Genomic DNA, 72,089 nt, shown 5'->3' on the forward strand with positions numbered 1-72,089 from the left:
GTATTCACTTATAAAAAACTAAATGAGATGATAAGCCAATATTACTTAAAATGCGTAAACTGCTATAATACTTTAAATAGGGTATCCGGCCGACTAAACTGCAATTAATGAATTATCCGCATTTCAATTGGTCTAATACAAGCGATTGGTTACTATAATCGATATTCCGCGTAATGTATGTTGAGTAAGTACACCACAGTATATATAATATACGCACCAAGCGCTTCCGTATATGAACAAAATTGCAAAGACAAGAATAATAATTGACTTTATTAACACAAACTGTCAGATATTTGTAATTCTAAAATTATATATATTATTTAGTGCTAATGTTAATATGATTGAACTTATATTTTGTACTGGATGATCGAGCAAATTATAAAAATAAAATTAATGTTTATGAATAGACAGCGAAATAAGTATTATTTTTCAAACATCGACACTTGATGTTTTTTATATAGTAACAAGTAAGTATGGATTTGAAGAATAATATTTTACATTACTGTTTGTTTTTTCCATCGAAACTTTCGTATGGCTATTGTTGGGTAGACCATAAATAGTTCAGATGTGGGTTCTAAAACAATTGGGCTTACACACTCTCTCCTGTGCGGGTTAATAACACTTACGGTATGCATCAGAAATCTGCATTATTGTTTTGTTGGCCAATACACAACAAATTGTAAGCACGCGGAACTGTCATCCTTTTTGCTCTAGAGTTTGTCCTTTCTGCCTGCTAAACATATTAGTTTAAATAAAGCCTGATGATTTTGTGTTCAAAGTTTACGTCCGAATATTCTTGAAAGATAAAAATAGTGTGTATAGTGTCTGAAGGATATCATTGTTGTAAGCAAAAATGTTACTATTACAGAGATTAAATGAAGTTAAAACCTTTCTACTATTGTTTTAATAGACATAAACATTTGTGCATCGTAAAATCTCACAAGTGTAACCTGTATTGGAGTGGGGCTTTAACTACATTTTAGCTCACCTGTCACGAAGTGACATGGTGAGCTTATGTGACCGTGTGATGTCCGGCGTCCGTTGTGCGTGCGTGTGTGCGTGCGTCCGTCAACAATTTGTTTGTGTAGACAGTTGAGGTCACAGTTTTCATCCAATCTTATGAAATTTGGTCAGAATTTTTATCTTGATAAAATCTGGGTTGGGATTGTATTTGGGTCATCTGGGATGAAAAACTAGGTCACTAGGTCAAAAACTAGATCACATAATATGTCAAAAAATAGAGAAACCTTGTTTAGACAATAGAGGTCGCAGTTTTCATCCAATCTTTATGAAATTTGGTCAGAATGTTTATCTTGATAAAATCTGGGTTGGGATTGTATATGGGTCATCTGGGGTCAAAAACTAGGTCACAAGGTCAAAAACTAGGTCAAATAATAGAAAAAAATTTGTGTGGACAGTAGAGGTAACAGTTTTCATCCAATCTTTATGAAATTTGGTCAGAATGTTTAACTTAATGAAATCTGGGTTCGGATTGTATTTGGGTCAAAAAAAGGTCACTAGGTCTAAAACTAGGTCAAATAATAGAAAAACCTTGTGTAGACAATAGAGGTCGCAGTGTTCATCCAATCTTTATGAAATTTGGTCAGAATGTTTATTTTGATGAAATCTGGGTTGGGATTGCATTTGGGTCATCTGAGGTCAAAAACTAGGTCACTATGTCAAATAATAGAAAAACCGTCAATAATTTATTTGTGTAGACAGTAGAGGTCACAGTTTTCATCCAATCTTTATGAAATTTGGTCAGAATGTTTATCTTGATGAAATCTGGGTTGGAATTGTAGTTGGGTCATCTGGGGTCAAAAACTAGCTCACTAGGTCAAATAATAGAAAAACCTTGTGTAGACAATAGAGGTCACAGTTTTCATCCAATCTTTATGAAATTTGGTCAGAATGTTCATCTTGATGAAATCTGGGTTGGGATTGTATTTGGGTCATATGGGGTCAAAAACTAGGTCACTAGGGCAAATAATAGAAAAACCTTGTGTAGACAATAGAGGTCACAGTTTTCATCCAATCTTATAAAATTTGATCGGAATGTTTATCTTGATGAAATCTGGGCTTGGATTGTATTTGGTTAGTCAGGTGAGCGATTAAGGGCCATCATGGTCCTCTTGTTTATCAGATTGATCGCTCAGATTCAGAGAAGTATTTTCCTACACAATAATCCGTTATGAATCCAGTCACCAGTAATTGGCAGATCTTATCATGCATACTATCACCAATCGAACAATCTGGTTATATAAAATATTATATTGACCAATATAATTGAATTTATTCAACAGTTGTGTATGTCTCAAACACGGTTTGCATTGAAATTCCATGAATATATCATTACCATTTTAAAGATGTAATCATTATTTAAAGAAAATTTATTGGTAAATATGTCATTATCAATAATCAATTGCAGTTTACTTTAATATACGATCCGATTTGCGTCCTTTTTTAACAGTTTGATCAAACATACAAATACGCTTTGAAACCCTAAGTAGTGCCCTTAATCAACGCCTTGTATAAGCGTGACGGTTTTCCCATTTGTGGGAACTAAATCCACTGACATTAAATGGTAAATTATAAATATCTTTAATTCGCATTTCCACTGAAAAATATATATTTCTTACTATGAAATACTATTTCCAAAAACAACATGATCGATCCGTCCCAAAAACATGTGGATAATTATTTGCTGATTTTTAAGGCAGATGACTTGCGCTAAAGACTTAAGAATGTTCATATCAGTTTGCTAAGACGTTTGGAAATTCGGATGATGCTGTGCAGTGATGAAACATGTGTAGCGAATTTGCCTGCCTTCGATCAGTTTGTTAGAGTAGAGTGTAACCATTGCTTTATACGGCATCGTCCTCTTACAGTTATTCGGATAAAATAGATCGGACGCTAGCATTTTCAATTTGGGTAATACACAATTTTTTATTCTGAAATTAATAAAACAATTTGCAGTAATGCCTTACAATATAACTTTTTACTGCATGACTATAATGGGTAACTCACTAATGAGAAGTAAATATTGTTAAATAGTATCTCATTGCTGTTTCATAAGGCTGAACTAAATTAGTTTTTACCCATGTTGTGGAATAGTTTCTTCTAGGGTATCAAGTGACTTGTCTGTATATAAGCAGTGGTTTCTCTGCATAAGGATGATTTCGAAGTTGGTTCTCAAGTCGTACACATTGAATATTATAAGGTAAATAACTGAAGCTTTCTGTCTACTGAGTAATTCCACATTGTGGTCAGAAAAGTGACAGAACTAGTTGTTAGCAAGGGCTCGTCTGCTGAGTAAACCTAGGTGGAAAAGCGACAGTCTATATCTAACGCTTACAGTTTAAGCTTTGACGTTCGTCTACGCAAATAGTCTCAGACCAGTTTCAGACTAGTCTCATCCGTAGTTTCAAACCAGTCTCATCCATAGTATCAGACTAGGCTCATAAATAGTATCAGACCACTTGCATCCATAGTTTTAGACTAGTATCATCCGTTGTCTCAAACCAAGTTCATCCATAGTTTCAGACCAGTTTCATCCATAGTTTCATCCATAGTTTCAGACCAGTTTCATCCATAGATTAAGACTAGTTTCATCCATAGTTTCAAACCAGTCTCATCCATAGTTTCAGACTAGTCCCATCCATAGTATCAGGCTAGGCTCATACATAGTCTCAGACCAGTCTCATCCATAGTTTCAAACCAGGCTCATCCATAGTTTCAGACTAGTCTCATCCATAGTATCAGGCTAGGCTTATACATAGTCTCAAACCAGCCTCATCCATAGTATCAGACTAGGCTCATCCAGGGCAACAGATAAGGATCGTTTTTACGACTTGTATTTGACAGAAAACGAATTGAAATAAAACATTCATCGTACAATATACGATTAAGAAATTGGAAAACGAATTGCAATCAATTCTTTGTCGTTTTATTTTACCGATTCCCTCCGTACTGTGTTTGATTTGAATAAGTATATTGTAACCTTTAATGCGGTCGTAATATTAGTGAAATGTTTATATGAGCACCGGTTCATAAAAATGTTTTTCCGTCGAAAAAAGTAAAGCGAAAATGTTGGCATCTACTTCTTAGCGCGGACGTTCTAAGAAAATTTCATTAGCAGCGTGCACGTCTTATATGTTTCAATTAGTAGCGCGAAACGAGTCATCGGGTAAAGACGTTGTAAAGAGAGTTTTATCGGAATTAATATCAAGTTTCAAGTTTTTTATTGGAAAATCGGCAAAACGCCTTTGACCATTTACAAACACATGAAACAAGTAAACACAATATGAAGAGAATAACAGGTTACTGTCCCATCGTTTTGTAATATAACAGGCGGAAGCTTAGAATAATATAACGGCGAGGCTTGCTGAGCCGTTATTTTATTCGTGCCGAGCCTGATATATTACAAAACGATGGGACAGTAACCTGTTTTTCTGTTTATCATACCACACTTTCCTAAAAATCTGCAAAACAATCTATTTTTGATATTTTAAATGTATGCTGATTTTTTTGATCCGGCTTTTACACGTTGACATACATGTAGCAACGGCGTTCTAAAAGACGACACGAATAATCACTTAGTTTAAACATCGTATTGTTTTCACTACGAATGGGGAGAGTACACCCGCTTTAATTATAAACGTCTTGAATTGGATATCAGGAATGGATTGCAACGACAAATTTAATCGAAGAACACACTTCACCGAATAGTTTGGAGACGCCATTTTGGAGATGTGTATTGAAATTGACATTTTATGATGGTGTCAACATTGACATAAGCGCGTTAAATCGTTTGTTTAAATAGTTGAGGATTAGCATAAAGTTATCATTCGTCTTGACTTTCTGTGCAACACTTACACTAGCGAGTGCAACGACTATATCGATATTTAAGACTTATTGCCCCATTATTGACGTCATTTAACTTCTGTAGTGCAGGCTGTGATGATTTTTAAAAAATAAACGTTTCTGCGGATTTATGACTTTAAACTAGAATAAAATATGTACGTTCTTGGTATCAAATTGTTTGTTTTGTTGAACCTGATTCATGTTGATAGAAATAGTTGACTTTATTGGAAATCCCACGTAACTCCAAACATTGACTGATATAAGAACTTCCTGTTGACCATGATATAAAAAATATATCAGGCAGATATCAATGCGTAGGATGATAAAGTCAAATATCACAGGTTGTGATAGGCAAGGCAAAACTCAGTGCAAAACAACGCGGCGATTCAGTGTCTGAAAAACAGTTAACCACGTGGAAAATTGAATCCCCCTGGCTTGTCTTGGATGGAGAGGGCTTTCAAATGCACCTTAAGTGTAACCGAACATCACAAAGCTCATCTCATCAAGAAATAAAGGTAAGTTTTTTATCAGCTTTAAAAGACTTTTTGACAAATCGATTTGAGGGAAAAAACTAATTGTTTCAAAAAGCTTGCAGTAAAAACTAATTGACATCAAATCTTATCTGTTCCCCTGGGCTCATCCATAGTCTCAAACCAGGCCCATCCATAGTCTCAGACCAGGCCCATCCATAGATTCAAACCAGGCTCATCCATAGGCTCAGACCAGGCCCATCCATAGATTCAAACCAGGCTCATCCATAGGCTCAGACCAGGCCCATCCATAGATTCAAACCAGGCCCATCCATAGTCTCAGACCAGGCCCATCCATAGTCTCTGACCAGGCTCATCCATAGGCTCAGACCAGGCCCATCCATAGTCTCAAACCAGTCTCATCCATAGTCTCAGACCAGGCCCATCCATAGTCTCAGACTAGGCGCGTCCGTTGTTCTTATTGATTAGTTTGTTATATTGACCCGGTTTTGTTGATTTCTACTGTGATTTATTTTATGCACCAATCATTGTTCCAAATCCTTTGTTTCTAATCACACTGGTAAAGCAGCCATTATATATCCTTAGCCAGCGCGAATTTTAGTCTGGTTAAAGTCACTTTGCACGTTACACATATAATGCCAGATAATAGCAATAGCAAAGAGCTTAACAAAAAGGTGGATGGATGGCCCAGATTCAATGAAAACTATAAATATTGAATTAGCTAGTGTTTGAGTGTGTAAAGAGATTTCTGTTCATATGTGGTAATCGTGAAAATGTAATTTAACTACGTTAGTCATATTATCTGTTGAATAATTCGTGTTATCGTTAGCTCGTATTATGAATATGCGAAAAATATGAAAATTAAAATAATATATATTTTTGTTTAGTCTATATGCTGGTAATAAAGTTGTTCGCTCGTTTATATTATTGATGTGTATGCAAAAATGACACGTTTTGAGGAAGATGTAAAAATAATATAATTGATATGCGATTATAAAAATCGATTTGAACGATTGCATAATTAATGTTAAGAAAATTCCTTCCCGGACAAAAATGAGTCAACACATGTAATGAAAGTAAACGACATTTATAGTATTTATTTGAAAAGAAATGTATTTCATGGTATCTGTTTTAAAAGTTTTTGCGAATACAATATGACCAATCAATCCTTTTCAATTTACTCCTGAACATTAGCAATATTTACAGTTGATGTATCAATATCATAATGTAATAAACAAATGTTATGTATACACTTGAGCAGTAGAAAATAGTCATTTAGTGTTTTTGTTGATCAATTGTGTTATGATATGCGTGCATATTCCAGTCTTTTAACTGTGAAAAATATGGTGTGTAACATTCATGTAACTTAAATGTAATATAATATCAATATTGTTATCGAGTTCGCTAGCTTTAACAATGAAATAACTTTATGTACGTAAAGTGCGCGAGCGTTTTTTAGTGTTTTCCAAACTGTTTTGATTATGTGTATTAAACATTTCTCATCATTGGCTTTGCTTCTGCCCATAATGACGAGGATGGCGAGGAATGAGATGCTTACGATGATTACGATAATGATGATAATGATGGTGATATGGTTATGATATGAGTATTATTCTGATTGATATTGCAATTATGATGATGATTATACTTACTGTTTATAACGCTATGATTTCCCCAAGAAAGCCCTCACGATTTATAAACATCGATGTTAAGCTTCTGTCAAAAATTGTTAAAACTACTTATCTGAGGCCATCTGGTACTTTTAATTACAATCCTACACAAAATATGAGCGTGTGCATTTCATAGTGTTTGAGGCCCCCTGCTGCAATTAATAATAAAGCGGTAGTCAAGCCACTTCAGTTGTATAAATTATGCCAGCAGGTCTCCAATAAATACATCGTGTACTATTATTTGCGTCAATCACCTTTAACTTAACGAGTGCAGATATCCGTAATAAAAACATAATGGGCAGGAGGATAAAGACCCTGAGTATTTCTGTAGGATAAAAGTATATTATGGAATGAAATACCATATACGTTTATATAAAAAGGCGTTTACTATCCACTATGAAACTCACCTACCATACATTAATCAATGCTTTTGAGGATTGTGACAAAAATAACCATAATATCCACATTAAAAGTGGATAGGGGTTTCAATAAATATTTCAAACGTAAGTACCTACATACCGTTGTATTTGTATCACATGCGCGTCACAACTTTCAAAAGGTTGAAATGCTTGCTGATATAGAAACATACCATTCATGATTTCATTTCCAACAGAATGGAAGGTCGTACTAGTTCTTTGGCATTAATTCAGCTGCTTGGTTTTCACAAATTTCCCTGGGCCTAAACGTACGGTAATGAACATCATTATTTATTTTATTGTAATGGTTTATGTCATCGCTGAAATTGGAAAATAATTAGTATAGTAGATTGATATTATTACACTGACAAATGTAAATGCACTTAGTAGTCCTCACTTTATTTTATTGCATACAATATATTACAATATGAGAACATTTCATCGCATGACATATAATGAAAGCTTTAACATAGTATGATGATTTTATAGACATGCATACTGCCACCGCATTTGAGTATTTATTTATTTTAATATTAGCATTAATGTAACGAGCCACACATGTGTACTTAGGAAAGTATCTATATCATCAATTTAATCAATGAAATGAAAGTTTCAGTCGCCACTGGACAAGGCAGTTTGCATAGTTTCAATGCTAAAATGACGAATGTTATTCAATTTAAATTCGGAATAAACATTTTCATGTATTGCTGGTACACTAATAAATAAATTGTATGATTTACCTTTATTAAAATTTAGTATTAAAATTAAATTTAAACGCTAAAATTATTTTAAAATACAATATTCATAGTAGTATTGATGCTGTAGTAAACACCGGTTATGTTGGAGTACTTGGTCATTTTAACACTAATTCTTACCATAAATATATACATGTATCTGCATGTTTAATATGATTTGTATTTTTTCAAATCAAAAACTAACTTGATTGATGTCTTACTTGATACATATGTGATGTGTGTTGTTGAACTCAGTGAAACTTCTCATGGAGAGTATGTTTAATGGTATCGCATTGAAAGTCAAGATGCATGATGCACGAATGATGTGAACGTCAATGGATAATTAAGTATCAAAGAACGAAGTAGCATAAAGGTTGACACACATTCTGCGGATGATGTTATATTATTATATATGCATATGTTGTTTATATCGAACAAGCATCAATGATTGTATTCCTGTTGCGAACAAATGACTATTTAGTTAATGGTTATGCTAAAACAGATCGTACTTTAATATTTGTTGGATGTGTTTTATACAACAACATGTAACATAATTCACTTATACATTCCAGTTGGCGAAGTATAATTAAGCAAGATCCATGTACGGATAAATCATACCTCAGATAGCGATCTGACATTTTTTTAACATCAAATGCCAAGTGCTGGAAAAATTGTCACCAACTTGTCTGCACGAATATGGATATTATTTCAATTGTATTTGCCTTATTATGGAAATCGTGTAATCATTGCAAACATTATGAGACAATACACGTTTTTCTTCCATGCGCGCACGAATATCTATGACATTCAACGTAAAAAGAAATAATTGTGCACTTGTGGGATTAGTTTTATGTTTGATGTCGATGTGTAAAATTCCGGTCAAACCAAAGCATTTTTATCAGGAACTTGACAAAGTGAATATCCACACGTTGATGTTATTATTTTACGATAGGTTTCTAATTCGTTTCATTTAATGAATATCATACATTTTTCCCAATGTAAAAACACAGTGTATTACTTAAGAGGCATACAACTAATATTTCTACAGGTATGAAGACAAATTTGTTAAACGCTGTTTATATTTAAAGGGGCCTTTTTACGTTTGGGTATATACAAAATAAAAAAAGTTGTTTCAGATTCGCAAATTTTCGTTTTAGTTATGATTTTTGTGAGGAAACAGAAATACTGAACATTTACCATGCGCTAAAATAGCCATTGTATGCATCTTTTGACGATTTTAAAACCCGATAATTATAAAGTGTTGCAATGCGAAACCAATTAATAATTTGGAGAGTTCTGTTGTTGTCGTTATATTTGTGAAACAACGAGGATTGGTTATATGAAGTTTAAAATACACCTGTCATTGTATCCGGCAGGATGGCCGAGTGGTCTAAGTGGTAGACTTTTTACTCCAGGACTCCATGGGTCAGTGGTTTGAGCCCTGCTGAGGGTTTACCTTTTTTTCTTTTTTTAATGTTATTCTTGATTTTTTACTGGAGCTTTTTATATCCAATATTAACATTTATAAATATAACGCACTTAATGACAATTTCCAAAACATGCCAAAATCTGTGAAAAAGTCCCCTTTAACATAATAGACAGCTTGTATCTTCCTTAAATAGACTACTAGCATACCAGTACAAATATCATAAACATACAGCTTAATCAAATCGAAATTAAAAGAATTTGTTAACAACACTCCATCTGTACTAATTAAAGTAAATGTTAGCATAGATGTTTGTTTTCTTTTTGACACAAATAAGAAAGAAAGTCGTTCAGAACGTGTGGTTATGTACGTCGCGTAGTCAATATACACGTGATAACACATGGAAGGAATAAGTAAGTACACCTCGTACAATGCGTACTGTAAAGAATATATTTTCATCCAAAATCAACATCTTAGAACATTTACATAGTTCACTGAATTTGTGTTTAATTAAAGATTTTTGCGATGTAATTTAACATTATGAACAGCCTGATAATTTCCTTTGATAGTATTTGGAATTGCATTTGTTTAAAGTTTCTTAAATTAACTGATATTTCATTGTAATTTCAATTATTAAAACAAATTGTTTTTATCATTCGTAACTATAATGATGGTCTTAATAATTTTGAGATTTTCATTAAAAAGAAATGAAACTATCACATTTAACAGTTTGTAAATTGAATCTAAAGAGACTTATGTTCTCACATCAATGAATACTAAATGGCAGGATATTTTCTAAGCACTTATCCATCAACAGAAAGAGTTGCTTACTAGATATTTAATAAGCATTCTATATGAATATTGAACTTGCATAATCAAGGTTAAATTTTTTTTATCTTTGTGCATTGCAGTTTAATTAATATTCTTTTAATTATTAAATACTGGAACTCTATTTTGTGTCTTGTTCAATAAATGTTTTATTATACTTACCTTAGTGCTTTTTTCGGACATTTCATAAAAACAAAACATTTGCAACATTTACATGCAGATGAAAATCAAAACGTCATTATAATAATTTGTAAATAGTGCTTTCCAAAATTACTTTATGACTGCTGATTACGTTCTATAGTTTCTTCATAGAAACAAACATATCATTAATATTTTAGAAGTACTACATCATTTGTGTATTCAAGTGATGCAATAGCAATAGGAAATAATTTAATTTGTGTTATTATAATATTAAAAGCGTATATTGGTATATGGTTTAACATTATTATCAAATTGTTCAGTCTTCGTCTTTTTAATTGATTACCATTTATAAGTTTTAAAACTTAGTTAGTATATTTTCCGATATTGATACGTGTTTTAAATCATAAAGAAACCTTGATCTTAAACTTTAAAAGAAGCTAGTAAAGTACTCGTAGAAGTATTTTTATCGACTGCGAGATCGCGGAAATATGCACTGCGGTTATTCAAGTAGCATTTGCTATTTGCATATTTCGACTGTGTTGTAAGAGTATAATTGTTGTACATTCAACCTAGAATGCTGAATACAAAATCACATTTAGACATTCGTTAAGATTCAGATCTATCAACCTTTTAACAATCAGCGATTTAATTTCAGTTGATAGACAACCAACAGCTGGAACAAAACACATATCAACACTGATAACAAAATTGATGTCTGATGTAAAATATGAAAACATTACAATTACACATTACATACATTCGAAATAATCAATTATCAAATTACAATGTTATTGAATAGTAAGTACAAATTTGTCAATTTCTCGATGATTATGATAATCACACGGCATTGACCTTCTCGTATGAACATGGCTCAGTTGCGAATTATTACGATCAGTGTATTCTTCAAATCACTGAAACTTTTTAAATGAATGTAAAAATAAGCTGCTGTTATACGATGATATCTATTCACACGACACACGAACACTAACATGGTGTTCGTGTGTCGTAAGAATAGATATATTCGCGGGAAACTAAAATGGAATTAATTGTGTCACACATAAATAAAAACGAGCATTTTGTATCTACAAAAAACTATGTAATCATACAACATCTAGCGTTGAAATTGTGGCTATTGCTAATAAGTTAAGCAACACTGATTGTTTGGGTGTTTACTTTATATTGCTAATAAGCTAAGCAACACTGATTGTTTGGGTGTTTACTTTATTTTACGAAATACTTTACGAAATTTTCGTTGATTTTGAGCGTTATAGAGACTTTAAGTACAAGACAATGGTTGGAGAGGTATCATTTTGCTGCTTTAAGTGTGGGTTTAGTTTTGCTCATTTTACTATTATAATATACATTTTTATCAAAATAAATATTTATATATATATATATATCTATTGCCTCCATTTTCTGAAGATGTACATGATACAAACAAACGATACAAACATAGCACAAATACAAAAGACAATCAATGTAAATAATTAGAGATTAAGTCAAATACAAAATTAGTTTCCAAGAATGACATTAGAAGTCACAAGGGTGTACTTTATTTCTCAGTTCTTTGAACGCGTCATATTTATACCCTAAACGGCGTCCAATGCACTTCACTAATAAAGAAAGCGAAATTTGGAAGTGCCAGGTTTAGGGTTCGACGAAATGCGTGGAGTTCTCTTGATGACTAACCCGAGAGTACCGATTGTAGAAAATTCGCGCAGTTAATCAAAAACTCTGGGTAGAGTTCTATAGGCATCAAGTCTGCTATGATGTCATCGATCATACCCATAAGGTACAACACCAGTGTTGCAGGCTCTACGTTTTTCAAGTGTTCGTGCAGTGGTGCGCTTAGTGGCCGAACGGTTTCTATGAACGTTTGTAGACGAGTCGGCGAGTCGGTAAAGGGGCACTCAAAAAGGGCGTGTACCACTTCGATGTGCATATGCTGGTGTGTGCACTTTGAGCATAGGACGGGTTGTTCAGGAGGTTTTTTGCAGCATAACCGAGACAGGAACTTCATGAGTGATAAGCTGTCTGGGCGGATCTTCGCGACTCTCCATGTGGTAGCCGGTTCCAGGCTCTTGTGTATTTCTTTGTTGTTCGAGCCTCATACGCCAGTGACTGGTTTCGTGTTGGCGCACTGCTTTTTTGCAGACAGATTTCCATTTCTCTTTGACGGGAATAAGCTGTTGGTCTTAAAGGTCGTTAAGTAGTCTTCAAGGTTGTATTTTTGCAGAATTTTCACAATATCTGGAATAAAGCCAATTTTCCGGTTTTCGCACTAGTCAAACTGACACAGTCTTAAAATGAAAAGCGTGTGGCACGGTTCGCCTGTAGGAGCGTGGCATAGTGAGCCAAGGAATGCTAATTTTTGCAGGTCGATAAGCGCTTCCATGGAAGTCATTCCCGCAAGGCCGAGCACCATGTCTGAGCGCGTGAGATGGGGGGAGGCCTTGGGCACGTTTCAAACAAAAGTGGTGGGCTACCTCGAGTTGTTGCATGTCGGCAATGGAGATACTGTTCCACAGCTCGCAGCCAAACAGCGCTTTGGGAATGACTGCGGTCTTGTACAGTTTAATCGCAGTGTTTGGGTTTGCTCCGGACCTTCCGGACACTTGCGAGAGGGAAAGGAACGTGCCTCTTATTGTCTGTTTCACAGCGTCAATGTCGTAAGGGTATTTTCCACTGGTCGACTGTATTATACCTAAATGTTTGTAATTTGCCGCTTCGGGTATTGGTGTTGAATCATAAGCGATCTGGCGGGCGGGTATTGCTTTGGATCGTTTTCGGCCCATGGTAATAACGGCACATTTGGAAGCGTTGTAAGTGAAACGCCACTTGTTAGCGTAAGAGTTGCACTTCTCCGCTAGTTCGTTTAAGCCGCGGCGCGAAAGCGACAGGAGTACCACGTCATCAGCTTGGGTTGGGGAACATTATGACTGGTGGCCGATCCTAAAGCCGTATGGGGATGTCGTGAGTTCGTTTAGCAGGTCGTTTATGTAGACGATGTAAAAGGTGCACATATACTGCCCTGCCGGGTGCCCTGTTGAATCGGGAAGGGTTCCGAGACAAATCCGCGTGATAGTACGCGACTGGTGCAATTTTGGAGTGACTCAAAGATAACTCGGAGTAACTTCCCACGGACACCAAGTTGGTGCAGTTTGTAAACAAGCCCGTTGATCCAAACTTTGTCGAAAGCGGACTGAGCGTCCAGATAACACGCATGGAGGCTGCTTCCACGTTCGCAGCAGTAGTCGCGAGCCTCTTGTAGCATGTATGATACCATTTTGCAGTTTTTGTTTTTCTGGAACCCGTATTGTAGTTTGTTGAGTTTAGACCATGCTGAGGTGTTTTCTATGCGTTTCATTAGAAGCTTTCATTCCCTAAATAATTGTCGAATAGTTTCACATTCAGTGCGACAAAAAGTACACTTGGCTGAGGTGGCATAGCCAATTTTGAATAAGATGGAATTTGTATCCATGATTATATGTATACTTATGTATTGAAACCACAAATTTGTATCCCGTGTGATATTAAAACGCATACCAAAAATATGTCGCCATTCTTTTGTTGTTAAAATACGTGACCGTTTATTTATGCACACTGGCGTGAACTCATTTTTGGTAATTATTTCATACATAGGATGTGTGTCCTCTGTGTTCGCTAAGATGGATCGTAGGGTAGTTGGAATAAAAGGCTTCTAAAGGCAAGTGTCAGAGGAGCTTCTGCGTTTCATGTATTTTTTAACTTCGTTAATAATTCCTTTGAAAATTAGGTTATTTGGATTTAAGTTAAATACTTTGCAAAAATCATCATAACTGTAAAATGATAAAAGTTCAGCATTGAGCATCAAGTCATTAACTAAATGACCGCCTTTTTCAAACCATGATTTTAAACAAACACTTTTGTTACCAATTGTTATGTCTTGGTTATACAATAATGGATTTTTAAGCAAAAACTGGGTTTTAAATGGGTCTTTACAGAGTTCGACAAACGAGTTTTGTGTATTTTTCAAGAATTCATTGTGTATATTGTTAATTCAGTTTTCAGGATAGTGACTCCCACAGTTGTATAAAAAAAATTCAATCGATCTTTGTATTCACAATATTTATCCGTTTTCCATTCCCTGTAGCAATTCTTCGGATCCACGCGCACTTCAGAGAACTGACAAAAGAACAAATGTCAATCATTTTCAAATAGCCTTCTATATACTATTTTAGTAAAATAGTTTTGTTTATTCGTGGTTAACCATCCCACACAAAATAAGAAAAAGAGGATCCCTGTCAACAGATTATGTGGTCGATTTGGCAAGGAAACAAAAAGATGGTTTAGCACTGGTAATGCTAATGGTTTAATTATTTGGATTCTCCCTATCGGACTTTAAATCCTTCTTTACCAACTTTTTAATAAGGATTTTATTTTGGCTATTTTGTCAACATAATATAGCTCATTTTGTTAAGGTCATTTTGAAATGTTAGGCCTAGTATGTCACATGTTTGTTGATTCCAATTTGATTTCCATCGTGTTTTAATTGCCTATCCAGATTTGTGTTTTGTAAATATTATTTTTTAACACTGAGTAGTGTGTGAAGTGCGACATTACATCTAAAGTTTTATTGAGAGATTCTGCAGCGCCATCCGGAAGTATAGAAGTGTGCTCAATTCAGTGACATATGTTTGAGTTTAATATATGTTTAAATAGTCATTCTTTAAGACACTACGATGGTTGGTTAACTAAACAGACACAACAAATGTCATGTGTTTTGTGTTATAACTGTCTGCTTTAAGAATAGCATGACGTGAGTCTACAGATTATTGTTTCCTAATCAATATTCTAAAGCGTTAATACGTGTATTATTAGCTTAACATAAATTACTTCATATATTTGTATCTACAGAATGATCGACTCATTGATATAGTTAACAAATTGAGTTTAAATATAAATACAGCATTTTCCACAAATTCCCTCTTAACCCAGGGGATTCGGCTTAATATGAAGAAGCAACACGTTACTCGTTTGCTGTTTAAAAATTTGTCGTAAATCAAGGTAACTTGTCTGACGTTAGCCATTCGTTAGTTACACCCCTATGGGTCGTTTACAATATGGTCAATACAACGATTAAACGATGCTACCTGTCGTATTTCGTAAGTTTCGACATACTATGATAACACGAAAAATAATCTTGATAAAAACAGTGGATTCTAAGAACGTTTAATAAACAAAGCGAACACGCTCCCAATTGTCCATGCAGGCTTGTGAATAATATAATACTTGAAACGTTATCTCGGCTATACGCGATTTTAAACTTTCCTGATTTATATTCATGATAATCAATTATTAAACGTAAATGTTTAACTATTCTTAGCCAGGAGTGCTATTTCGATGATTTTAGGCATATGACTTCTAATAAATAAGGTTTATTATCTTTATTTTTGATAGCACTTGTTATTATTAGATATTAATTTAATCAATCTGTTTGTCGATTTGAATGAAGAGCACTAAATCCTTTATTAATTATTATCTGACAGGTTTTTTACCATATAACCTGGGTCGATACTATTTTTGTCTTAACCCATATTAAGAACCTCTCACAATATGAGAAATATGAGAGCGTTCTGGAATACTAAAATAGAAATAATGATAAGTCGAGATAGACGAGTCTACCCTCTTGCGGTTATTACTGCGTAGTTAAAGTCTCTATAACGCTCAAAATCAACGAAAATTTCGTTAAGTATTTCGTAAAATTAAGTTACCACCTTAACAATCAGTGTTCCTTATAGCAATAGCCAAAATTTCAACGCTAGATGTGGTATGATTACATAGATTTTTGTAGATACAACATGCTCGTTTTTATTTATTTGTGGCTTCAATTAATTCCCGCAAATATATCTATTCATACGACACACGAACAGTGTTCATGTGTCGTATGAATAGATAAACAAAACAATTATAAAACGAGCATTTTGTATCTACAAACATCTATTTTACCAGACCACATCAGGCGTTGAAATTTCGGCAATTGCCATAAGGAACACTGATTTTTAATTGGTTAAGTTTATTTTACGAACAATTGTACGAAATGTTCGTTGATTTTGAGTAGTAATGTTACTACTGTAACTACTACTGTAGTCTCTATAACGCTCAAAATCAACGAAAATTTCGTTAAGTATTTCGTAAAATTAAGTTAACTATGGAAAGCCAAAGGGGACCCCCGCTAAAATACATATACTTATATAGTAAATATCGGGATTGTCATTTTTCGCGGAACTTTCACTTTCCGCGAAAAACCAATGCCAGCATGGCCATAAAACACTACATACAAATCGAAATCTAAAAAGCGCGGAACTTTCATATATTTTCCGTCGGAGCAATTATTTTTCAACCCTGTAGAAAAAGCGGGCTCAATTAATCGCGCGGAACCTTATTTATCTACTCTGTACAAATAGTAGTGTTTAAAATCGCGCGGAGATTGTAGAATGCTATTTTAAGAAGTCTATTAAAGAGAGAAAATCCAGTAAATACCAGATCCAAAAAGCGCGGAACACAAATATCGTCCGCGAAAATTAAGCATTGAATTACTATACAAATCTCGGGTTGTTAGGTGTTGGAATCCCTAGTTACCCGAAAAATTTGATTGGATCCGATACTTAGAAATAACCAATCAGATACTTTGTAACAAATGCAACACAATCAGTGCGTTCAGTAAGTATAACGTTTCAAGATGGCGGAGCGAATTGCATGGTTATTGTTTCTACTCGATGGATTCGCAGATACTTCGGAAATAGATCAGATTGGGATCAATAACTTTATTGCATACGATCATTTACATGTATTACCTGGTTTGTATTTGTACTTTTTAATATTGTGTAAAACTATCGGATAATTTGCATAATGTTGACAATCGTAAATTAAATGAGCCGCGCTCTGAGAAAACTGGGCTAAATGCATGTGCGTAAAGTGTCATCCCAGATTAGCCTGTGCAGTCCGCACATGCTAATCAGGGATTACACTTTCCGCTTTTATGGTACTTTTAATTTCAAGGAAGTCCCTCCTTACCGAAAATCAAGTTTATGCGGAAAGTGTCGTCCCTGATTAGCCTGTGCGGACTGCACAGGCTAATCTGGGATGACACTTTACGCACATGCACTAAGCCCAGTTTTCTCAGAACGCGACTGAAATAATAACTTATTGTAATGTAATGTACTTGTGTCTTGTATTCGTTCAGTTGAACGTCAATATATTAATAAATTTATTTTTGTTTTCAACCTATTAATTAAAATAAGGTATTGTTTTTAATCCGTTTTTAGTTTCGTTATAGCTGACCTAGATTAAAACATTTCGTCATAAATAAATGAATAAAATTATTAATAAATTTATGTTTTTATTTAATTTATATATAAATTTTGTAGGTGTGTGTTGCCAGTAATGGTTGAAGATATGCCAAACAAATTGTGCCTTTCTATACAGACAGATTTCAGGTCTCAATTTCAACTTCAAAGGTCAACATATCACTGATATCAGGTTTGTCAGCTATTGGTTTGCATTGTTCTTATCCACATTGCAGCAAGAACAACTGGATAACTTAACTTTTCAATAGCTATTACATGTAATTTAAAGTAATCATGTTTCTAAATCATCCACTAAATGCGGCTAATTCTCCACTTGAAAGTGTTGTATGTTTGAAGTTTTTTGTGACAAAATCTTGGAGTAGATCTATTTTACTCCCAAACTTCCTTTAAGATGATGCAGCCGCTGTAGTGATGGAAAATCTACTTCTTTAAAATATTTATAAGTGAATAGACCCTTTTCACAATAAGCCAATAGCGTGTAGTCAAATGATTTGCAGAATTCGAGAATGAGGCTTAATGTGTAGAGATTTCTAATAGTGCGTCGCAATATTGCTCTGCTTTTGATCATTTAGCGATTTAATGATATTGCCAACACAAGTTGACTTTGTCAGAATCAGCCGTTAATTACTTAATATATTTTCCATTTTAAGTGCCAATATATGAAATACATTTTCTTGATTAAAGTACTTGTTTGTATTCATTTTTTTTGCACAAATTCTGACACTCCAAGTATGGCTTTCAATTCTTAGTGTGTGTACATTGACAGTCTAAAACTTATTGGATTATCTGACACTCTTTGTTTGCGCATTATTTGGGCGATCGATCAATTATTTTGTTTATTGATAGATCTTGCGTTTAAATACCCCTGTATTCAGCACAAACCCATAACCTCGTTATGATCAGATACTGTGCAGACAATTACTAAATAACACTGATGTCATAAACCATAGGTTGCAGATATCTGGTCATTTGACACAATTAATGACACCTCCATGTGACCATGCCTTCTCGTGGTTGTAGCATTGCGTAGCTGTTTCTTGGAATAATTTAACGCCAAACTCTCAATTGTTGCTTTTATTGAACATAAAAGATATTGTCAACATTGAAAGTCATCTGTCCAAACAGATTGTGAGAAACTAAATACTGTATAGATATTAGCCAGTTTTATCATAATTATAAAGTGCTTTATACCTATATATTTTAAATATTTCAAAAATTTAATGCTAAACATTAGTGTCATTTTCTTCTATTTTATAGGACTTTGTCTTATGCTTGATTCAACTCTTACATGTTCAATGATTCATGAAATAGTTCACACACTAATACATCCATACCTTTGAGAATTGTAGTCTTGTAATACTTTGTATTGTATACTGCTAATTTATGACTTCGATTTGTGCAATAATCGATGTTTAGTCTTCAGACCACATTTACTCTGATGCTTATGGGTAACTCGTATTTTTATGCCCCCGGTAGGGTGGCATATAGCGGTTGAACTGTCAGTCAGTATGTCAGTCTGTCCGACCGAAAAAAAACTTTAACGTTGACCATTACTTTTGCAATATTGAAGATAGCAACTTGATATTTGGCATGCATGTGTATCTCATGAAGCTGCACATTTTGAGTGGTGGAAGTTCAAGGTCAAGGTCATCCTTCAAGGTCAAAGGTCAAAAATAATAATAATTTTTTTTTTAAGCGGCGCAGTAGGGGGCTTTGTGTTTCTGACGAACACATCTCTTGTTATTTATAAAGATTAAATATAATTTATTAATATACACTAATAGTATTAACTATTATGTCCTTGAATTATTATTTAGGTATTATAATTTTTATATAAGAATTACTTATTAATTTATTGACTTAACACAGCATGACATGTGATGGTTGTCTGTATGCATATGTTTGACTTAATTGTAACCAGTGTCAGTTCGCATTAAAATCTTGATATTCAACGCAATTTGCATAGCAAAAGAAAATGCAGTTACACGTTCAGCCTCGTTCTGCAATTCGACGCGTCAGGTGATATGATTGATATCTTAAAATAGTATCGCCTATATAATCGGTGTTCATATTGTGAAACTGGTCTATTATTCGATTATGATTAATTTGATGAATCAAGTTAATTTTTGTTAAATGTCTGTTTAAATATTAAGAAATTTATTTTATAACAATAAAGTAATATATAGGGAATTGAGTTACCTACACATTCTTTTAAAAGAAATTTGAATTGTAAATGTATACTTCATTTATTATGCCCCCCTTCGAAGAAGAGGGGGTAAATTGCTTTGCACATGTCGGTCTGTCTGTCGGTCGGTCCGTCCACCAGGTGGTTTCCGGATGATAACTCAAGAACGCTTGGGGCTAGGATCATGAAACTTCATAGGTACATTGATCATGACTCGCAGGTGACCCCTATTGATTTTGAGGTCACTAGGTCAAAGGTCAAGGTGACCCGAAATAGTAAAATTGTTTCCGGATGATTACTCAAGAACGCTTAGGCCTAGGATCATGAAACTTTGTAGGTAGATTGATAAGGGCTGGCAGATGACCCCTATTGATTTTCAGGTCACTAGGTCAAAGGTCAAGGTCACGGTGACCCGAAATAGTAAAATGGTTTCCGGATGATAACTCAACAACGCTTATTCCTATGATCATGAAACTTGATAGGTAGATTGATCATGACTCGCAGATGACCCCTATCGATTTTCAGGTCACTAGGTCAAAGGTCACAGTGACCCGAAATAGGAAAATGGTTTTCAGATGATAACTCAAAAACGCTTATGGCTAGGATCATGAAACTTCATAGGTACATTGATCATGACTGGCAGATGACCCCTATTTATTTTCAGGTCACTAGGTCAAAGGTCAAGGTTACAGTGACAAAAAACATATTCACACAATGGCTGTCACTACAACGGAGAGCCCATATGGGGGGCATGCATGTTTTACAAACAGCCCTTGTTTTGTAGGAATTCTGTGAAACTGTGGCACCATGTATGGTACGTGAGCGCACAATGTCTGTTGGAAAAAGGATATTGGAATAAGCAAAGGTAAATTTTATGTGAAGGAGGCTTGACAATTGCAAATATGGTTAGTTTTTTTGTAAGGCTTGCAGAAAGTGGCCCTAGCCTTCATATGTAAACAAAAAGCTGAAGGAGTATTTATGAAAAATCGTGTAATCAAGTGTGCAATCTGTTACATTTTATTTATTAGCTCATCTATTTTTTTTGAAAAAAAATTATGAGCTATTGTCATCACCTTGGCGTCGGTGTCCGGTTAAGTTTTGTGTTTAGGTCCACTTTTCTCATAAAGTATCAAGTATAAAACTTAGTACATTTACTTAATACCATGAGGGGACTGGGCAGGCAAAGTTAGATAACTCTGGCGTGCATTTTAACAGAATTATGTGCCCTTTTTTTACTTAGAAAATTGAAAATTTGGTTAAGTTTTGTGTTTAGGTCCATTTTAATCGTTAAGTATCAAAGCTATTGCTTCATACTTGCAACACTTACTATCATAAAGGGACTGTGCAGACAAAGTTATGTAACTCTGACTGGCATTTTAAAAGTATTATGTGCCCTTTTTATTCTTAGAAAATTGAAAATTTGGTTATGTTTTGTGTTTTGGTCCACTTTACTCCTAAAGTATCATAGATATTGCTTTCATACTTGGAACACTCGCAAATTATCATAAGAGGACAGAACAGGACAAGTTATATAACTCTGGTTGTCATTTTGACGGAATTATGGTCCTTTTCTTACTTAGTAACTTTGAATATATGGTTAAATTTTGTGTTTTGATCTACTTTACTTCTCAAGTACCAAGGCTATTGCTTTCAAACTTCAAATACTGTCATGCTATCATAAGTTACTGTACCTGGCAAGTTGAATTTTACCTTGACCTTTGAATGACCATGACTCTCAAGGTGAAATTATTAAATTTTGCTAAAATTTCCATAACTTCTTTACAAGCCTTACAAAGCAACTGTTACCTGACATACCACAATAGACTACCCAAACCATCCCCCGCACCCCCCCCCCCCAAAAGAAAAAAGTACTTTTTTTTCATTTTGAAAGATCATCTAATAAATGACCACACCCTCACACTATACCCCCAGCCCATTTTTTTTAAACATGGCTAAAAAACACAAATATTTATTTTTATCATTTTTTCATTTTTGAAGATAGTGTAATAAATGACAACACCACCACACTATACACCCTTCTCCACCCCACCTCTCCCTCCTTTGTGATTGAAGTATTGAGATAGGTCCCTTCAACTTTAAAAAAAATAGATGAGAGGTCTGAACCCGCAGGGCGGTGCTCTTGTTAACAATCAAATGAGACGTAACTTAGAAGCTTCACTTCATTTACTTTGTCAGGCTGGCGTAGTGGATATGGTGTTCACCTAGTGATGGGAACATTTTGGGTTCAACCCTGTTTATTAGCGGTCTCTTTATCTTCATATATACAAAGTACTGATTATTCCCAGAAAACGGACTCTAGAATGTCTTAATAAGCCTAAAGCTTTCAATGCAATCAAGCATAATTAATATGGCTAAACTCTAGCATGAATTTTACTTTTGTATTTCAGGGACTCAACATTACACAGTCATTTCAACATGTAGAGTCTTGTCAGCAAAGATGGAGCAGTACATCAGATTTCCAGAATCTCGTCATGAGCTGAAGATCATTGCCTATGGATTTCATGAATGATGTAAAATGATTTGACTGTTGATGGAACCCACAGTGCATGTCCTGCTTCAACATCTGAGCATAGGTCCTTGTTTATCAGCAGTTTAGTTCTTCAAGCAGTCTGTGACAGTAACTTGAAATGTTTGGACATATGTCCTGGATGGCCAAGTTCTGTTCATGATGCCCATTTAAATAGAAACGGCCCGGTGGCGCATTAAATGGACAATTTTTCGAATGTTCTCGTGGATTCAGCTTACCGCCTGACAAGAAATCTTGCTTTTTGTTCCGTATCGAGGCCATGGACATTTGTATCATTTGCAAAAGATACTGCGATATTTGTGTCTTTGTTCATGCTTTATAGTTGATTAACATTTGGAAGCCATAACCTGTTTAATAGGATGGTGTTAGTGGGACAATGAATTTTGTAAAGATTTAAAGAATGGAAAAGATAATTAATAGTCAAAAGAGTTCTGCTATTGTTAAGCATGCTTTATTGATTTGTAATGTTATAAAGATAGCATTATTAACAGAATAAAATGTCCATAATTTGAATATTCTACTGTTTTCAGCAACATTTAATTTGATATAGTACAAAATGCTGCATCATGTTATATCATGATCCGTTTTGTGAACAATGACCTTTCAATGTATATTTAATAATTTGTCAATGGGTGTTACAGGCATAAGCCCTACCATTAGCCCAAAAAGGAATTGCTTAGGAGTTTTGCCACCTTCTAGAGAAAAATACTTCTCAGAAACAATTGCATTTTGGAAAGTCTATGGCTAGTAAAATTTGGATTCCTTTTGGATACCCAAGGTTACCAATTTATGTTTAATGAATTTGCAATAAAAAGCTTTGACGGAACATAATGTCACAGAGTCGAACACGTGTATGGAATTAAGTGGAAGTTGATTTAATGAGTAATACACATTATATGCTTCTTTGATTAAAAGTTTGTGTTTTCACTAAAACTGCAAACATAGTAAGCTTTAAGGTATTGCAACTAAATAAAAGATTCAGATTTAAATTGTATTATTTGAATGCGCTGTCTAATACATATGAGCCTTGCTCTGTGAAAAAGTGGTTTAATGCATGAGCACTCCAGATTAGCCTGGGCAGACCGCACAGGCTAATCAGGGACGATACTTAACGTACATGCATTAAACCCCTTTTTCACAGAGCAAGGCTCATATATGTTCAATAAACCAAAGATAATCAAAAACAAAATGAGACATTTAACCCTGTACCACTCAAAAACGCACTAAGACACATTCGAGAATAAATTTAATTTAACACCTTTCTTACTATATTAAAGTTTTAAAGGCTTTGTTTCCAACCCATGGATACTGATGAGCAGCAAACAGCATAAAACCTGAACATATTGTGAGTTACTTGCAGGCTGTTCTGGTTTTATGATGTTTGCATGTAGAAATTTTAAAATTTCCTCCTAGCAGGAAAAGGTTAATAATAACACAACAGCAATTATACTAATTTTTAAGACATCATACTAATGCAAGTAACTTGCAACTGTCTAACCAAAATCGGAGATGGTGGAGGTCAAAATTAATGGCCGGCACCTTGAATTATCTATTCATACTCAAACAATATAATGTTGCTCTACAGTATCTTGTACAGCATGCATCTAATACTACAGCCAAATTTGCTTACAAATAATATTACAAGAAACACAAGTCATTAAAGACTTAACTTTATTGCATCAACCATTTAGCAGGAATAAAATATAAAGAGAAAAATTATGGCAATTTTTTCATATGAACATACAAGTCTTGATATACAATCCCATTGCATATAAAAAACGACAGATTACTATTTCTCCGTTCTATATAACAGCATAAAGACAAGATGGTATTCACTGTGCAATAAAACACAAGCAATTATATTACAATTGCTTTTAATTATATGAACTGTCCCTTCACTAACATTCAAGAATTTTAAAATAAATACATGATGAAAGATGAGCTTTTTCTTGTCTTAAAATAACTTGATACTTTGCAATGACCAAACAATACAACTCAACATACAAATTATCCAACAAAATATATTTTAATGACCCAATATTTGTATTCAACAATAGGAATAGCTTAAGGTTGTAACATATTAAACTAAAGTCACAGTGTCAATCTAAGCAAAGAGTAGAATCATAAAGAGATGTCCACAACGGATGATGTGCAAGCTGGCTCTGACTCAGATTTCCACATCAGTTGATGTGCAAGCTGGTTATTACAAGGATGTGAACAACCGATGACGTGCAAGCTCTAAGACAGATATCCACAACAGAGATTGTCCTTGCTGGCTCTGACTAATGTCCACAAATAAATAACATGCAAGCTATCTCTGACTGATGTCCTAAACATATGACGTGCAAGCTGGCTCTAACACAGATGTCCACAACAGATTACGTGCAAGCTAGCACTTACACGGATGTCCACAACAGAGGATGTGCAAGCTGGCTCTAACACTGATGTCCAAAAGAGATGACGTGCAAGCTGGCTCTAACACGGATGTCCACAACAGATGACGTGCAAGCTAGCACTAACACGGATGTCCACAACAGAGGACGTGCAAGCTGGCTCTAACACGGATGTCCACAACAAATGACATGCAAGCTGGCTCTGACTCGGTTGTCCACAACAGAGGTCAGATGGGCAAGCTGGCTCTGCCCCACAGATACACAGAAGATGTTCAAGATGGGAACACTGCTACAGCTATAAAATACAAAAACCATGTTTCATACTTGCATATTATTTTACTACATGTATTTCCTCCACAATACAGAACATTATACTCATTATTTGCATTCTGCTATTGATATCTGAAGATATACCAGAAATTAGCCGGAAAACACTTTTAAGACATAATGTGCATTCTGCTTTAAGAAATATAGCTCAGAATTCACTGGTTAAATCAAATTTTTTGGACTAAATTGGCATGGCATGCAGACAAAATGTTGAGTTTTGAAACTGTGTCGTATCTGGTGTGAATCTTGAGTTATTTAATTTGGTCAGTATATCAGATGTGTACACCTGTTATATGTTAACTGTAAGAGTTTAGAATGTCTTGACAGTCATTGTGTTTGTAATACATTGTGTTATCTTTCAGATTTGTTTGACAGTTAAATATAATAATCAATAATCTTGTTCTGCATGCCGGTCAAATTGTTCCGTGGTAAACACCTACCCATTGTGGTCAACTCTTACCTGTTTTTTAGTCAACTGGTACCTACCCAAACTAAACCCGTACCCGATATACAGAAATAGGTGTAGGATGGTTAGCTTATAAGTCAAACTCATAGAGACAATTTTTATTTTCCTCTTGACGTTTCCACTTAAATTATCTAAGCATTGCTCACGCAAGTTGTCTGCTGCAGATATGTATAAGCAGCGAAAGTGTTGATGAAAATTGACACTTGTGGTTGATGTCTTTCAAGAATTTGACAATTGTGACAAAATAAGACAAATGAAACAAGTTGAATAGTTTGAATGAGGTACGAGTTGACAACAAGAGCACCGCATAACGGGTGCCACGCTCGGCTACAGGTGCTTGTCAGATTATTTTTTTAGAGGTCACAATGACCTTGACCTAGTGACCCCAAAATGGGTGTGGAGTTTAGAACAAATCAACATGCATCTACATATGAAGTTTCAAAGTTGTAGGTGGAAGCACTTTGATTTTAGAGCCAATGTTAAAGTTGTATAGTAGAGGTCACAGTGACCTTGACCTTTGACCTAGTGACCCAAAAATGGGTGTGGCGTGTAGAACTCATCAAGGTGCATCTACATATGAAGTTTCAAAGTTGTAGGTGGAAGCACTTTGATTTTAGAGCCTATGTTAAAGTTTTATATTAGAGGTCACAGTGACTTTGACCTAGTGACCCAAAAATGGGTGTGGCGTGTAGAACTCATCAAGGTGCATCTACATATGAAATTTCAAAGTTGTAGGTGGAGCACTTTGATTTTAGAGCCAATGCTAAGGTTTTAGCACGACGCCTACGGCGGACGACGAGCTGGCTATGACAATACCTCGGGTTTTCTCCGAAAACGCCGAGCTAAAAATGGGTACGAGTTGACCAAGGTACGAGTTGCCTTTGGGATGAATTGCCTGTAAAGCCTTGTTCTTTTTCTTTTTAATTGAAGATGTATACGGTGCTGGACTAGAGCACACGACTGCCATAACAATAACTTGGCTCTCTACTAACTGAGCTTAAGGGAAGATGTTTCTTACACACAAACACTATATTTCATTATTTGACGACATATGATTATGACGTGTTTATGCGGGTATTTATGTTTTATCAGAGACGTTTGCATATAGACAAACCGTGAAAACAACACTCGATACTCTTGAGCTGTTTTAATTGCATTAAAATTCATAATTCATGTATGTTAAATACTAACCCCATTGCTAATGTCATCAAAAATGATCACTCTTTGAAAGGTTTTGTGTTAATGTGAAACAACCGTCATCATGATGGCTGCATGAATGCTGGATAAGACGCGAGTTTTTATTGGTTCTTTCTAGGTATCGGAACCAATCAAATTTTATCGCGTAACCACATAGCAACCCGAATTTCGTGCAGTAATTCAATGCTATTGAAAATCGCGCGGAGTAATGAATCTTCCGCGCGATTTTTCATTAGCAACCCGCAATTTACATAGCAACCCGAGATTTGTACTGTAACAGTAATTCAATGCTTAATTTTCGCGGAAGATATTTGTGTTCCGCGCTTTGTGGATTAGGTCCGCGCGATTTTATACACTACTATTTGTACAGAGTAGATAATATTAAGGTTCCGCGCGATTATTTGAGCCCGCTTTCTCTACGGGGTTGAAAGATAATTGTTCCGACGGAAAATATAGTAATGTTCCGCGCTTTTTAGATTTAGATTTGTATGTAGTATTTTATGGCTGGCCTTGGTTTTTCGCGGAAAGTGAAAGTTCCGCGAAAAATGAAAATCCCGACATTTACTATATAAATATATGTATTTTAGCGGGGGTCCCCTTTGGCTTTCCATAGTTAACACCTTAAAAATCAGTGTTCCTTATAGCAATAGCCAAAATTTCAACGCTAGATGTGGTATGATTAAATAGATTTGTGTAGATACAACATGCTCGTTTTTATTTATTTGTGGCCACAATTAATTCCAGCAAATATATCTATTCATACGACACACGAACAGTGTTCATGTGTCGAATTAATAGATAAACAAAACAATAATAAAAACGAGCATTTTGTATCTACAAACATCTATTTTACCAGACCACATCAGGCGTTGAAATTTCGGCAATTGCCATAAGGAACACTGATTTTTAATTGGTTAAGTTTATTTTACGAACAATTGTACGAAATGTTCGTTGATTTTGAGTAGTAATGTTACTTTAAGTTATGACTTTAAAACCACAAAAACTGTGAAACAGATATTGCTATACAGTCGACATCGCTCAAACAGTATGTTACACGGTAGTTTAGTCAATTTTGCTGACGGTCAAATTCTGAAGACATTAAATGTATGCAATGAAGACAGTAAGTTGTGTTTGTATTATCGTGATTAAAACAGTGTAATGTAATCTTATACATAAGAGTACATACTCTTATACTAACTTCTTGTAAGGGTATTCTCAAACAATATCATTTGATTCATATGAAGAACAATTATTTAATACATTTCAGTCAGTTCTTGATAATTAGCTATTATTTATAAATACTTAGGATCCGACTCAATCATTCGATTTCCTGAATTATCTGTTATTTCCATCGGTATAATAATGAAAAAAATATTTCAGGTGCAGTTGAACTTTGATATTGGTAATAACACACAAAACATGTTTTATTACGTGATGCTTAAATTCAACATGCAAACCTTTGTGATTTAAATACTTTTATAATAAATACTTGTGTTATCATTTAGTGATTTTCGGCAAAATGTTTTCGATACGTTTGTAGTAGAAACTTTGTTTTCGTGTTTGTAGTATGCATTTACACATCAAGTATTTAATATACGCAAACAAATTGTTACACAGTTTACACATATGTATTTTTATTTTAAGACTCAGTACTAGTTATGTACAACTGTAATATTATGCCAAAGTTAGGAACCTGGAATTATCTCACTTTCACAGTTAATTATCTCTGAACATCAAGAATTTTATGTCAAGGAAAGCATCTTGACAGTAGGCAACTACTTCTATCGTGCTCTCTCTATATCATATATGCTATATCAGCTCAATGACATAATGATACCATTAGCCGTTTACGGCATCACATGTCGATAATATTTCAGAATATGATACTAATCATGTTCAATGGCCATCGCGTAGTTTTATAATAGAAAATGTATACGTTTCAAAGCGGGCATTAAGTTTTCTCACTGAAATATTGTTTTTTTATAAATAGCTTGAAGTAGTTGATACACAATAAATTGCACGTTAAGATTGTCAATTATTAAAACGTAATGCCGATTTGGCCAGACTTCAAAGTGTGGCTTGGACTGATATTATACAAACATAATCACTGGAACTTGTGTCCCAAACTGCCTGTATGCAAATAAACCTGAATGAAGCGACGTCTTAAGGTATTGTAAGTGTCGTCAAATTAATTTGCTACGTTGGTACACTTTTGGACTTGACAAGCAGGCAGACACGACCGCCACATGACAGAGTTTCATCCTCTGAACACATAGTCACCATTTAAAGCTTTAATAAAAATCCTCATCTGTAATTATATGTTGGGGGGGGGGACCTATGAAATAATCATATTAAGGGCGTATTTTTTATAATAGTGCAAAGATCCAGCTTTTGTGTTTGGAAAACATAATAATTTGATATAAACTGATCAAGGAGCATAACCAACACAAGAAGAAAATTAACGTTAACACACGGTTTTTGATGGATAAATAACATAGCCTGCTGACAAAACGTATAATCAACACTACCACACTGTTAGATATAGAATAAGTATAACTATTAATGAGCACTCATTCAAACTATTGAAAATCTAATACTGTCAGTATTGTCTTATTTTATAATTGCCCAAATAGCCTTTTCTATATGAATACATTTACTGCCAAGTTAATTACCGTTAACATTGTAAAAAATATTTACAGTAAATGGGTGTGTTGATGTAGACTTATTGCTATAATTTTTTCAAGAAAACACACACGGTACAAATCTGCTTTTTGTCTTATGAAAAACCAAATACATTATGTGCATGCGTCCATTTATAGATGGTTCATGGTTCAATTCATTAAAACACTGTTATTGCTGGGAAATGTTATTATATATAAGTAAATCATTCTAGATGTTATATATTTAGTCATATGTTAACTAACTTTTAAATGGGTACGACAACTTATTTTTTAACACTTCAGTGACAGTAGTAAATTGAGAATTGAAATGTATTTGATTTCCGTTACGCGTGTAAACAAACTTTCATATTTTGGCAACATAGGTAAAATTGATTGATATCATTTGGGATTTGTTTTAACCTGTCGTGTCTTCATAATATAAGTTAAATGTATTATAGCATTAACAAACAAAACATAGTTTATATTATTTAAAAACAACAACTTACAGATTCGTCTGTGCATGCAGGAGGGCAATTGCATTATGTTGGGATTGTACAGTAATAACAACGCATCACTGGACATTAGTTATCATGTGACCTGTGTTAAAGATGTAATGTGCTAGACCATACAGTTAATCTAAGGTTATTCGTCCAAACTTAAAAATCATTTATTGACCAACTTAGTCATTTATTGACAAGATGCAACTACAAAATAAGCGAACTTTTCGAAAGACCCTTTCCGACTAAAGGATGCCTGGGCAAAAATATGTGTGAACAAAAATTATATAACTGTATCGCTTGGTCTGACTTCATATGACATATATACTGTCTATTTAAATATATTTAATTAGTATTGACAATATGCGATGGAACATTTTGTACATATTTTGTCATATATAAAGAACCCAACAAGTATTTACAACAAAACATCACGAGGCAAAATTAAGACAAATCATAAGAATAAGATATAAACAACCTATAGAATCCGATTATCACAACAATGTACATTATAACTGGCACACTTGCAAAATCAAAATAATGAGTCGACATCTAAAAGTCAAAGGCTTTTTTTCAATTTTACACTATTATTTGCGTTTCATACAATTAACATAAACAATTGGTTATGTATATTTGTTTAATAATCTTACTTTTGTTTTTATTATTTGCTGATAGAGAAACAACGTAATTTCTTGTTGTCAAACACTATAACTGTCTAACATATACTTCACATCGTCCCAGTTCTAACACGTCGTTTCCTTTGTATGGATGATCGAGACATTGCGATTGTTATTACTTTGTCCATGTTCTTTATTATTCCAGATATTCGGAAACCAGCCTTTTTTGCATTTCCCTACACAGAAGCTCCGCTTTAACGTGCTCCAAAACTTCTCGCTGAACCAACAGTATATGATGAAGTTAAACGAGGACCTCAGAACTAGAAACAATATGGTCGCATAAGTCATTTTGTTGAAAAGCGGGGAAAAGACGTCCAGAAAAAGTCTCTTATAAATGTTCAGAACAATGTACGGCCCTTGGCACACACCGGACACAATCACAACCATAATTAGCATTCGGGTGATTCTCATTTCCTCCTTAGAGATGATTGTCCGTACGTTGGAGTCGTTCGCCATGTGGTGCTGCAAATACTTTGTGGAACGATGTATTTCTAATATCAGTAAAATGTTTAAGACAAGAACCAATATGACCGGTGCTATTGCAAAAAGACAACAGTCCGCCCAGCTGGAAACGTGTCGAAACTCCTTATTTAGCCCTAGGTTTGTGATGATTATTGCTGGCAATTCCCTTTGTACACATGGGTCCCAGTGAAACTCAACTTTATATCGAAATATCCAAACGACATGATACAGCGTTGCAATGGCGATGATAGATATAATGATAATCCGAGCCCGTACTACTGTACATATTGTCATTGCACGAAGTGGGTGACAAATGGCAATGTATCGTTCCACTGTCAACATAACGGTCAGCCACACTGATGCGAAAAGGAAAATGTTAATGAAAATGTTTCCATAGGTCATTATCACCAGGTAGTAATGGTGGGTAACCCGTTCTAGTCGCGTATCGAAGATTCGCACGCCTATAACTACCAAGAACAGCAGGTCAGCCACTGCTTGAGATATAAGATAATTATTTGTCGATGTTGACATGCTTTTTTTAATCAACACAGTAAGTGTCAAGATAATTCCGATGATCCCAAACATGCATATAATAGGAAGAAGAGTGTGCATACATAGTGTATATCCTGGCAGACCTTCTTTTATACTTTGCATATTATTTTGACATAAGTCATCGTAAAAGTCGTATGTCAAATTCAATGATGCCTCACTTATTGTCATGTTTGTAATGTTTATTACCTGAGGATTTTGCATCGTCAGGTTGTTAACCGATTTGAGAACGGCATCCATGTAATAATCACCCATTTTAGCTTCGAAGTGTGCTTTGCAGTTTTTTCTTCGCAATCCTCATGTGATATACCTGGAGCATTTTCCTAGTGTCGCTGATCGATTGTAAACACGGTTTACATGCTATCTGAAAATATAGTCAACACTCTAGTGTATGGAGTTATATATTTATATAGCATGCAATAGAAATAAATGTACGTTAATAAAACATGATTTACGGATCTATGCACGGATCTTTCTCATGTAAAGTTACACTTAAGCATTATTTATCTATAATAAATACCGAGGCAAGTTCCAAGAAAATCTAAATTAATTTTCAAAATATAATAATTGTAATTTGATTGTTTAAGGAACGAATACATTTTCTTCTGTTTTTATTTTGCGTTTCAAAAACAATTGGACTAACACTCTCTCGCCCTTGATGTTTACTAATACTATATATTAGAACGTATTGATTTGTTGATCAATATACTTTAAAATATATAAAAAAAATCTTAAGTTAATGAAATTATAAACATGCCGTACAACAGTTTGTGTCAGTATTTCCAACATACACAAAGCACGCAAAATTGTGATCCTTGTATGCGCTAAATTGTGTTCTTTCTGATTTTTTACATATTGGTTGAAATATCGTAATTGTTACTATGTTTATCCAAAGTTTAAGCTTAAATATTGTTGAAAACAATGATATGTTTTTAATGTGTATTTACAAAATAAGTCATCATTGCCCAACAAATCAATATACAATTCATTAAATGCATTTGGTTTAATGTCGATAATCACCACAATATTACATCTAATAGCTATATTAACATGGGTTGAATGACAGTGTTATTGTTTTTAAAGTTCTTAATAGGGAGGACAAATGAAGTAACGACCTAACTAATGCTATTTTTATAGACATGCACATTTCTGTTTATTATCAATTTAGAAATTATAAATAAAACAATTTGTACCTATATTATGGCTTTACAAAACTTCATTAGACGGACCGCTCGGATTGTGAGAAGTATTTTCTTACAGAATAACCCGTTACTAAAGCAGAAACCAATAATTGAATATTATAACGAATTATCTGTTAACAGAAATAATTAAATGTATCATTCTTACACATTTTTGCACTTAATACACGGGTTTCAATAGAAATTTAATTAATCTTCCAACGCGTAATGAAAAGATTTCATAAGACAAAAGAACATTTACATACCTTTTGGTCAATCTTTTATTATTTATAATCATATACAGTATACCTTACTTCTAATAACCAAGATGAGTCCTCTTTTAAGCAGCTTGATAACACATGCAAATACGTTTTTTTGATACCCTTATAAGTGTCCCTAAAGCCATCGATGTTAAGAACTAAACCATTTTCCACTGAAAACTATTTCTGTATTTCAAATGATTTTTAACAACATCGCAATATCGATTCGTCCCACACACAGGTGGAAAATTGTTTGCAGAGTTTTACATGTTTCTGTCTTCAGTATATCCGTATCAGTTTGCTGAGAAATTTGGAAATGTTTACAACTGCTGTGCAATGATGATACATTTAATGTCAGAAAATGAAAACGCCCAATACATAATGATAGAATTTTTTGAGCTTGTTGAGAGATGTTAACACAATGACATTCCTTTAAAATGTGGGGATCGTTCAAATATTTTATAGTTATTAGAAAAATCTAGACATATTATCAGTCAGGCAATTCTTGTTAACGTTAGTAAAAAATATCTAATTTTATGTTTAAGTGCGTGCATATCCGCGAGCGTTCGTTAATGTTTTCGTCCGTTCAATCTTTCGGTGTGTATTATCGGTTGTATCCAATATTTATTATCATTACAATTATAGATTAGGATGGCGAGGAAGAATATAATGACCATTATGATAATCATGATAATGATTATGCGAATATTATGCTATGATGAGCGTCATGAATGTCATGACACTAATAATTATGACTGTGCTTTCTTTTTATAATGCTATAATTGTCAAAGAAAAACTTTCGAGATTAAAAATATCACAGTTATCCTAAAATTTACCAGTTTCACAACTTATCTGAAGCGATTTAGTTCTTTGTGTTACACTATTACGCACATTATGTGCCATAAATTATGAGGTGACTCATCATTTTGCATTATTAAACAGCAGTAAAGCCAGTTGTGTAAACTGCACCAACAGGTATCCAAGTAAAACAATGTTTAGCCAATTTTGCGTCTTTAATTTTCCACAAGTTCTCTGAAATTAAACAACATAATGTGTCAGAAGTTGATTGTATACTTAATGTTTTTCTGCTCGCGGAGTTAGATAGCAAATAGTGATAGAGAAGTACACTCTACAGTATCACACTCATGTGCTATACACGTATTCATGCACTTAAAGTATATGACTGCTTACCAATAATTGTATTTAACGAAATAGTTATATTAAATAGGGTTTTTGGTTTTCATTAATATGTCTAACGTGAGTAGATCTACAGAGTTGCGTCTGTAGCAAACTTCCTTCATAACATTCAACAGTTTGAAATGTTTTCTGAATATAAAGGGAATATAATCAGTTATGTGAAATCACATGGCGTGGCAGTATGGCATTTCTTTGGCAGTTACCCAGCTGATAGGGCGTTTTTCAGTAAAAACATTGTCAGTGTCCTTACTTACAATCATAAGAATCAATATATCGTGTATAAATAATGTGTATGTCATTGGTGAAAGTAAGATATCCTGATTAGAGTAGATTGGTATTTTTACACTGAATTAAAAAAACTGTAGACAGTGTAATGAGTCATAGCTTTATTTTGTATTGTAGACAGGATATAACCGCATGAGAACAGTTTGTTGCATGGCATTTGAAAGATTAAAATATCTGATGCTCATTTTAAAAACATGTCTACAGCCATAGCATGTTAATAGTTCTGTATTTAAATGTAAATATTGTTTACGTTATCCACAAATCGCTTAAGGGAATATCAACTGCATCGTCAAAATGATCAATGAAATTAAGGTTTCTGACACCACTGAAAAGGCAGTGTGCATTATTTCGAAGCTAAAAGGACCTCTACTATTAAAATCCGAGTATTTACCTGCACATTCATTTTTGGTGGTATATTACAATTTAAATGTTACCTTTTTTGTTAAAGTAACATTACGACTCAAAATCAACGAAAGTTTCGTACAATTGTTCGTAAAATAAACTTAACCAATTAAAAATCAGTGTTCCTTATGGCAAATGCCGAAATTTCAACGCTAGATGTGGTCTGGTAAAATAGATGTTTGTAGATACAATATGCTCGTTTTGATTATTGTTTTGCATATCTATTCATATATATATTTATCAAAAGTAAAAACGTATTTGATTGGTTTCTTACTAGACACATTCTGTTGTACCGAAGATTGTATTCGTGTTGCGAAACAATTAATTAGTGAGTGCTTTGTTATGAAAACAATAAAACAGATCATACTTAAGTTAAGTGTTTGACTTGCTCTATACAGCAACATTTTACTGGATTCACTTTATAATTTCTGTTGGCGTATTAGAAATGATTGAGTTTCTGGTTTGAATAAATCGTAAATCATATAGCGCTCTGTCAATTATTTTACCACCAATGTCAATTCCTAGAAACATCGTCATCAACTTGTCTGCTCTGTTTATTATTATAATTGGTCCCAATATTGACAAAAGAATATCATATTATATTGCTTTTACTGCGCACTATTTGCCTTATTTTGTCAATCCTATCATTTGAATGCCTTGTGAAAATTATTTGGCAAACAACTTATTTCCTTCAGGCACGCAGGAATACTTATGACATTCAACGTAGACGAATGAACGTGTAGCCTAATGTAGAATTGAAATGAAATTCGACGTCACTGCGTATAATTTTGTCAAACTTTTTCAAAAAGTGTTCGCCCATAATATGATTTAAATATAAAACAACATTTATGTTATGTATGTTATACGTCAAAACACGTAAATGATAAATGAGCACAGCGTTTAAAAACATTTAAAAAGCACTCTGTTACTTAAGAAGAATGAATCAAGTATTTTCTAAAACGAGGCATGCCAATTATCATCGGCTAAGGATAACCAACAATTTCAAACATTCGTTCGCTCGATCTTTATGTTCATCTTACATCTGTGAAGGTAAAACACAATTACCTATTGTACATCATGTAATAGCCATAAAATGGCCAATATGTAACATATATGATTTCTTAAGACGAGTAACGAAGAGAACATTGTACATAATAGAGAAATTATATAATACTTGATATTGTACCAACGTATTTCTAATTGCAGCTATCCATCACTTACGCTACATGTAGATTTACAAAAGCTCGCTTAATAGCATGTTTCAATAAAACACAAAGGCTTAGTTGGAATATTGCAAATATTTCTTTGATGTGACATTTATTATGGATCATTATTGAAATTAGTGTATGCCTCTATTATTTCAGGGATTTGAAGCCTTTTCCTGGAATGTTTGAAAAATTGCGTGGATTCTGAGAAGTGTTGTTTTTGAACACTGTTGACATTAACTCCATAAAAAACATGAGGAATGAATATAATGGCTCTATTGTGAGCATCTGGTAATTTATAGTATTCGTCTTAAAATATATGTTTGTATTTCCATTCTCCTCCAATCTTCTGCTGTTCCAAATAAAACATGAAAATAATTTCAATTTTTCACAATCTGAAAATTGTAATAGCCTATTAACGTTTGTATTTATAGTTTAGGATTTTATAAATAGAAAACACATAACACTCACGAAACATTCTTCAGACTGCCTGATATCGTGTAGATTTTATTATCACGCCTTTAGCGACTTTCTGCTCGTGCAAATAATGAAGTTACACTTTCTGATATATTTCAGTTATGTCTGATTATATTTTTACAGTCAAACACTAAATACGTTTAACAGTATATATTTCATTTCTTACTAATGTCCATTTATTAAGTAACACACTACAGGAATAAAACAAAATGTTCCATCTATGCAAATGTAGAGTGTTTATTTTTAATACTTCCCGTGTTCTTTAGCTATCTTACTTAGAGTGAGGGTACGACGTATCTCACGGAACAATGAAAAACAATGACGTCAAATTGAAAATTGTGGAGAAAATTCACAAACATACCATGGTTATAATCTTTCCGCTTAAGATACAGTTATCTTTAACATGGTAAACTGCACGATTCACTTGAGCTCATTTCTCCAAAACAGTGGCTGCAATTGTTACAATTTAATGAATATTGACGTTTGTTAACAGCAATAATCGTTCTATTTAATTTGAGAATTATGAATGACAGTAACCATAAACCATGTTTAGTTAATTTTCTGGTGTCGATTCATATTGACATAGAAACTTTCTTTGAGTGCAAATAAGTTATGTTATTAAGCATTTTTCCAATGTTATATTCTTCTAAGTATTCTGCTTCTTGGGTATATAAGCCATCGAACAACTCATAGAACGGTCCAAAGCGTTGCAACCAAAATAAATAATTGCTGGTGAAATGGTTATATTGTGTACTAGATATTATAGAACTATGAACATTCCCTTTCAGTGAGTATAGTTGGTTGAGGTTCGACTAGACATTACACGGTTTAATCCCAATATCCTTCGGATTAATGGTTCCAAGCTTTAAATGTTCTTGTTTTCTTTTATTTTTTGAATTTACTATATGTCGTATACTATAAAAAGACGGTAATGTAAAGACAGCAATTAATTTCCTTATACTTTTTCTGACGTGTTATTATAATTTTAGTGCATGAATGTTATGCTGAGCGTCCAAACCCACTAGGATGAAAGCAATATACATACTTTGGCTAAAAAATGTCTGATAAAATGATAATATTCTGTTAAATTGTTATTTGCTCACCGTTGAGATCAATTCATTATTGATACATTTAAAAAAAATCTGATTTGTTGAAACGTTATAACAATGTAAAATTCTTATTGATGAATTCAAAAAATTCGTTATAACAATGAAATCACAACATAGCACACACTTGTGATGATTGGAGCCAGATATTAACTCAAACAACTTAACATAAACGTATGATTTTTTCGTGCCTCAGAAAGTATTTTGCTACTCTGTTGAAAATAAATTCAAATTCAAATTGTTGTTTAAAATAGTAGTTTTTCAATTGTGCAGTACATATACATTAGATATTTTTATTAACACGAACGTGTTAGTTATAATTAAGGTCTTACAATAAGGTGCGACCGTTGTTCAACTGTTTTTAACAGGAAATGGTGCGCATTGTCCGTGCTTACGAGTTTACCAGCTTGTAATTAATCATTATATGGTTAAAATCATATGTAATGTATTTTGCGGTACTGTACAGGCAATAAGTCACTGGTCGTTAATAAAATAAAAACGTGTGTTTCTAAGATCTTTTCTGCTGATAATCATAACGGAGTGGTACAGTTTGTCACACAATTGGTTTGTTTAAAAATAAAATTCACTCCACAGCTGTTATTGTGTTTTCAAAAGCTTAATATATTATGAACAACGTTAATAATTTATTGAATTTACTCTTCAAAAGAGTGAATATACAGCAATCTTATGCACGTTGTTTCCCAGATAAGCTTGTGCATTCCTTATATACAAAAAATGAGTGCAACGTTTAAATAATGAGATATGTAATTATCACATTACCTGGGCGGGAACTTATAACATGTTTACACAGACTGGTGGTACGGCAACAATAGATGATAAAGTACAACGTAGAATAACTAATACCCTTTATGGTTCTTCTTCCGAATAAGATTGTGTGTGTTTGTTGTTTTTCTTTTTCAACAATAAACATCAATTCTTTTATAAATACTCGTTGTTAAATACATCATAGTACCAGTCGATTTTTTCCTTTCAACATATGTTTTCCTATGATGGTCTCTGTTTTAATTAATGATAACCGTCACGTTTTAATAGTGATACACACTTATGAATTAGGATACATATAAATCGTTATTTTAAAAAAAATACCAATATTCAAACATGGGTTTAATTTATTTATATTAATAGTCGATGTTGATACAAGTTTGGAAAGAATAAGTAATATATATATATATATATATATTGCTCGGGTAACAAATACAAATCTATTTAGTGTACATAAAACACTTCTTAATGGTGGAAAGCTCATCACATAATGTCTAACGGTTTTTTCAACGTCTTGTTTTGCAGTGAATCAGTCAAGTGGATTGAACAGCCTTCAACTCTTCCTACCGACAAAATATGGACAGTTCTAACGATTACCAGAATGACAGGTTAATAACGGATCCTGAACCAAGATAAAACAGGATCAATATCTGTATGTGGAATTGTTCTTAGGGTTTATGAGGTCAACCGTTCTTATTTCCTGTGGTTCTCCGAATAATTTTTGCAGTGATTATAATTGATATGTGTTCACATACAGTTGTTTATGCACTGAGTGACGGAGATCCCTTCCGTAAAATAAATTGTATTGCTCTCCGCATTTACGACTACTTGAAGTCAATAATTGATTGTGTCAACTTTGGTGGACTGCAGTTGTTATAAAATAAACTACTAAGTCTATTAAGTCTTAAACTACTAAACTATTAACTATTACATTAAGTCGAGTAGTTTAATATCTTGTCTTTATAAAAAGTTTCATTGGTTATAAGTTTATAATTATTTTAAATTATTAAGGCAATGATAGAAGTTTTGAGAAAGCAGTTGCAAGGACAGTGATGTTATAGCGCTGAAATAAGATAGACTAGTAGTCCCTTTCTTTTTTTGAATATGTCAATAAGAAATGCCTCGGCTTGCAGCAAGCATGCGTTTGACATCTTGAAACGTTAATATCCAACTGCGATTAGTGTTCAATATAAACCATACCTTAAATTAGTGCTATACTGAATATATACGTGTATTCTAAACCATACCTTAAATTAGTGCTATACTGAATATATACGTCAATATAAATCATACCTTAAATTAGTGCTATGCTGAATATATACGTGTATTCTAAACCATACCTTAAATTAGTGCTATACTGAATATATACGTGTATTCTAAACCATACCTTAAATTAGTGCTATACTGAATATATACGTGTATTCTAAACCATACCTTAAATTACTGCTATGCTGAATATATACGTGTATTCTAAACCATACCTTAAATTAGTGCTATACTGAATATATACGTGTATTCTAAACCATACCTTAAATTAGTGCTATACTGAATATATACGTGTATTCTCCAGCCTATCATACCTTAAATTAGTGCTATACTGAATATATACGTGTATTATAAACCATACCTTAAATTAGTGCTATACTGAATATATACGTGTATTATAAACCATACCTTAAATTAGTGCTATACTGAATATATACGTGTATTCTAAACCATACCTTAAATTAGTGCTATACTGAATATATACGTGTATTCTAAACCATACCTTAAATTAGTGCTATACTGAATATATACGTGTATTCTAAACCATACCTTAAATTAGTGCTATACTGAATATATACGTGTATTATAAACCATACCTTAAATTACTGCTATACTGAATATATACGTGTATTCTCCAGCCTACTTAAAACAAGGGTTTCAGTTCTTGACATTTTGTATGTGCTTTATTGAATGCTAACGCACAATAATATGATCTGATAAACATTTGTATAACACAGAAAAGGGCCAGAAATAAACATGTGTAATAAGTCTTATTATTCCAAAGTCATATTTGCTCATTAAAAAATATATTAAAGATTCAAACTTTAACCGTAAAAGGCGTATAGATGTGTATGATGTGTTTTATTTATATTATAAGAATACTAGCTAACAATAACAAGCATCACTCCGAAATTTCATTATCGCCGTTATTAAGCCATATATGTGACCTTTGTTAGCTTGCATAAACTATTCACATTCATAATTGTTTCTATAATGTTTAACTATGTTAACACAGGGCCCATTCATTATACACTGCAATTTTTTAAATTATTCATTGATATATTTTAACTTAATGTTTAAACAATCTAAATACGTTTAATTCCGGTAATAGTAAATGATATGCGTCTAACTTGTAACTTGTTTGTTCAGATTTAAAAAGATTCGCATTTCGTATAACCTGAACTATTTCATGTATTACTCTTTAATTCAAATGTTATAAATAATTGGTAACACAATCCAACTAATTTATTTGAAATAAACTACTAAAATAAATTTGAAAACGCAATAATAAGGCATAAACAAATAAATCAAAACACCAACCTTTATTCGATTTTTTGTTGGTTTTTGGAACATCAGCATTTATATTGCTAGACGCATTGTTGAATGTATTTGAGAAACCGTTCCAGTATTCAATTATAAATGTATTAATCTATTATCATTACACATCCTGATTTTAAACAATTTACACTGTCTTAACCTCAGAGTTTTCTGTTTCCCCAACAGATACCATATAATTCACAGCTTATATGTCAACTATATAAATGCCCAGTATATGTAACTGAATGACTCAATTTTAACACTTCATATATCTGACGAAGATAAATTATTTCCCATAGAAGAGAACAATTTTTAACATTCAATTGTGCCAATCATAATCTCACTGTAGGATCACTCTTAATGTCTTGAAAGGAAAATAATCAGCTCCAATACACCACCGCCACTTCGTGAACGATCATCTGTAGACTGCTAAGCATTAACTCTTGAACCGACTATTATATAATATATTATTCATGTGGAAAATTCCCCTGATCTAGCCAGATTTTATCCACTGCGCGAGAGCCAATAAACGGCAAGCAATCCTTCGGAAGCAGATGTTTGGCAAATATTCGAAACCTCAATGTTCAGTTCTACAATTATCAAGTATAAGTTGACATGTGATGGAAGTTGCATTCTAGGAAAATGGCGGTAATTTGATACAACTGTGTTTCTTGGTTTTACACAGGATCATGGTTATTCAATTATCATACTGAAATTACAAGACTGAAAATTAACTAAGATCCGACAAGACATAAACATTTGTCCTCAACAGTTGTTTATTCATATGATATGTTTGTCACATTCCGGTATTCATCAGAGAAGTTAGTTTAATATGCATTGTTAACATGTAACGGTTAAGCAATAATTGTATACCAATATTAACATAGTATTACAAGAGTATTGCATTACATTTTCTTAAGATGTAGTTTTGCATCATCTTTTTGATCAAATATAATTCATATCCGTTCTGTAATTTATAGACCAATTGATTTACAAAACCATTTTAGTTGAAAACTGTTTTAACTCGGTCATGTTTTAACATTTTCGAACTTACATAAAGCATCGGAAACGACCGATAATCACATATATATTGAGCATAGTTTAAACAGTAAAAGTGCTTGATTGTTTCAAATTTTAATAGAAGTATTGGAAATTGGCTTATTCAAGTAAGGTACAAATGGAATTCACAAAAACAGCAGTAGGAGATATGATAGACCGTGTCCAATTTCAATTAACATACGACACTGTTGCCGTTAGTGATCAATGCAGTCATCCGGGGCATGAACGGAGCCATCTCAATTTACATAATAATTTATCAATGATGACACTGGAGACATGTCGCATACCAAATCAATTTATCAATACACAATCTTTGACCTCGTCGGCCATTCTTTCTGAATTGTTTTGTAACATTTGTATGTATGACATCCTTAAAACTCTATTAAAATATCGTATTGTTGTATTACCGGCTTTGACTTATCGTTTACTAAACCTTATGGGCCTGATGAAAAGCACTATTTTCACAAAGATATAAGCTTTTTGAAACATCAACACAAAAAATGTATTATCGGAGTCTATTAGGTTTTTAATTTAAACTCATCTCCACAGTACATGGATTGATTATTAACAGTTTGATACGGATTATATCTACGTATGTTATCTTTGAATGTAGTATGAGGTGTTTTTAGAAAATCGTGATAACGGCATGTGCGAAAGATATCATCATTTCTTGCCTGTGAGGTCATGTGCACCTTCTTATTAAATTATTTGGCTGATGATGAAAAGCAAAATTACCTTCACGTAAGAAGGGCATAGTTTGCCCTGTATCCGTCCATCTTAGTTTTTGTCGGAACAATTATTAATGAGTCGATAAAAATATATATGAAGTCCAAAAACTTAATCTACATGTTGTTTGCTGCTTTTTGAAAGCGACATACATACCAATGTTAATCAGAAATGCGTTAGAAAATTAACAATTATTATTATTTAAGAATTGAATTAAATTTGATTCTTCTGAATATCTTTGTTGTAGGAATTATCGGAACATTTACACATAAATTAGGCGTAACTTTCCAAACTTTTCATACACCGAATATATTAAGAAACACTATTCAATTCGAATGATTAAAACGTAGTATGTGGAAAAGCTGCGATCGATTAAACTAGAATTGTTATCAAGGGCTGAAATTTGCTAGTGTTTAAATCTCGTTTCAGTTTCGGTCTACGAAAGGATAAAACGCTTTCGTTCGCGCTTGTAATGACGACATTTAACTGTTGACGAATAAAAAGCAAAGTCGTTTAGATTCGCGCGAAATACTATAACGCCATTTGGCCATTGCGAAGCAGGTTCATGTATATTCATGAATTAATTTGAATACGCATATTAGTTTACAAAATTAAAAATAATACACTGATCATGATAGCGAATTAACAAAGCCGAGTGCTGTGTTTACGTGAAAAAGCGAAACGTTTATTACATTTTTTTATCAAATGAGCCGACAACAAGATAAGATATTAGAAATCATATTCTTACTTCAGTTGAGATATGGCTACGACAATTTTTTAGACAAATATTTTTTATAACCCCGCTATAATTAAGCTGGTCTTTACGCTGGTCAGTTCCTAACTTTTGGCCTATGTTATCTTCCATTATTTTTACAATTTACTTACACATTTCACGTTTAATCTTCAAAAGGTAATGCAGTGTGTGTATTATTAGATCAAACACCGATAGTCAACTATATGTTAAGTACTTCAAAGACGCAGACGTTTGAGTCGTTACGTAGATCATAAATAAAGCTCAAAGTCGTGTTTTCACAATTTTTTCTTCGACAACATTTCAAACTACCGACTGGCGTCAATCTTACACTCTGTGTGGCCGACTAGTGACTTCTTCAACAGTTTTCTTATCTAAACAAATAGGATAAGTATGCGGCTTTTTTGTCTCGATAACAAATATAGTCTTTCATATAGTGTAATATTTGACTTGTGTTTTGACAAAAATCACAATTTTAATTATATATATTATATATATAGTATAAATTACAGTTATATATGTTTGCACTGCATTTTAAATTATTTTAAATGCTTAATTTATTTGACAGAGAGTTACTACAAGGTTGTACTTTGACCAACGAGTTCAAAGATGACCATGTGATGTACCGATACTTGCTAGTATCATTTCCGATAGTTGTTGTCTAACACCTTCAATTGTTCGTAAAACATGCAATAGGGTGCATCACACTTTGAAGCGTTTAGTATCTGTCACAGTTATTTTTCTGAGAAGGGGTAGTACCATTGCGGTAGAAAATTGAACAGTTAATTGGCACTACCCCTGGTAATTGTCATAACACTATTGGGCGAAACCATTGCTTAATACAAGGTTTTCTACCCAATTACGCAAATGTTATGGTCCGTTGCCGTCATATATGCACCTGCCATGTTTTATGATGTTAATCTAGTTGTAAAACCCCATGACCGAAGTGTCATTACGAAAACAGGACCGAAATTTGGTAAAATAGCGCTGTAAAATAAACTGTCCGAAAACTTCGAGACATTAATTATGGACCAAAACTCGTGTGTCTGAAAATTAAGAGTCACGAAAAATAATTATTTTTGCTAAAAAAAGGGGTGTCCGAAAACTTAGAGTGTCCGAAAACATAGAGTAATTACGATAAAACAAATCAATATGTAAATTATATTACCTATTGTAAATAATATTAGTTATTTCTACATGAACTTTGGTTAATAATTAAAAAGTGGACTTACAATCATAGTATTGCAAGTTGCAATACTGTGATTGTAAGTCCATTTTTTAATTATTAACACAAGTTATTCATCTAAACTATCCATGTTTATACTTTAAATAATTTAACTCTTTTTATTTTCGTGATCTTTACTGCACTAATTTGATGTAATTTTATGACTACACCGATAACATGTCAACTCAGTGATTCGTAAGCCATTTATATGGCTGGGTAGTACAATGTTTTGTAAATATGTTTGCTTATTATAATATTGATCGTATTATTGCTGTAAATACCAATGTTTATTAATGTACTATGCGTCAATTTAATAAACTATACAACTACTACACACCGATTGACGGGTTGCATGCGCTTACCCTGGACATAACTTATAAGTGAAACACGCGATGGACAATACCTTCCTGCATTCCCCTCGTCTCGTTTGGCGTTGACATATGATGCCCATTTATGCATCCATTAAGGTAGAAATGATATTGAACTTGATGTAAAACAGAGATGAATTAATATTATCCTAAGTAATCTAAACTTTGTGACATAAATGTATCGAGTTATGAACTTTGTATTCTAAAACAGTGTTATTTGATCTTATTTCTTTGCACTAATCTATACTTTACCAAATTGTATGCGCTTAGATTACAAGAGCGTGACGAAAATAGTTCGGTATTTGAGATGCACAGAAGGCATGAGTAAGTCATGCCGGTTCAAGGGCATATGGAGTCCCATTATCAGTCTACTGAAATAGCAGTTGTTAACAAACATTATATGAAAATGAATTCTTTCTAACATGCGCTTGTAGTTTATGTAAGGCAAGTTGACAAGTGCATAAGGAATACACGGCAAAATATATAAAACAACATTTAACATAATATGATTAAAGCTAGAAAATCCGCCTCCAAACATTCCACACAAGATCTGGGGCGCGCCGAACAAAATATTTCGGCCAAAATCGAAATTCAAATTATATAAAAACAATATAATTGCATTTACATGAAAAAGCCATAAACGAAAATATACATTCCAGTTGCAATTTGATTCAGTTAAAGTTAACATACGTGAGAGCAACAGCGTAAGAACTTATCATATGCGTAGTACACATCGTAATGCATAAGCGCAAAACGCCATACCGCATTGTGTGAAATGGCCGATTATATATCTTGTTTGGATATGCATACATCGATATCCAAAACGAATTTATATTATGTGAAAGTATGTCAGAAATAGTTATTTAAGCCGAACATTATTCATATTGATTCGACGAAACGTTTTGTTGGTAGAGATAAATCGAATATAAAGCATTTTGACATACGATTAAAACTATTGCTTCGCAATTATTCTTTTTTTTTCAACCTAACCTAAGACCCAAGCATGAATATAACATCAGAAAGCATGAATGAATTGTTTTCACGACATAATTAAGTGAGCGATAACAATACACCATGCTGCATGAAAAATAAATACAAGAAACAGGCAACATAAACAAACTTTATTTGCGATATATAAATAATATAACTTGATGATAATAACGATATAATTAGTATGAAATATGCTAGTATGTCGCAAATACAAAAAAGCATTTAACATAAAATCTAATAGAAACACAATCAGAGCGTCATCAATTATAGATAAGCCAAATATCTCAATACAAATTGGCATGTATTATACTTTTTAAATATTTTGTAATATTCTAATATCGTATCGTTATCAGTTTACAATTTTCAAAACTCCTCAATTGCAGTCTTTTACTTGCTTGGTGAGATATGTTTTAACTTAAATATAGATTATGTTAATTATCTTTTCAGTCCCAAAGTGTTCTTCGAATACTGTATATGTTTTCTCTTAAACTATCCCATTATTAAAGGGGCCTTTTCACAGATTTTGGCATTTTTTTAACTGATTCATTAAATGCTTTATATTGATAAATGTAAACATTGGATCATAAAAGCTCCAGTAAAAAATCAAGAAAAAAATTAAAAAAAGGAAAAGAACATTGCCCGGAGCAGGTTTCGAACCAGTGACCCCTGGAGTCCTGCCAGAGTCCTGAAGTAAAAACGCTTTAGCCTACTGAGCTATTCCGCCGAGTACACATTCTTGACGTATTTTATACCTTATAAAAGCAATCTTCGTAGTTTCACAAAATTTAACGACAAAAACAGAACTCTCCAAATTATGCAATCGTTTCGCGTTGCAACGCTTTATAATTTTTAGGTTTTAAAATCGTCAAAAGATGCATATAATGGCTATATTAGAGCATGGTTAATGTTCAGTATTACTGTTTCCTCACAAATATCATAACTAAAACAAAAACTTACAAATCTGAAACAACTTTTTTCAATTTTGTCAATTTACCAAAGCGTGAAAAGATCCCTTTAAATGAAATTTGGTAGTGTGTGTGTACCTCTACAAGTACTGAGCATTGTTCTTTTAATGTTTTTCTCAGAATTTTGTGCAAAATGGAGCACCGCTGTACATTTTTCTTTCATATTATAGTCATTTATCATAGCATTCCAGTATAATAAATCATATCTTCTACAGTACTGTTGAACAGCAGAAGTATCTCAGAAGCATCTCAATAGTAATGATAGTTATACATGGGGATAGTCACATAATAGTCAAGATGGCGACGTCTATACTGAGACAGTTATATTTCGCCGTTTTTTTTTTACCCTTTATCACTTCTGTTAATTTTTTAAATGACGCTCACTTTTCAACCATATCAGTAAAAAGGTGATAAGCGTTAATTTCGTATTTAAATTTGCTTTATATATCGACTCTACTTCCCGCAAATTTTCTTAGTGGATCCCTTATTAGGTCATCCCGCTAAGAAATAAGTAAAGTCGAGATATACAGTGAATATTAATATGAAATAAAAGCCAGTAACGTTCTTCCTAATATGGCTGGAAAGTGAGCGGAATAAAAAAATAATAATACAAGTAATAAATGGTATAAAACGATGAAAAATACCTGCATCGGCATGGACGTCGCCATCTTGTCTGTCATGTGATTACACCTCTGTATAACGAACTATATAAAATGCGTTTAAAATTAACAATAATAATATCCTCATTGCCTCTATATCATTCACTCTGTAAATACTTTTGTTATTCCATAAGGCTTAGCAAATGTGAGGAATGCTTGATGCTTAACTTGCAGCAACAAAACAGTCGAATAATTAGTCGAATACTGAGTCAATGACTAAATAAAGTTACTGATTGCCCTTTAATCGTTCAGCGACTTACTTTGCCTACCGTCGGCAACAGTAATTTAGAGAATTATCCGGGCTGCGTTTAATGGTCAGAACAACTATACTTGCAGAGAATGCGTAAATAAACATGTTAAGAATGAATGCTTTACATTTTGCTATAAACGATTGCTCATTCAATTTCAAACTTGAAATGACTCGTAGCCACTTGTCACATCCCGATCTGAAGCTTCGGAAAACACGAAGTTTCGCGGTAGCGATCCTTAAGAGCGCACGGATTGTTTCATAACGTTATAACAAAATGCCGCGATAGACGCCACCGTTGGCCACGGTAGGATTTTGTTCTTCTGACACATAGAGTAACGTTTGTGCAAAAATTAAAAATAAATATCAACATTATTTGTAAAAACGCTTTGAAATTTTGAAACGTGTAGTTTTCATTTGCTTGTGTATACACGTTGCATGTGTTGTGTCAGTTTAAGACTTATGCATGACACGTATTACATCGCGAGATTGTATAATGGTTACGAGCTGAAGAGTATTGTCAAAAAGTCAGGGTATTGATACACGACAGAATGCACTTGAACAATGCTAACGTTGCAACACGAACGCCGATTTATAATTTCATACCGCAGTGGAGTGGAATGATTCAGTACGGAATATATTAATATGCACCGGTGTCCCACAAATGCTCCACGCCATAAAGGCTTAGGGAAGCGATGTCCTAACATTATTGATTCAATCAGCAGAAATGTAACATTTGCACACAGCCTAATCGGGTTGTGTTACATATTGTTCGCTCAAAATATTATAATAATTTAAGACGTGTACTCTATTATTATTCTACTTAACAATTATCACATACACGCAAACTATTTACAGTGAAATAGAAAGCGTATGGCTATATACCATTGCGCGTATAATTCAATATGAATACTGCTCCCTATTGGTTACATATATTTTTTATTAAACTGATGTTATTCAAGCATGAACAGATGGCCTGTACCTTTATCCAATCATTTCCGGTATGTAACCTTTAAATATTCAAAACTATTTCAATATAATTTCCAATGTGGTGGACATGATATATGTAAATTTGTAATTTACGGATATGATTTAGACATCTCAACTGTTTTATAACGTATTTTTCACGATGAACATGGTTTTGGTTTATTCAATATATACAATAGACAAACCGTCCATGAGTAAACATGATCAAAACATAGTAACATATATAAAGGCATGACATGTGATCAGTATTGAATTCCATATGTTGTTAAATAAAGTATCAATACATGAAAAGGTCTAGGACACATTATTTTTGGATTACAACATTTAGAATCTATTTAACAATCAATGCTATAAACGATAACATGAAAAACAACAAAGACGAATATACTAGAGAGCGAGAAGTCAAGTTTGGGTAATGCATTAAATACAATTAATCATAATAATATTTAAACAGGTTTCTTAGACTAAATGCTTTATGTACATACATAGCTAAGTTTATGTTGGTACTCATATTATCCGATGGCATTATTTCAATAAATTTGATCATGTTTGGTCTTTTCCAGTAATATATATTTATATACAATTTCCTAATATCATCATATAAAGAGCATTCTAATGTAAATGATATTCATCCTCAAGAACATTGCAATGTTGACATTTTCTATCTTGAAATGGTGTGGCTTCAGGTTTGTGCCATCTGCCTGATTCTATTTCTAATCTATGGGATGAAACCCTTAATCTACAAAGATCAGATCTAAACTTAGTTATGCTAACATGATGCAAATAGATTTTCTTGACACTATTTTCAAAGTATAATAACATGTATTATTATCTGCAAACATGGATTTTGTAGCATTTGATATTTGTTAAACATAACCTTAACAATATTTGCAGATAGTCAAGATAGCGGACTAAACTTCGCCTATTTTTCATATTGTAAACCGCGCCGGATGGAGATTCTCATTTTAAAGACTTAAATATGTATGGCCTATATAAAAAATAGGCACTTCTTTTTTGCTTGGTTTTCGCACATGAATTTCATACAGATGTGTAGTTCGTATTTTGAAATAATTCTCTTACAGCAAAGAAATGTACGTCGATTTATGGTGAGTGCATTGCAGGGAATTAGTACATTGATGTTTTGCAAAAAAAATCAAACACGTTCAAAAATATTACACTTATTATATAACGTGTACATTATAATTGCATACCTGAAACGAGTCTACCATAGGTGGCTATATTGTTTTTAAAAAGGTTGCATTATGTGTATATAGTAGTAATTATGGAGTGATAGAGTATAAAATTACGTATTTGCATATCTTGTTTATATTTACAAAACAGAAAATTCTTATTTAACCGAAACAAATCTAAAATGAATAGCCCAATACCAACATAAAAATTACAATAAGTATTAGTACCAAACAATTATTAAAAATTACCGAAACGAAATATTGGTAACCTCTTCATTCAATACAATATGTCTCGCGCAGTAGCTATAAACGTCGATAAAACTCTCAAAAGTAAACGTAGTGCTAAGGTAAATTTTACTGGATTATTGTGTGTAATTAAACAAATAAATAATCATGTTTAAACAAGTATTACTAACTGTCAAGAAGTAACCATTGTTTAAGATGTTATTGTAATCCCCAAATAGCAATGTCCTACTGTTTTAAGAAAATGACTATTGTCCATATTAAAGTCCTATATAAAAGCACCTTGTCGTATATGCAGTAAACATGATCACAGTTCTAACAAGTTGTTTCCTTGGTGTGGATAACATAGATCTTACGGTTGTTATTAATGTGTCCATGCTCACTTTTGTTCCATATAATTGGCTTGCACTTGTCTACACAGAAAATACGCTTGAACGTGTTCCGAAACTTTTCGCTAAACCAACAGTATATAACGAAGTTGAAAGAAGACCTTAGGGCTAGAAACAATACGGTAACATAGGTCATTGTATTAAAGTTCGGAAATAAAACATTTGGAAAAAGTCCCTTAAACACAGTTAGAAGAATGTATGGTCCTTGACACACACCGGACACAATCACAACCAAAATAAGCATCACAGTAATCCGCTGTTCCTCAGACGAAATGATGGTCTGTACATTAGAGTCGTTCGCCAAATGGTAACGCAAGTACTTGGTTGAACGGTGGATTTCTAGAATCAGTAATATGTTTAAAACAACAACCAATGTTATTGGGGCAATTGCGAGAAGAATACAGTTCAACCAGCTGTAAACTTTTCGAAACTCTTGATTCAGCCCTACCGTTGTCATTACTATTGCAGGCACCTCCTTTTGTACGCAAGGGTTCCAGCTAAACTGAATTTCGTATCTAAATATTTCCACGGTATGATATAGAGTTGCAATCGAGATGATGCATATAATGATAATCCTGGCACGCCATACGGTACACAGTGTTATTGCTCGCAGAGGATGACAAATAGCAATGTATCGTTCCGCAGTTAACATAACGGTCAGCCAAACCGAGGCAAACAGGAAAACGGTTATCAAAATGTTTCCGTACGTCATTATCACCAGGTAATAGAGATTGCCCAACCGTCCAAGCCTTGTATCGAAGATACGCACGCTCATCACAATTAAGAACAACATATCAGTCACTGCTAACGAAATTAAGTAATTATTTGTCGAGGTCGACATGCTTTTATGACTCAGGACAATAATTGTCAGAATTATACCGATGATACCAAATATACATATAATAGGCATCAGAATATGCATACAGAGTTTATAACCTGGAATACTCTCTGTTAGACTCTGCATTTCGTAATGACAAATGTTATTATAATTTATCGAGTTATCGTTGTAATCGTATGTGGCATTCAGGGTCTCTTCACTAAAAGTCATGTTCGTGATATTTAAGAGATGAGGATATTGAATTGTCATGTTGTTTATCCATTGGAGAACGTCGTCGAAGAAATAATCACCCATATTTACGTCGGAATATTGTTCCTCTTTTTTTAGTTTGGAAATCCTGGACTCTGTACTTTGGACTGTAGAACATTCATTGAATACAGCATTCACATTTTCTCTGCAAATAGACAAAAGACAACATATTATATGTTAAAAGCACATCTTTGAATGAGCACTTTTATGAACTAGTGTAATGATTGTAAAATTATTTTTAAAACAATTATTCTGACTCATGTTATCGGTCTTTACTTTTATATTTTACTAAAGATACTCCTGTCTTATTGAACGATTAATAATGTAAATCAAAACTAATTAAATACAGTAAATATTAAATAAATCAACACTTATTAAATACATGAAGTATTAGTATAATATGTAACGACACTTTTTATCAAGGGATTGTCATTATACAAGCATTAAATCAGATCGTCTGATAAACTTTTTTTGCTCTTGCTTCATTGTATATTTTTTCTGATTTCATATTAAAACCAATAAGTAAATTAAGGTAATTTATTTTTTATGAATAAAATTTTAGTTTACCGCCGCTGATTTTGCAAGATATTCTTAATAATAATAAATAAAGTGCTCTGTCTAAATAATTAAAATCTCAATATTTACCTTTCACCACTTTATGTTTTCATTTGTGGATTTGTAATTTTGTAGAATACATTGATCTAAAACGTTACTATTAATAGAACAATGTTCATGTTATTTTCATACCATCTTATCGATACCCACATTTGTATTTATTAGCAAAAACATGAAACTTTGCATATCTGCATCGTTATTTGTAAACAACGTTACGCCAAACATTTTGAAATATGTTCAAAAGTGTTTTTGCAACCAGTTTTTTTTTTAAATAATTTTACCTTCATCAGAAAAGCAGAAAATATGAAATTATTGGAGTCTAAAAATAGGAAGTGCGCTGATAACAACCCATCTAACAGGTGAACTGTTAATATATTTTCAAGACATCCTGCTAATAAATTTAAGTGCGTGTTATGCTGTAAAATGAATACATCATATTCCAAAGGCAATTATCTTGTTGATGGTCTCGTTCCGGACTAATGTTTAAATTTGTTTGTAGTTGAATTAATCTTAAATAGGTTAGATGATACAATCTTTATACATACTAAATTATCGATTTTACTAATTTTAACACGAACGTTAAGACACTTTGAAAACTCTGCAGTGGTTTACAGGTCTAAAATATTTAGTATTATGTAATAGTGTAACTTGGATACTTGAGATTTTTAACAATGAATGTATCATGCTGACAATGACATTGTTGATCATCGAATGATAGTTAAATTATGATGGCAATTGTAGGAATTATTAAGAGAATGCTTATTGTTTATAATGCTAGCATTTCTTTTTCGCGAAAATTTAGATAATATCAACGACATCAATACTTTGCGCAGGTGGTGTTTTGTGCAGATAAATCATCTTAAATCATATGGGACATTTTAAACAACCATATAAATGTTATGAAATCTTATGAGCAATACATTATGAGGTCCCCTGTCACGTTTAATTCTAAAACAGCAGTCTAACAAAATTTAGTTAATAACGTACAAGGAAAATCTTGAGGATCTATATGATATAGAAATGCATTTGTACCGAATCTAAAAGACATTTTGGTTTCTCTAGACAAAATGGATCGTAAGCCAGTAGTAAAATGTCTACTCGTGCTTACAAGTCTTTCCTGGAGGATACATATATTTTCGATAAAAGTGATTTAAAGATGAAACCGATGAAATATACATGTATCCATATATTTATATGATTTGACTGCTTAAAGCCACAAAACTTATTTGGCATAGTAAATTAAAGTTTAAATGACAAACATATTGTATATATGCCAATTAGAAAATATATGTTAGTTACAAGGTAGAAATCCGTATTTTTTTGCGCTTTAAAACTTAAAAATAATCGCGTTTGTCAAAATATACGTATACGTCTAGAAATCCTACTTACGGTTTTAAAAGCGTTACAGTTTGAATAATAATAAACAAGTTGCTAACTTGGCTATAGATTTAATTTTATCTATGCCAATTAGAATATACCTGGTGGTTACAATGAAGAAATCCGTCTTTTTTGCGCTTTAAAACTTAAAAATAATCGCGTTTGTCGAAACTGACGTATCATACTTTCGGTTTTAAAAAAGTACCGTTTGAAAAATAATCAATTGCTTGCTATCTAGGCTATTGATTTATTGTATCTATGCCAATTAGAATATATCTGGTGGTTACAAGGTAGATATACGTCTTTTTTGCGCTTTAAAACTTAAAATAATCGCGTTTGTCGAAATGGACGTATACGTATATAAATCCTACTTTCGGTTTTCAAAGCGGTACCGTTGAAAAATAATAAATTACTTGCTAGATTTAATGACAATTGTGCACACTTTCAACTTGCATCTATATGTATTGATTAACGTGTATTTCATTTCAATGTGTGTGGCTTTAATAATATTGTTATATTTATTTAAAATAAAAAGATGTTTTAATAAATACTTATCATATATTTACATCTGTATGAAACTTCAGACTTAACTTCGCAGTTAGTGTATTAAATTGCCACATGTGTTCGTGAAATAATCAGCTTTGAACACTGTTTGTATATGAACAGCTTAAGGTTTAATTGGTATCAGACGAAACTTAAAGGTCTTAATCATCTAGCGATCGTAATGACAGTGTATACCATTGTTCATAATTTAATATAAAAAAATAAAAAGAAGTCATTGATTAGTAAAAATATGCAAACCTATAATGTGCTTTCACTAATTGTGATGTGTTATGTACACACAGCTCAGTATTTTAATGATCGTTTCATGTTTGCATTGATAATGATATATTACATAACTGTAAGAACTATTTGAGCATCAATAACCCTGCGTAGATTTTTTGTCATCACATTGCCTCGTGTATTTGACTGATTGCTTATTGTTTTTGCTTCTTTAAAATAATGTAATATAGCTCGAAGCAGCTCAGATTGGATTGATATGCATAATTGTAATTGCCTGAAATTTGTTTTCCTGTGTGGAAATTGCGCGTATCATTCCTTGTAGGCGCGCATATCATTTTACAACTTTCATAATTGAGACTTATTATCACGTCGGTATTGAAGGGCATTGTTCACGCATGTTTCACTTGTGTTGACGTATTTGATTAAATGCCTTATCTTGACAGACTTGAAATGTTTTAACAAATCTAAGCTGCGTCGGGATTCGAATAAGATCAAAATGATATCCTGACAGGCGTTAGAACGTGTACGCTTTTTAGCTGATGTAAGTAATCCACATGTTGGCACAAATAAAATAAAACACAAATAGGCGCCCTATACTATTCAAATAATTCAATCGTTTCGCCTTTGTAACGTTTTATCGATTTGAAACGATGATTTCGAGTGCATAATCGCGTTTGTTGAATAAAGCATCTACTGTGTGTTTGCCTTTTTTAAATATGTGACAATACCTTGGGAACTTGTATATTCACCAATACGTGGGAAAGTCTCTTGACGTTAAAATACAAGAATTTAGTTGCAGTCATACATATAGAACATTCTTATGAATTATCATAATAGTATTGGCATTTGATTGCAATTACACAGGCAATTAGTTTTTTCCATTAAATATGTGTGTATATCTCTCGCCAATAGGTGTGATATGATGGATACTAACTTTTAAATTAATCAATTTTAAGTGTTTCGAATTATTGTATGTATCGCTCTGATTTATAAAGACAAGTTGTCTCAAATAAAAGTCGGGCAGTGTCAATACGAATTTCTATTCTGATATCGTTTTTTTGGTTTCATTATTCCTATATATCGAAAGGATAACAAACTACTCTTCAATATAATGGCAACCTTGACGTGTTTCTTGTAGCCCAAAAATTTACCTAATATAGTTTTTTAATTATAGACAAGACTTATGTAGTATGAGTTTACAAATCATGTAAAACGTACCAATATTAAGCATATTCTGAGTTGTTATGAAAAAAATATCTACGAAATTTCGAACATAATCAATTTAGGTAGTAAGGGATGTAGTTTCATCCAGAGTCGATACGACACAAATTGTACCTATAATTGTATAAGTTTTGTAAACTCGCTTTGTAATATATTATACAAAATGATGGTCAATTGGCTAAGATAATGGTGTTTTGTGGTTCAAAGATTGGTGGTTACGGCCACTGAAAGAGTTTAAGAATTCAGTACGCGAACAAATTGAACATTCCTCCTTAATGCTAAAAATAAGGGTAGATATGTGTACATAGTTTAAATAATAAGAAATGTTATTGTCAGATTCAATGGAAAATGTTCCCTTGCGTTACATGCTGCATCAATCGACTTGAACACTCTATAAGGGCTAGACTTAACACGTTTTAGATCTTGTTCTTATTTTCACAATGATGGGGTATGCGTGCCACAGAAAACTAAAGACGTGCATATTTTATATTTGGCATGTGATGAAGGTATATACAAGTGAAAAGAAATCAACAGCGGGCCCTATATGTTTCACGCGAATGATTATTTATTTAATAATGTTTGACAGACGCAAAGTTATTTTGCTTTAAACAAAAAATGTCATACTTGAATTTTTTTCGAGCGTTACTGAAAATTAAGTGTCGCTAAAACAGTAGCGTTTACTTCACAACAAATAGAACTGGATGTAGTAGTGTAGTCAAAAGAAACAGCGAACTAGTATTTGTCTTTCTTTAAAATTCCATTCAAACATGTACATGATATATATTAGGTTTGTTTGAATACAAATGAGTTTTATTTTCAGTTAGTAACCATGCAAATTATTATCGATGGCTATTTTTTGGTAAAATTTTCATCAGTGGAGTAAAGGGCATCCGTACGGACTCCTGTCTTGTTTTCGTCTGAATTTCAATTTGAAACCATTTCATATCTAATGTATCTGAGTCATTAAAGTAGCAATTTGCGAAATATTTTGGAAATATCAGATTTTTTGTATATGCCTGTCTGCAATAATTGTCTTATGAATAATATATAATATTATATTATCTTAGTTTTGATTACGCGTGAAACGTCTAATAAAAACTATATATATATATATATATATAAATATATATATATATATATATATATATATATATATATAAATATATATATATATATATATATATATATATATATATATATATATATATATATATATATATATATATATATACTAGTTGCATGAATATTGTTTTAAAACTAATAATAGGATCATATCATAAAAACCTGGTCATAAATTCGCCTATTAATTATTTCATGAAATTCTCGGATTATTTGAACGACCACATAGTTATACCGAATGATTTTAATTAAAACAAATAGCCTATACGATTACTTGATATTTCAGTAATAAATATTTATCACCTATTTATAACAGTAGCCACTAATGTCATTCATTCAATTATAGTATCTCAACACTGTTCGTTAATTTAATAAGCTCCTTATTTCCCACGGGTGCTATATCTGGACTGTAATTTGTGCTAATGACTTCATGGTGGATGTCGATATGATTTACCGTTGGTAATTAGGGCGGGAATAAGTATACATATATAAGACTTTTCACATTTGTAAAGTTGAGTCATGACTTAATTTTGTCTTCCCCACAAACGTGTAAGGTGCTATATCTATGAGTGTTGTCAGTTGGATTGTTTGCAGTTTGGCAAGTTGTTCCTTGCAATATTTGGTGTCCGGCTCATTAATACACTTTGCATGATTTAAATTAAACAACAATGACCAAAATGTAATGTCGTTATAATGACGCCTAGACGCGTGAAAATCCACGTCGCTGGTTTACATGTCAATTTCACAGTTGACATTTGAAGTGTGTTCCAAGTTTTAACATATACATAGTTATGTCCAAACCATCATAAAACATATTAGCACATGTAGACTAAATGTCATGACAACTTCTTAATGTTTTTGCACTGCATTTAAAGGGTATTTATTTGATTAAAAAAAATAGAACTGCTCGAACGGTCAATGTATGACGACGATGTTTCACGGGCAAAACTGTATATGCACTAGGTAATCGTCATACACTGAGATCGTATGATACACAATATTCGAAATCGTACCTCTTTATGCCTTGAAGTATGTATGATAACACGTTGTGTCATCTTTTCGTATACAAGTATTTATTTCAAACAAACAAGCATCGCGATGCATAAAATGTCATACATCAGATGTAATATGTACATGTACGTATGGGTATAAGAAAGAAAGACAAGGTCTAATATACTTATTCTCCCTCGGTATATATACAGTTGCATGTTATCAAAAGAACATACTTGGATTTTAAGTGCTTGAGCAAAAGTAACAGTATTGTAGTATTGTTTAGTACAAATAATAGAAAAACTGTTGTAATGGTAAAGACGATAAAGTGGCAAAAGTTTAATTTAAAAAAATAAATAAGAAAAAGCGTTTAGGAATCGTTCAGTAGCACATGCACTTATCAAATCGATAAGTATAAGATATAAATGTGTGAACTGCATCAGCTGTTTTAGTATCGGTTGAGTAATCACAAGTGTTTTGTCCATATATACAAGTTCCAATCCAGGCGACATCATAGAAGGCTATTGTGTTTATTGTTTGCCGCGAAATAATATATATTAACCTCATTTGTAATAGCGATGTAACGTCAATTCATGAAGGCCTCATGTTTGCCGCGAAATAATAGATATTAACCTCATTTGAAATAGTAATGTGCCGTCAATTCATGAAGTCCTCATGTTTGCCGCGAAATAATAGATATTAACCTCATTTGAAATAGTGGTGTGACGTCAATTCATGAAGTCCTCATATACTTAATGGAGATGTCATTTTGTTGGCTGTACATCGGTCTTAATAGCGTATGCAATATTTGAGAGCGTCTTTCGTCGTATGACAAAAATGACGATCGATTCATGTTAATGAGACTATTGAAGGAATGGATCGATTTAGCATTTTGAACATAATCAAAATATTTGTTGATTTTGAGTGTTAATGGGCTTTTAAGATTTTAGCATGAGCTTAAACGGCTACATTAAGATGTTATAACATTTTTTTTTAAATGTTTCGCGATCAAGATTAAATTCTCCGGATTCCATTTCAACGTCATATATCACGTTTACAAGCGTCGTATGTATCAATGCCAACATTCATTGGACAAGTCGATAAATGGTAATTGTTATACAGCCATACACAGATCCTGCATATGTACCGTTTTAACACATGCCTATGAAAGAACATAGGCGACTTATTCAAGAGCCAACCACAATAACTTATTCCAATAAAATGTGCGCAATATTGTGAACTCCCTTTAATCACCAAGCAATGTAAATAAATGGAAAATATTTTCGAACCGAGATATACCATTACATTGATTTACAATTCAGATTGATAGATATAACACAAATATAAAGTACACAATCCTTGATGAGATTATGATTAAAAGAGCAAAGAGAAATCACACCGTTTAAAAGCGTAAGAACAAACGCCTTTAGCAATTTGCATTTATCTATTTGGTCGCAATGCTTCATTTAAAGCTCGAATCAACCTTAGCGTATCTGACCTCGGATCTAGGACGGAAAGAAGTCGCAATCTGTTTATTTTCTAGATTTGTACCCTCGTATAATTCGTGAAAAGTGCAACAACTTACAGCTGATAAATGTGGCGTCACTGGCTTTGAAGTTTATACGCTGTAAAATCCTAACTTTCGTTTCTCTAGGATTGCCCTGGATCTTCAGTAATTATAGCATACACTTGATAAAACTACGTATATGTGCGTAGGCAATGGATGTTATTTTGTAAGATGATTGATTTAACTAGGAGACACAATAACTAATTTTCAAAAACAGGGTGTTAGATATAAAATGTAAGCTATACTGATTATCATAATCAGCATGTTAAATTAATATTGTCAGCATAACATTATTTTTGACAAGAGAAGGTTTTTCCATGATTTGCATTTGAATTTTAAAAAATCATTTGAGTACAAAGGAAATGTGTTTATCGGAAATATCTTTGGCATTGAATCAGCAACTAATATATGAAAAAAAATCTTGACACAAGTGTCAGTAATATGTTTTGTTTCAAAGGAATTATGACGCAAGAAGGTTTAACGGCTCATTTTATTATTTTATTTTGTACCAGCCAACTGCTTCTAAGCAGGAAACGTATTATTCATTTCCGTTTCTTTTTTCTTGACAAGTTTAAATTCGGATACCCGCTCAATAAAGTTTTTCATATATATATAAATATATATATATATATATATATATATATATATATATATATATATATATATATATATATATATATATATATATATATATATGCATTCACTATAAATGAGATACTATCGTTCTGTAATTTATTAATTTATGCTTTAATTTCCTCGATATTGTATTAATAACAAAACAATAACAAATCATCAAAAAATGTGTGTTCTGATTATTTTAATTTTTTATTAAAGTGCCTGTTTTAGGAAACTTTAAATTATTTTGTGCAATGATTATTGCATTGGTGGGGTCAATTAGAGGTCTTCTGAACTACATTTCTAAGCCCATGTTTCTGTTGCACAATAATATACCATATAAGAAGCACTGACACGCAAACCAGTACTTGCAATTATACATAGGAAATTGATTCTGCTCATTTTCAATTCTGGTTATGGGCTTTGTGAGTGGTCTCACGTGATTATCCAGAAGACAATGTTGTAAATCAACAATACTATGCAATTGGTACACAAATCTTGCCTTAAGTAAGTTTACAAATATAAGTTGGTATAAACTTGTTTATTTCTATAAAATATGAGGTCATTTTATTTAACCTTCAATCTTTTTGACCAGATAAAATGCCTAAACTCTTTTTATGTAAATTATCTGCACCATTTTCAGAATTAAATAGTTTTAACGATTATATTTACATGGTCTTTTAATTGTAATAATGGCAAAATCGAATGTATTACCCCTTAATAATGTAATATACTAAACAAGAGTCTGTCTTTGTGAAAAAAAAACATCTTTTAAGTAAATGCAATGATTAGTTGATTTAATCGGTAAAAAAATAATCGCCACCCGTATTAAAAAATAGTTGCTGTGAAAAGCGCTAATATCCTGTAATTGGACGTATGAAACAAGCATTGGGTACATTTTCCACACGGACAGGTAAATAACGGCATCTTGAACAAAGGTCATTTCGTGCAGCTGTCAGCAGTACCTTGGTTTAGCAGTAAATACTGGTTCCAACGTTATAATTAAATCATAGAATAACAAAGACTGATGTTTATCAACTTAGTTATACGACGTGCCCCAATAATGATAAATAGCACACCGCTCTTAAAACTGCTTTGATAATGACAAATAGTTGGTCTTTTAAGTAGGGTTTAAGTGTTATAGTTGGTATAAATATAAAAATGAATGAAAGCAAATTGAAACAGAAATTTATTTTTGGATAACTAATCGTGCCTTTAATGCCGCTGTAAGAACATTCGTATGACGCAGCATTGGAACGAAATGTTCCTAACTTAGTTTAAATATATTAAAGGAAGAAATGTCCATTCAAAGAAATGATTCTGCTTTCGACTAGCATAGTTCGGTCAGTATTCGATGGTGCAAATTTGTATGCTTGCCTGTTAGGAACATGAACTCGCCTGATATTCCTGCATAGTTTTATTTGTTAAACTAATGAGTGTAAGTATTTGAATAAATCGTTAATATGAATACATATATAATCTTTGTCAAAAATCTTCACTCTTTCTTCGTACATTTAGCCTTAAAGGGGCCTTTTCACGTTTTGGTAAATTGACAAAATTATAACAAAATGTTTCAGATTCGCAAATTTTCGTTGTAGTTTTGATATTTGTAAGGAAACAGTAATACTGAAGATTTACCATGCTCTAAAATATCCATTATATGGATCTTTCGACGATTTAAAATCCTTACAAATTATAAAGCGTTGCAACGCGAAACGATTGAATAATTTGGAGAGTTCTGTTATTGTCGTTATATTTTGTGATACTACCATGATTGCTTATATGGAATATAAAATTCATCCAATTGTATGAGCACGGATGGCCGAGTGGTCTAAGCGATAGACTTTTGCTCCAGGGGTCAGTGGTTCGAGCCACTTTATTTCTTTAATTTTATTCTTGTTTTTACTGAAGCTATTTAGATCCAATGTTTACATTCATCAATAGAAAGCATTAAATGATAAACTTCAATACATGCCAAAATCTGTGGCAAGGATTTAATAGGTTTTTTTAAAGTTTTACTTTAATTGAATACGTTTTACATGCTACTCAACAAAGCAATTGCATATTAACTTACCACCATCTACAAATAAACTTGTTTTTCAATTTCAATAATATAACACATATGTAAACATCGAGAACTATCTTAATTTTAAGCATAATAAAACACATAAAAATACTTACTTTTATTTCTATTCCTATTGTTTGTTTGAGAAACTTAAAATATATCAATTTTTGGAAGTTAATCTTAAAATTGGTTTACTCTGAAACACCAAACTTGAAATGTCGTCCGCAATTGAAAATATCCATTTAAAACAATTTACATTCTCTTAACCTCATAGTTCAATGTTTTCTACAACCTACTCGATTACGCGCTTCACAACGGATGTCATTATATTTACCTTTCCAGTATTTAACTGAACATATCGTCGGTTTCGCACTAAATTTATCTCGGAAGGATAGATCCGACGAATACGCTCGTCCTTACAATAATAACGGGCTCACATTGTCTTGGAAGCAACAACTGAGCGTTTATTAACTTCCTCGATATCAGATAAATCACACACTGCTAAGAAAAATTTATTTGGCATGCTTTTATATAAGTTTTATTAACAAAGCACAGTTCGACATCCGTCTCGTTTCACACAATTGTCGTCACTGCTGGATACTTGATACACATCCAGAAAATCCTTCCACAGGCAAACGTCCAGTAAATATTTATTGAAAAAATAGTATCAATAGTTCTGTAATTATAGCCGAAACTCACAGAAATGCTGCTTATATGTTGCGGTAACTGCCTTGATTTCAAACAGGATCGGGATTGATCAGAAAAGAATTGTAAAGTGATACATCTGAGCGGATGAATGTGAGATTAAATTACTGCCAGACAAAAAGGAATATATTGGTAATAAATTGATCAGAGTGGTCAGGTATGTTTAGTATGTTGTTAATATTTCAGATGTTTATTTACTATTGTATTCGATTCAAAATTAAACGTGGACAAATACAAAACTTTATTTAATATTATTACAATATTTGTCCACATGTGTTTTTGTATATTCACTGTTGTCTAAATATTTTTCAAATATCACATTACATGGGCAATATTGCTTTGGAATGCTTTGGAATGTTTGCAGGTACAAACATATACGACTTCATTTACACGAATTTGTAGTTAACTGAAGGTGCTTCAATACTAACACCGTATTGCACAAGGATATGAGACAGAAGATATGTTCGCAATACAAGTTGCTCATTGGTGATTATTACTTGTATATTGAATCCATTAAAAACTGGACCTGCTAAATGATCTCGACTCCAGTCAAAAGAGAGTGGAAATGTTCATCCGGTAAGTAGCGCAATCATTTGCGTTAAAACTCGCCCTATTTTCTTTTTCTGAAACTGTCTCACTCCCAGTCCGGACGATGTATTCTCCATAGGGTAAGCGTGAACAGCGAATTAATTTATTTGTTTAACAACGACACTTTTATTAGCCCCTTACCACGTGCATGTGAAAAGTAGGGTATTAGGCGCACACTTTTTGCCATTTGTAATTACTTTTGAAGACAACATAATTTTCGCAGTAATCGTGTTGATTATTCACAGTTTTTCTTGATTTTGCAAATATTTCATGTACATAAAATGCAGTATTTAACAGTCTGAATCGGTTACGTAGATCAGAGTCTTATAGTCATAATCAGTGTCTGGATACAATATGAACACATTGATTGCTTCAAAGGTCCGTTTGCTTTGAGCGTCAATATCCGTTTACTGCCTGTTTTTCTTTCTTGCATTCACTTATTGTTGCGCTAAACTTGCAAATTAGTACAAAGCTCAAATTATCCCAAAATATTGACTATCCCGTTAAAAGTTATGTGATAAATGTGAGATAACCATGAAAACCTGAATCCGAAGATGTAGTAGTCGAGATAAGCCTCGTCATAAATGTTGCTGCCCATAATGCGTTGTTTTATGTTCTTGTCTTGAAAAACCCAGAACATACATTCTTTGTGAATATTGAATGGCAAATGCGTTTTACAGCTTTTCCAGTTATCAGATTTGCGGCTCGAGTTTTATAAATTTGATAAAAACTAGATCAAACAACGTTAATTTGGTGTACAAAAATAAAACAACACGAGTTTCGCAATAACTTGAGAAAATGGTTAAGTAGTATACTCTACTAGCTCACACAGTGCATTTTATGTCTGTATTTCGTGATGTCGTTAATTATTTCGTGATTTATATAGTCGTTACTTGTTAATTATAATTACATGATATCAGATTCTGGTGAATGGAATATTTTTCTCTTTAGAATTGTATAACGGGACTTGGCCTATTTAAAGAAAACGTATCAGTCAAGAAATGGCATAGCAAAGTAATAATAAGAATTAGTTCAGCCTCTAACAATAAAATGTCAGCAGCTTTGAGAATAAGATACTGCTTAATGATTAAATTTTAATACATGTAGCACATGGAGGAGTTGTAATCATACAATAACATAAGCACAAAATGAAACGTCGATGCTTTTTATAAGCAGGAATGCAAAAACTTGTATTTAAATTACAATGGTTTTTGTGAACACACCTGCACAATAATAACGATATTAAATTTCGAAATATTTTACACCCGTTTAAAATGGTTTTTACTACCGATACTTTTCAAAATATAATTATTCATGAATTATTGAAGCTTTGTCATCTAAAGGCTTTATCATAAATCGTACTCTAAGATGTATTAGGAACATAATTTGAAGTTTAATTTCACAAAATGGTAACATAAAACTAAATTTTAAGTAAACAATCTTGCTAGGCGTAATATTGTTTTCATTTAATAGATGAAAGTTAATCGGAATAAAACATATTGGCAAATTTTTTCTTTTTTGTATGTGTTAGTCGTACTGGTCCATTGGCGATATGTACCGTTTTGAATATTTACAATTCACACTCTATGTTGTAGTCTTCATCATTATGTTTGCCGCTTGAAAAGAACACATAGAAACTACATCTTTAATAACAGTTTATATGTTCCCCACTTTTTGTAAGGATTTGCGTATTGATTTGCCCTTGTTTCTTTTGTTCGTCCGTGAGATGATATGGTGCAATAGTTCGACCATATCTAACAGCATTCGAACGTACGTTCCATGGTATTTTGATATAAGAGCTAAGTATAAGCTTTTTTAAGCAGAACATGACATTTTCGAATTGTTATGTTAGACACTAATCAATCATTGACATATTTGATCAGCATGTGAACTGGTTTACCGGCGCATATGTGGGCACTATTTCAACATAAAGCGGGTAATACTGATAGCTCCTAAAATGACCTTTTTCCTTAAATAAACGTATTTAGAAACATACACCTGCTTGAGTAATAAATATTTATATTTATGCAAATCAGAGTGTCAATTTATGCATTTCATGTTGATGTTTCGCCTTATTTTGTTTTGAGAGTTTCGTTTAGAAATCGTACTTATAATTGCTAGTACAGTTGAAATAATATTGAGTATGCTATTTTGCAGAAGATTTAAGTTGTCGGTATTTCTGCCTTTAAATAACTTGATAGACTATTGAGGTTAATTTACAAATCCTGCAGTCATTTATATTGTTGAAACTATTATCTTTATATTAAAACATACATACCTAACTAATATCTTCACTCTGCTGTAAGTATTCAGTGCACATGTTAATAAAGTCACATAAACTGCAATATTCTGTATTGTGTTCATTCACTGTAGGAAATGAAACGGTGTTATTGTTGTTATATATTGATATGTTTAATATTTGCTTTTCGACATTTGACATTCAATATTTGTTTTACTTGTACTCATTATATACTCATTTAATTTGTTATACCTTTCATCTGCCATATGTAATGTGTTGCTAATACCTTTCAAATTATTCAGTAAGTAATTTATGCATTTATATGATCTATGATTACTATCCCTTTAAATTATGGACCAAAAATAATAACATTCTTCTGATCAACTAATGTTTATGTCAGTTTATGTTCTAATGTTTTGATAAGACATTTCACTATACTAAAAAATAAAGGCACTATATATACAATTAAAGCAATTATGCTACAGTCGTGCATCTGTATGAAAAATATTTAAACAATACTACAGTTATATGCGTATCGACTGTTCAAATTATGTTCTGAAACGTTTGTCTGAAAAATATGTTTTCCATAAGACAAAGCTACTTTTTAATCGTCCTTAGGCCATTGTGAGCATCGCATACTGGCTCAAACAACTGATCACTTTCGTCAACACATACCGAATAAAATAGCTGTATAGCTGTCTTCATAGTAAATTAAAATCACTATTAAAAAAAATATTGTATTGTAGATCTTTTAAAAAAAATTGCTTGTGATTGTTGGCTAATTAATACTAAAGATATCATATTGTTAAGTATTTTACACAAGTCTTTGGCTGATGTATAATTTTTTATTCATTGTACCGCAGGGTCATAAAGTTAATTAGACCGTGCATTTATCTTCAAATCCGATCTAGGAAATAAGATTAGAGGCATCCCTGAGTTACTCAGACTTGCCCAAAATCGCTTGGGGTTCATAATAATATAATTATCATTTAAACTTTATTATTATTGATGTATTAAAATAATTATGCAGTATGGCTTAGAATTTCGATAAGGAAGAGACCACAGCCGTCCATTCATACTGAAAACACAGATATAGAGACATAAAATGCTTGTTAAAATTGATTTCTATTTGCTGTTGATTTTGTTAGAAAATTCAGTAAGTTTTACGCATTTGACGTTGTTGAATATGAGTTATTTCTGTCGTTTGCTACGACTACTTCTGTAAATACAATTAAATTAGGCTGAGCTTATACGCTGTCAATGGTCATAGTATACATTCCTGTCCATGCGAAATGTCTATAAGATATGCAATTAACCTCACAAGGCACAAATACGTCTACTTAAATTACAATTTGATTGTATTACATGTAACATCGTCGTTATACATTTCACTATTTCATCAGAGTTCATCAACGTACTGTTTGGATGTGAGTACAAAACACTTGAACAAAACACAGACAAACTGTAATTCTAAATGTACCACGATATATCGTGTTGTCAAGTTTTTTATCATAATAAGTTGCTACAGTTCAACATAGTTGATGTATTTGAGATGCTCTTCTTCCATTACTACTCACTCAGCCTTATGCTATTCCCGCCCTTCCTCATGAACTTGATACTGACACTCAACAAACTAGTAATGCGATTTTTTTTTCTATATGTGAATATTTGTTCCATCATTTATAAGATCTTTAGTGTTCAACATCTGAAACATTCGCCATCAGTGATTGCTTTAACTATTTACAATGAAACTGCTAGACATTTAAACATAATATGAACATTTAAGGAGAAGAATTAAGTAGTTTTATTAAAATTGTTTCTTTCCCATTAATGCATGTATGTTATTCATATATTATTTTTAAATTATGTTTATAATAAATACTGTTTAGACCAAAGTGCATGAGCAAAAATAAACATTAATTGATTCATATAGGATCTGGCACGAGTTGTCATATAATTCCATATTTTATTAAACGAGTTCAGTAATTTTTGTTAGTTAGCGAGCCTATGGGGAGCTAACTAACGAATTTCCTGGACGAGTTTATTAAAATATGGTATGAAATGACAACGAGTGTCAGATCTTTTTTGTCACATGCTTTTAAATGAGCATATTAAATAAATATTTACGCAAACATAATGATAAATCGCGAATGTTGTTTGCATTTCGTGATGTCATTTGACGTTGCAACGTTATTTCAGCAAAATAACAAAATGCGATTGGTCAATCGAACGAAAACTAAGCCAATGAAAACGCTTAAAAAGTATATTACACACGTGTAGGATAAAAATATTCGTAATTGTTATATTACATGGGAAACAGGGTATGGCATGTGATAAAAAAAATCAATTACGATATAGTAATTCATGTTACAGCACCTTTGATTTGTTTTGAAGTGGGTCGATATGACGGCCCGAGTGTCGTTATACGGCAATGGTCAAAATGCGGGAATTCCAAACAGAAAACAGAAGGGAACTTATTAATAACCGCAATAACCCAAATTATTTGTGGACAAAAATTAAACAAGCAAACAAAAAATATGCACTGACATAAGTATAAGTCCAAATGATTGGCGAAATTATTTCTTTGATTTACTATATGATAATAATGCACCACCCATTTTATTGGACGATGTAGCTGTAGATCCTGCTCCTAATACAATATCCCTTAATTCACCAATCATTTTATCAAAAGTCGAAGATGCCATTAGAAAACTGAAAAATGGCAAAAGCTGTGGTATAGACGGCATCCCATCAGAGTATTATAAATATACTTTTGACATTTTAGCACAATATCTTGTTAAGATTTTTAACAACATTTTTGAAACCAAAGAATTCCCGAATTCATGGGGGAAAAGTATTATCTGTCCTATTCATAAATCAGGACCAACACATATGCCAGAAAACTATCGTGGAATATCACTTACAAATACAATGTATAAAATCTTCACGGGTGTCATTAATAAACGATTGTACGAATGGGCAGAAACCAACAATAAAATTGATGAATCACAGTCAGGTTTTCGTACTGGTTACTCAGCTATCGATAATTTATATTCTGTCTACAAGCTATAGCTCAAAAATATCTGTCAAAAAAGGAGGTAGATTTTATTGTTTATGCATTGACTTCCGCAAAGCCTTCGATAAAATCAATCATCATGTACTCTTCCAGTCCCTACAAAGAAAAGGCATACATGGATTTTTTTTAATGTTTTACTAAATATGTATACATCGCTGTATTCATGCGTTAAAATTCAAAATATAGAAAATCCAACACGACGGACACTCTTTGTTTTCACATGTAAACATAACAGATTTTTTTAATGCAATATTTGAACCAGGCAAGGTGATAAAACCAGTCCAACGATTTTTACATTATTTTTCGATGAATTATCTACGATATTACGAGAGAAATGTGGAAATGGAATATTCATTACTAATGAAATCCACGACATTATATGTCTAATGTTCGCCGATGATGTAGCTAGCTATGACGAAACAGCAATTCAATTACAACAGCAATTAAACGTTATTGACGAAGTTTGTGCTTGAACTGGAATGGAAATTAATCTACAAAAAACAGAAGTAATTGTATTTAGGAACGGTGGACCTTTAAGACATTACGAACATTGGAGTTTTCGGGGCACGCGAATAAATACTACATCTATTTATAAATACATGGGATTAATGTTTACACCAAAACTATCTTGGAGCGCTACACATGAAAAAATAAGTGCACAAGCACAAAAAACAATATTTTCCATTTACAACTATAAAAAATCATTTGGGTATTTCCCGACTAAAGAATGATTTATATTGTTTGAAAGTATGATCAAACCAATTTTTATGTTATGGATCACAAATATGGGGTTACGAGTATATCGACTCAATTGAAGTTGTACATAAAAAAAATTGTAAACGAATTTTGCATGTTAAAAAACCTTCTAACACATGTCTTGTTCATGGTGAATGCGGACGTCTCCCATTATGTGTTACCTACTTTGTCAATTTTATCAAATATTGGTGTACGTTACTAACTATGCCTTAGCATAGATACCCTAAACAATGTTATATAATGTTAAAAGGACTTGATGACTCCGGAAGAAAATGTTGGGCTTCAGAAGTCAAAACAATGCTATTTCGTTATGGATATGGACATGTATGGATAAGTCAAGAAATTGGTGATGTTAATTTATTCATTAGACACTTTCGCCAACGTATTATTAATTGTTATACTCAAAACTGGCAAAGTGATAAAAGCAATTCTTCTCGCTGTCACCATTACATGTATTACAAACCAATGCTAAATACTGAAAGATATCTTACCTTAGAAAACATACCATACAAACATAAAATTGCATTTTCTAAATTTAGATGTTCTAATCACAAATTAAATATTGAGATTGGTAGACAATCAAATATCCCATTTGATGATAGACTATGTTATTTTTGTCTGGATAACAATATACGTGTTATTGATTGTGAATTTCATGCATTTTTCCATTGTTTTAAACACAGAGACATCCGTACCAAATATCTTTTTAATTGGTACCATGTGGGATGTTCAATATCTGATTTGTATTCATTAATGGGATCAAATAATGATGAAATTATCCATAAAGTCGCAAGTTTTGTATACCATCTGTTAAGGTTCATGGGGGGGGGGATAAAATTCATTAAAACTTCGCTTTGGGTTTTCTTCATTGAATGTGGTACAATATGGTCAAACTATATATCATTTTAAATCTAAAGACGGATAGAATAACATAAACACATTTTTGACATTCAATATTTGTGTGCTTTATTCATATTTTGGTTTAAAACCAATACATTTTTACACTAATTTACAAAATCTCAATCTAAAGTTAGGAAGGATATGCACTACCATAAGTTGAATAAATACAAAGCTATATACATATACAAGGTCAAGTTGTCAACATTTCACAGAAAATTATTGTAATAAAACAACAAATGAGTTTTAATTCAACTGCCTTTTTTGGATAAATATCCTAAACAAAGTTCTAAAAATAACTTAAACGTAACTATTTTTTAAAATTCCAGGTATGGTGGATAATAAGAGTCACAATTCTATTTCAAAGGCTTAACAATTTTGTTATTTACCTCTCAACCAAATTGCAAATTTTAAACAATCTCAAATTGAAATAGATTGCAGACGACATATAAAATTGTAAAGGAATAGAAAGAAATTGGCAAAACGATTGATTTTATATTTCGATTCCTTCTACCCATTTTCAAAGCGTGGCCATCGCTGTGATCCGTAGAAAAACGTGAAAAACAAATCGGTCGAAACCACGTGCAGTGGTGAGAAAACCGGGTATGTGTATGCACATACCTGAGAAAACACATACTTATTTTGACAGTTGGGTGGCAACTAGTAAAACAACTAATAACATTAATCAGCAAGAGATCGCACTAAATAACAAAAATGACCACGTAGAGATATCATCATTTACCCTATTTCAAATATTTTCCAGCTGAAAATCGTCCCCCCACACGTCTTTTTTAGTTTATTTGTATTGTTTTTTATGGAGCCGAAGTGCATCTCACAGAATATCCATCCAAATTTCGTTGTTTTCACTTTCGTTATTAAAAACTCCGTTTAAAAGAATTATTTCTACTTTTAGATTGTTAAAGCTATGTATTATTATATATTATCAATAAAATAGTATACCGTGATGAATTGAACGGAGTTACGTATCGATCTTTCTGTCAGTCTGTAAGCGTACTATTTTATGCGCAATTATTAAGTACATGTGATTCGACAACGATTGTAAACATTGGTGAAATGCTTCTTACATAGTTATTCTTTTCAACGGAAAGATTACAATCCAATGCATTTGTCATCGTAAACCGTTTGGAATTTCAATTAGGCGATGAGTGAGTTTTTAGCATGTTTCTTTCTATTTTATTAATTTAAAAATGGCTGCCCCCATGGTGATGAAATGA

At 32.7% G+C, this 72,089-nt stretch overlaps 1 protein-coding gene and 1 long non-coding RNA gene across 3 annotated transcripts; one reads left to right on the top strand and one right to left on the bottom strand.

The window, feature by feature from the left end:
- Positions 1–16,760: 16,760 nt before the first annotated feature.
- On the top strand, positions 16,761–23,164 carry LOC127868229 (uncharacterized). Of its 2 annotated transcripts, none has more exons than XR_008043996.1 (4): positions 16,761–17,408; positions 17,979–18,090; positions 20,888–20,968; positions 22,512–23,164. It is a non-coding gene; the product is annotated as an uncharacterized LOC127868229 (long non-coding RNA). The 2 variants fall into 2 exon arrangements; XR_008044002.1 differs by having other exon boundaries at positions 16,761–17,398.
- Positions 23,165–29,746: 6,582 nt separating this feature from the next.
- On the bottom strand, positions 29,747–41,768 carry LOC127868220 (thyrotropin-releasing hormone receptor-like). Its single transcript, XM_052409868.1, has 2 exons — positions 41,359–41,768; positions 29,747–32,243 (listed from the first exon to the last, which is right to left on the bottom strand). The coding sequence occupies exon 2, from the start codon at positions 32,132–32,134 to the stop codon at positions 30,935–30,937; it is 1,200 nt and encodes a 399-aa protein (XP_052265828.1). The 5' UTR covers positions 32,135–32,243; positions 41,359–41,768; the 3' UTR covers positions 29,747–30,934.
- Positions 41,769–72,089: the final 30,321 nt, after the last annotated feature.

This window comes from Dreissena polymorpha, chromosome 1 (genome assembly GCF_020536995.1).
Source record: "Dreissena polymorpha isolate Duluth1 chromosome 1, UMN_Dpol_1.0, whole genome shotgun sequence".
In the NCBI taxonomy this organism is placed as follows: Eukaryota; Metazoa; Mollusca; class Bivalvia; order Myida; family Dreissenidae; genus Dreissena; species Dreissena polymorpha.

Bases quoted from the DNA above. Each gene is read 5' to 3' on its own strand.
- LOC127868220 (XM_052409868.1), bottom strand. From the start codon at position 32,134: ATGGGTGATTATTACATGGATGCCGTTCTCAAATCGGTTAACAACCTG.